The sequence below is a fragment of the Phodopus roborovskii genome, unplaced genomic scaffold (genome assembly GCF_943737965.1).
Source record: "Phodopus roborovskii unplaced genomic scaffold, PHOROB, whole genome shotgun sequence".
Taxonomy (NCBI): Eukaryota; Metazoa; Chordata; class Mammalia; order Rodentia; family Cricetidae; genus Phodopus; species Phodopus roborovskii.
The window spans coordinates 21,989,677-22,061,765 of record NW_026126407.1 but is presented as its reverse complement, the minus strand read 5'-3'; the positions used below and the strand labels follow the sequence as shown (position 1 = coordinate 22,061,765).

At 40.2% G+C, this 72,089-nt stretch overlaps 3 protein-coding genes across 3 annotated transcripts; 1 reads left to right on the top strand and 2 right to left on the bottom strand.

Moving 5' to 3' along the window:
- Positions 1-13,144: 13,144 nt before the first annotated feature.
- Positions 13,145-14,098, bottom strand: LOC127219847 (olfactory receptor 2T27). The gene has a single exon (XM_051181602.1). The coding sequence runs from the start codon at positions 14,096-14,098 to the stop codon at positions 13,145-13,147; it is 954 nt and encodes a 317-aa protein (XP_051037559.1).
- A 15,444-nt stretch (positions 14,099-29,542) lies between these two features.
- Positions 29,543-30,505, bottom strand: LOC127219771 (olfactory receptor 2T29). The gene has a single exon (XM_051181539.1). It carries the CDS (start codon positions 30,503-30,505, stop codon positions 29,543-29,545), a length of 963 nt encoding a protein of 320 aa, XP_051037496.1.
- Positions 30,506-53,002: 22,497 nt separating this feature from the next.
- On the top strand, positions 53,003-53,950 carry LOC127219770 (olfactory receptor 2T29). The gene has a single exon (XM_051181538.1). The coding sequence runs from the start codon at positions 53,003-53,005 to the stop codon at positions 53,948-53,950; it is 948 nt and encodes a 315-aa protein (XP_051037495.1).
- The last annotated feature ends 18,139 nt before the right edge of the window (positions 53,951-72,089 follow it).

The window sequence follows — 72,089 nt, the reverse complement described above, 5'->3', positions numbered from 1 at the left end:
GACAGGTGTAAAATGGTATCTCAGAGTCATTTTGATTTGCATTTCCCTGATGCTAAGGATGTTGTGCAGTTCCTTAAATGAGTTTCAACCATTTGAGATTCTTCTTTTACAATTCTCTGTTCAGATCTGTAACCCATTTTTAAAATTGGATTATTTGGTATTTTAATGTATAGTCTCTTGAGTTCTTTATATATTTTGGAGATCAGTCCTCTGTCAGATGTGTAGTTGGTGAAGATATTTTCCCATTCTGTATGCTGCTGTTTTGTCTTATTTATTGGGCCACTTGCCTTACAGAAGCTTTTCAATTTCAGGAGGTCCCATTTATGTCAATTTTCCCCAGCTAGTCTGTTCTGTGCTTGGGAGGAGGAGTGTGGATTGAGTAGAGAAACAAACTAAAGACAGAGATAGAGTTGTGATGGCACTCAGTGAATACTAGGATCAGCCTCAAGCTTATTACTCAAAGCTCTTCTACTCTCCAATAAAAAAGGGGTGGGGGTGAGGCAAAAAACTTCCTTTCCAAGATATAAAGAACCAAGTGTAATTACCTTCTCAATATCCAAAACATCAAGTAACCACACCCTAAACTAAATGTCCTGTTGTCAAGGTGAGATATCTATTAGATATACTTTAGACCAAATATCCTGTGGATTTTACCTTAAAGGAGCAATAAAAGGCTTGAACTCTCTGACCTTATGTCAAGATGGAATGGAACCATTTTTATGGGCCCTAACAGTTCTCCCTTCTTAATGTAATTATAAATGTCTATGTTTCTGTTACAGGACAGATGACTCTGTCTTAAGTTGTCTTTTTTTACCTTTTAGCCTGACCCATAATTAGTATTTTGCCATTTATATCCTATCTTAGGTTGACTGGAGGCAAAAAGATTTTACCCATCTTTGACTACCAGCCTTTATTTATAAAGGGTTGGGGGAGAGTATGTAGCTCGATGCCATGCACATCTGAGCCAACTTTTCATTCAAGGTTTACAAGCAACTTGAAAATCATAGGCAAGCATAAATGCCAAGCAATGCTCATGTTCTTATGGTTATAATATCTTTTATGAAAGGAATAAAGGATGACCAACATGAAATGGACTTTTCAAATTGGTCTAGGATATCTCTAGTAGTTTTAGCTGCATAAAGATCCAAATCTGCTTTTTTAATGAAATCAAATCTAAAGACTTGTTTGTGTCATGTCAATTTTTCTTAGAATGAGCTCTGACCTTATTTATAATTCATAAACACACTCAATGTGAACAGAAGTGGTTACAAATATGAACAAGTCAATACCATATTCTAGTATGAATATTAATGAACATACAATTGACTAGATTACAATTTTTATAATTTTGATTTAATCAAAGGATAATATAATGTTCTTGGGAAAGGTATGAGTCTTTTTTCTCTCCTAAAGTTCAATTGTATTGTTGTTTCTAACTTTCAAAGATAAGTTTGAGCTATTACAGCCCTTGAGTACTGAATACCAGTAGCAATTTTTTTGTTCCATTCCTCCACATCAGTTTGGGGGAGGGTCCCTTTAGTGCCTTTAATTTGTCTTTTTGACCAGTCTAGTACCTAATTTTGAATTTCAGCGGTATTGTATTGAAGAGAGGCTTTAGCTATTCATCACCTCTATAATAGTGATTGATTATTCCAATGGGTCTCTTTCCCACTGAGGGGAAGTCTCTGAGGCACTTGCTTTTTAGGCTCTCAATTTTAACAGTAGAAATGAGTTTCAACTGGCAAAAATGAGTTCCTTGTCCCAAGATATAGTGGATAAACTGCCAAACATTCAGTCCTTGGTCAGATCCAGACTAGTCAAAACTCACAGAGGTCTGAGAAGTTGGTGTAGTAGGTAATCTTTTTCCCTCCTCAGACTGTAGATGATGACATTAGCAGATAAGTAACACAGGTTTTAGTAAATTTCACTCCAACTCATCTGGGGAGGGGGATCTCATCAGCTACAATGTCATCTGGTGTGGCATTCGTCTTCTCCACACATCTCACCAGACATTTGGGCAGCCATCGAGATTTATTTTTTTTCATGTGAAAAAACACAAACATACCCTCAATCCCATATTAAAACAGGATCTTGTCTTTTCCATAATCCAGTGTAAGATCTTTCCTTCGATTTGACTGGAATGAAGGTCACTCAAGTGTCATCATGCCAAAATCTATCCACAGCTGATTGATTGTTCATGGGCATCCACATTCAAGAAATTCAAAATTTTTACCAAGATACAAAGAACAAGTAAGCACAATCACCCTCTCAATACCCAAAACATTAAGTAACCACAACCTAAACCAAATATCTTGTTGTCAAGGTAAGATAACTATTAGCTACACTTTATGCCAAATATCCTGTGGGTTTAACCTTGAAGGAGCAATAATAGGCTTGAAGTATCTGACCTTATGTTGACATAAAATGGAGTGATGTTTATGGGCCCTAACATCAATAACATTTATTGATCATTGCTTTCAATGTCTGTGCTATTGGTGATATAGTTAAGAGTGGTCTCCTGTACCAGTATGTTCAAGGTTACTTCCCACTTTCTCTTCTATCAGGTTCAGTGTAACTAGATTTATGTTGAGTTCCTTGATCCATTTTGACTTGAGTTTTGTGCATGGAAATAGATATGAATCTATTTGCAATCTACGTGTTCACATCCAGTTATTCTAGCACCATGTTTTTTTTTTTTTTTGCAAGAATTTCAGTTATTCATTCCATGAATCACTGGCTCATAGTTAAAGGCCTGAAAACAATAGGTATTTTTGTTCACACTTTAGAAATAATTCAGATAGAACTTCCAAATATACAAAATATTAAGAGAAAAAACCCCACCAACTTCAAAATGTATAAAATATTAAGACCAATGTTTCTGGATCTACTCTACCTAACTGATGTACATCAATCAATAGCACAGAAATTAGAAACATAAAATAAGGCTTAAATCAAAATATGTGTAATAGTGTATTAATTTAATTGTGCTACTATTTTTTAGCACCATTGGTGAGAGAAATAATTTAGAAGAACAGTAAATGAATTAAGATAATTGAATAATAACCATGCTTGGTACCTGTAGCTAAGTGCTATTGATGTCTCCTATGATGCTTTCCTGGTGTTATAAGAGTCAACAGGACATTCAGAGAGAGAAAAGGAAGAGAGAGAGAGACAGAGACAGAGAGACAGAGAGAGAGAGAATGAACATAAAAGAGGGAGCCATTATTGGTTTGAAGAGAAAACTGAACCTAAAGAAAGGTCTAGAGACCTATAAGACTGCCACCAACTAAACATTTGAGCAGCCGTGGAAAGGCTACCATAAATGCCCTTCCCTGATAGTGAGATCAACAACAAACTTATCCACCATCATGGAGCCCTCATCTACTTACTACCTGTTGGTAACAGAAGCAAACACCCATACCTAAACACTGAGTCTAACTAGAATCCAGATGCAGATAGAGAGGACAAGACCAGGTTGCAGAAACACATAGAGACAGCTGACCTGAATAAGGAGGAGCTAATGCGCCCCCAGACTAATAGCTGGGAATCCAACATGGGACTGACTCAGGCCCCCCTGAATATGGGTCTCAGCTAGAAGAACTGAGCAGTCTAAGGGACCTCAGACAGTGGAATCAGGATGTATTCCTGGTGCACAAAAGGATCTTGCGAACACATCCCCCATGGAGGGATAACTGCCTTAATCTAGAGACAGGAGAGAAGCCCTAGTGCCTACTTCACATGATCTGTCACATCTACATGACCCCAACTGGATGGCATTCCCCTACATATGGAATTGGGGTGGGGGATGGGAGGGGAGGGTGGTTAGGGTGCATGTGGGAGGGTAGATAGGGTAAAAGGGAGGGAGGGAGGGAGAGTAGAAGGGAGGGAGAGGGAACTGAGGTCGACATGGAAAATAATAAATTAAATTAAAAAAAATGCTTTGACTCCAAAATTTAAGTTCAGGGACAAGTTACTGGGGAAAAGGATTTCTAGTTTTGTTTCCACAGAAAATGAAAAGATGTGGATTCCTTCCAGACTAATGTGGTTTGATCAAGCCAGACCACCTGAAACAGAGTACCAGGTGATCCTACATTCAAAACAGCTGGACAAAGCAGCCTTATGGACTACAGCCAGGATTTCTGCATCTTCTTAGAATCCCCCATGACAGCGCCCCTTACCAGCAGGAAGTAGTTTGGAAAGAACAATGCCCAAATTCCCAAATATTGTCTATAAATGTTTGTTTTCATTTAAATGGACTTGGTTATATAAAATACATATATATATATATGTATATATTTTTTAAAAAAGTATGTTTTTTGGACCTTGCAGACACATCTCCCATGAAGGGATACTCCCTTAATCTAGAGACAGGAGAGAAGTGCTAGTCCCTACTCCAAATGACTTGACAGATTTACAAGACCCCACCTGGATGGCATCAACCTACATGTGTAATGGGGTGGGGGTATGGGAGGGGAGGGTGGTTGGGGTGCATGTGAGGGGGGAGAGAGGGTAAGAGGGAGGAAGGGAGGGAGGGAGAGGGAAATGGGATCAACTTGTAAAAAATAATAAAAAAAAAGAAGAAAATCCCTGAAAAAAAATTCTAGTTCTGCTCTACCTATTATCTGTCGGAATCTATGCTTGATCAAGAGCTCACTGGTCCCAATGTGGAGCACATGAAAGCATCTGGAAGTTCTCTGAATGGAGCAACACTGACTTTATGCCATCTTCATTAAAAGCTAGCACCATTTGTTGAAGATGCTTTCTTTTTTCCATTGTACTATTTTGGCTCCTATGTCAAAAATTGGGTGTTCATAGGTGTGTGGATTAATGTCCATTGGTCCATGTGTCTGCTTTTATGACAATACAAAGCTGTTTTTATTACTATAGCTCTATAGTAGAGTTTGAAGTCTGGGCCTCCAGAAGTTCCTTTATTGTACTGGATTCTTTTAGCTATTCTGGGTTTTTGTTGTTGTTACTTTACCACATTAAGTTGAATATTGTTCTTTTGAGGCCTATGAAGAGTTATGTTGGGATTTTGATAGGTGTTATATTGAATCTGTAGATTGCTTTTTTGTAAGATTACTATTTTCATTATGTTGATCCTACTTATCCAAGAGCAGGTGTGATCTTTTCCATTTTCTGATATCCTCTTCAATTTCTTCCTTTAGAGACTTAAAGGTCTTGTCATAGCAGCCTTTTATTTGTTTGGTTAAACTTATCCCAATTTGTGGCTATTGTAAGGGTGATGTTTCTCTGATTTCTTTCTCAGTCATTTTTTATCAGCTGTATATAGGAGGGCTGCTGATTTTTTTTTTATCTTGTATCCTGCCACATTACTGAAGGTGTTTATCAGCTGTAGGAGTTTCCTGGTAGAATTTTTGGGGTAACTTATGTAATCTATCATATTATTTACAAATAGTGATAGTTTGACTTCTTTCTTTCCAATTTGTATCCCCTTGATCTCCTTTTGCTGTCTTATGGCTCTGGCTAAAACTTCAAGTACTGTATTAAAAAGATATGGGGAGAGTGGAGAGCCTTGTCTTGCTCCTGAGTTTAGTGGAATCACTTTCAGTTTCTCTCCATTTAATTTAAATGGCTGTTGACTTCCTGTAAATTGCTTTTTATTATGTTTAAGTATATTCATTGTACCCTTTATTATGAAGGGGTGTTGGATTTTGTCAAAGGCTTTTTCAGCATCTAATGAGATGATCCTGTGTTTTTTTATTTAAGTTTGTTTATATAGTGGATTATATTGACAGATTTCTGTATGTTGAACCAACCTTGCATCTCTGGAATGAAGTCTATTTGGTCATGGTGGATAAACTTTTTGTTTTGTTCTTGGATTCAGTTTGCCAGTATTTTACTTAGTATTTTTACATCAGTGTCCATGAGGGAGATTGGTCTGTAGTTCCTTCTTTGTTGCATCTATGTGTGGTTTTGGTATTAGGATAACTGTAGTCTCATAAAAGGAGTTTGGCAATGTTCCTTTTGTTTTGTGTGAACAATTTGAGGAGTATTAGTATTACCTCTTCTTTGAAATTCTGGTAGAATTCTATGCTGAAGTTATCTGGTCCTGACCTTTTTAGGGGTTATAAGTCTATTTAAATTGTTTATCTGGTCTTGATTTAATTTTGGTATAAGGTACCTATCCAGAAAATTGTCTATTTCTTTTAAATTTTCCAATTATGTGGACTTCAGGCTTTTGAAGTATGACCTATGATTCTCTGGATTTCCTCAGTGTCTGTAGTTATGTCCCACCTTTCATTTCTGATTTTGTTAATTTGGATATTTTCTCTCTGCCTTTTGTTAGTTTGGATAAGGGTTTGTTTATCTTATTGAGTTTATCAAAGAACCAACTCTTTGTTTCATTGATTCTTTGCATTGTGCTCTTTGTTTCCATTTTATTGATTTTAGCCTTCAGTTCGATTATTTCCTGGTGTTTACTCCATCTGGGTGTTTGTGTCTTTTTGTTCTAGAACTTTCAGGTTTGCTGTTAAGTCTCTAGTGTGAGATTCTGCCATATTCTCTGCGTAGGCATTTAGTGCTCTGAACTTTCCTTGGGACTGTTTTCATAGTGTTACATAAGTTTGGGTATGGTGTGCACTCATTTTCATTGAATTCTAGGAAGTTTTTAATTTTTTTTTCTTGACCCAGTGGCAATTCAGTTGAGCATTATTCGGTTTCCATGAATTTGTGGGCTTTTTGTAATTTGTGTTGTTGTCAAATTCTAACTTTAAGCCATGGTGATCTGATAAGATACAGGGGTTTATTCCATTTTTTTTAATCTGTTGAGATTTGTGACTGAATATGTGGCCAATTTTAGAGAAGGTTCCATGAGGTGCTGAGAAGAAGGTATATTCTTTTGTGTTTGGGAGGAATGTTCTATAGATGTCTGTTAAGCCCATTTAAGTCATAACATCTGTTAGTTCCCTTATTTCTCTGTTAATTTTCTGTCTGGCAGACCTATTCACTGGTGAGAGTGGGGTGTTGAAGTCTCCCACTATTAGGGAATGGGGTTTGATGTGTGATTTTTGCTTTAGTAATGCTTGTTTTACAAATGTGTGTGTCGTTGTATTTGGAGCATAATTGTTCAGAATTGAGACTTTATCTTGATGGATTTTTCCTGTGATGAATATGAAATGTCCTTTGTATCTCTTTTGATTAATTTTAGTTTGAAGTCTATTTTGTTAAGTATTAGGATAGCTATACCTGGTTGTCCATTTGATTGGAAAGTCTTTTCCCAACTCTTTACACTGAAGTTATCTCTTGATGGGAGATGTCATTCTGTAAACATGTTTCTCTTATTGGTTAATGAATAAAGCACTGTTAGCAAATAGGAAGGCAAGATAAGCAGGACTATGAGACAAGGAGGATTCTGGGAGAGGTAGGAGAGGAGAGTCAAGATGTAGGGATTTGAGAGAAGAGGTCCGGATTCTCTCTCAAGTAAGATAGGACCATGTGAAAACAGATTAATAGAAATGGGTTAATATTTAAGACAGAATTAGCCAATAAGAAACATTAGTAACAGGCCAACAGATTAATATCTAATACAGCATCTCTGTATGTTATTTGGGGCTGATGCAGCTGTGGGACCAGACTGGAGGAAAACTGCATGTAACAAAATGGTGCCTACAAACGTGGGTACTAAGAACTTTCACTTAAAACTTAATAAAAGCTTAAGAAAGGATTTTAAAAACAAAAGAACAGAGACAAGCAAGGCTTCTTGGTAGCAGCATTTTTCTGGGTTGGGCTCTGTTTTACTAGAGACAAGCAGAGATTTATGCGGCTCCTTTAAGGGAGATTTCCTGACTCGGCATAAGCAGAAAAAACTGCAGGGCTCTTTAAGAAACCCTGCTAACAACTGAATGGTGTGTACCAGAGCTGGCAGTGGCAGTGATGACATCTCCAAGCTGGTAGCATGCTGCCAAGGCGGTGAACACAGCTCTCAGTGCTGGCAGTAAATACACCCCTGCTATCTTGGATAGATGGCGGCTAAAACAGCTATGGTCTTCATTTTAGCAATGTTGTTTAGTAGATAAAAGACTCATGGTCAGAAGGAGATAATGATTTACAGTAAAGACAGATTCAGATAAAGAAAAATCTATAAAGGTTTACAGAGTGTTTTAAAATATATGTAGGCTTGGGAGAGAAAAAGAAACAGGACAAAGTGGTTTTAAAAAAATAGAAAGAGAGTAGGTGAGTGTGGTGGCACACGCCTTTAATTCCAGCACTCTGGAGGCAGAGGCAAGCAAATCTCTGTGATTTCTAAGTTAACCTGGTATACAGAGTTAATTCCAGGGCAGCCAAAGTTACACAGAGAAACCTTGTCTCAATAAATGAAAAAATAGAAGTAATAGAGTAATAAAAAAAGCCACATAAAAAAATGGAAAATACACAGAGTCTGTATACTGTATGCTATTATGTTGTCTTTGAATTGCTCAATTGCTAAGGAAAGAACAACAATTGCTATAATACACTTGGTTATCAATGCTGCTGAAATAATCCAATTTATATATATTTAAAATGCCTTAACTTCAAAATTTAAGTTCAAGGACAGGTTACTGGGGAAAAGAATTTCTATTTTTGTTTCCACAGAAAATGAAAAGCTATGGATTCCTTCCAGACTAACATGGTTTGATCTGGCAAGACCCTCTGAAAAAGCATCCCAGGTGATCCACCATTCAAAACAGCTGGGACAAGACAGCCTTGCAGACCACTATAGCTGGGATTTCTGTGTCTTCTTAGGATCCCCAAGACAGTGCCCCCTACCAGCAGGAAACAGTTTGGAAAGAACGACACCCAAATTCCCAAATATTGTCTATAAATGTTTGTTTTCTTTTAAATGGAGTTGGTTATAAATGGTAATGATCACAGTCAATCTTTTTAAAGGGAAAAAAGGGGAAATGATACAGAAATGAATACTTTGTTTTGGAATGGATTTTCATTTGTTGATACAATTTAAGGTCAATTTTGTGATATGTACATTTCTCCTCTTGTTTAGGTATTGTGTTTATATAGTGCATTTAAATATGTAATATAATTTAGTACAGATTATAGTTACATGTAATGGTCAAACTAATAGTTAAGTTAGTTAGGTTTTCTAGTTATACAGAAATATATTTCAAATGTATAGGCATTCTTCAAACCTTTCAAAGACCTATAGAATTTGGCATTTAAAATGGTTTAGGGTTTTTCTTAACAGTGAGGCACAACTGCTCCTGGCAACACCACCTGAGTCAGAAAGGAAGATGGACATCAAAGAAACTCGTTATGGAGTTTGCTTTCAATCTGGCAAGACTAGCCATTTGGGCAAGATACTGCTCTTGTCTGGAATGTTTGACTTTATGCTGTAAAACTGGACAAGCAGGACCCACAGAAAAGTGACTGCTGAAGCAAGATGGACAGTGATACAGGGTTCTGCTTCATAGAAGAATCCGCCAGACATTCTGCAGAACACAGAGAAAAGTGACTGACAAACTGCCAATACAGGTGGACAGTTTAAAATGTTCTGCTTTGCTGAGGAGTCTGCCAGACACACTATGACCTATAGGCTGAAGTGTGGAACATTACAGAAGGACTTCGGGTGACTGACCAGGTAGCAAGATGTCTCTGTCATTTCCAGAGTTTATATATTATTCTTCTGCGGTCTTTGATAGAGTTGAAGACAGATAGTTATGGCAATAGTTTTCCTTAGTTAGGATTAAAGATAAATTACATATAAATTTTAGACTCATAAAGATAGGATAGATGATGGAATATTTTCTTTAAATCTTGCTAAATGTTAATGGACTAAATATTGTTAATTAGAGTTATTATTTGATAACTGTTTTGTTATATATTTTACTATGTTAAAGTTAAAACCCTTCCTTTTATTTTAGACAGAAAAGAGGAGATGATGGAAGGTGTCATTCTTTAAATATGTTTATCTTATTGGTTAATGAATAAAGCACTGTTGGCAAATAGGAAGGCAAGATAGGCAGGGACTATGAGACAAGGAGGATTCTGGGAGAGGTAGGAGAGGAGAGTCAAGATGTAGGGATTTGAGAGAAGAGGTCCGGACCCTCTCTCAAGTAAGATAAGACCATGTGAAAACAGATTAATAGAAATGGGTTAATATTCAAGGCAGAGCTAGCCAATAAGAAATGCAGGTAACAGGCCAACAGCTTTATATCTAATACAGCATCTCCGTGTATTATTTGGGGCTGATGTGGCTGCAGGACCAGGCTGGAGGAAAACTGCTCATAACAATCTCTGTCTCTGAAGTTGAGGTGTATTTCTTATATGCAGCAGAAGGATGGATTCTGTTTTTGTATCTGTTCTGTTAAACTGTGTCTATTTATAGATGAATGAGTCCATTAAAATTGAGGGATATTAATGATCAGTGATTGTTAATTCCTGTTATTTTTGGTGGTAGTGTATGTGTTTTACCTTCTTTACGATTTGATGGTGTTTTTATGGGTGCAGCTAACTTACTTGGGTTGGAGTGTTCCTTATAGTGCTTTCTGTAGGGCTGGATTTGTGGATATATATTATTTAATTATAGTTTTGTCATGAAATATTTTATGTTGATTGAAAGTTTTTCTAGATATAATACCTGGATTGGCATCTGTTGTCTCTTAGTGTCTGTATAACATCTGACCAGGACCTTTTGGCTATTAGAGTCTCCATTGAGAAGTTTGATGTTATTTTGATGGGTCTGCTTTTATATGTTACTTGACCTTTTTCCTTTTCAGCTCTTAATATTCTTTCTTTATTCAGTGTATTTTGTGTTTTGATGATTATGTGGTGAGGGGACTTTTTTTTTTTGGTCCAGTCTACTTGGTGTAATGTAAGCTTCTTGTACCTTCCTAGGCATTTTGTTCTTTAGGTTGGGAAAGTTTTCTTCTATGATTCTGTTGAATATATTTTCTGTGCCTTTGAGCTGGTATTCTCCTTCTATCTCTATTATTCTTAGGTTTGGCCTTTTCATAGTGTCCCAGATTTCCTGGACATTTTGTTATGACTTTGTTGGCTTTAATGTTTCCTTTGACTGATGAATCTGTTTTCTCTATTGTATATTTAGCACCTGAGATTCTCTCTTCCATCTCTTGTATTCTGTTGGTTATGCTTGCATCTGTTCATTTCTATAATTTTCCATTTCTATAATCCCCCCAGTTTGTATTTTCTTTATTGCCTCTATTTCAACAGGTGTTTTCCTTCACATGTTTTTATTGCTTTATCTTGGTTTTCTTGGCTTTCTTTAAGAGATTTATTGATTTCTTTCAATTTTTTGTTTGTCCTTTCCTCTAATTTTTTAAAGGGAACTTTTCATTTCCTCTTTAAAGGTCTCTATCATCTTCATAAAGGTATTTTTATGGTCATTTTCTTCTGCTTTGGGATGTGTCCGTTCTTGCTGTGGTAGAACTACTAGGTTCTGGTAGTGCCATATTGCTCTTTAGGTTGCTGAATGTATTCTTGCACTGGAATCTACCCATATCTTCCTTCAATCAGTGCAGGCATTGTCTGTGCCTCTTGGTCTGATTGTTGTAGTAGCTGTCTGTGTCTCATTGAGCTGCCGAGGTTGCAGGGGTTTAGGTGGGTTTGAGGGTGGAGTGGAACTTCTAGATTACAGGGTCCAACTGGGAAGTAGAATAGCCTGCCTGCAGGAGCATTGCCTGGTGACAAGCTAGTGTGGCTGAGATGGGTGGGGAAGGGTCCTGGGGTTTTGCCTCAGAGCTTAGTGCCTAGAGACTGGGATGTCCAGCTGGAAGGCCAGTCACTTACCTCTTGGTCTTATTGGTGAAGTTCCTGTCTGCCTATGCTCTTATTATTCTTTTTGAGACAGTGTCTCATGTTTCCTAGGTGTCTTTGAACTTGCTGTGTAGCCAGGAATGACCTGAGATTCCGGTTCTTCCAGCCTCCATGTCCCAAGTTTTGGTATTACAAGTATGTGCCATCCGTGCCACATCGCTTGTCTTTATCCCTTGGAATAGTGACATCTACTGTAATTAGCTGACCACAAATTTCGGTATATGGAATGAATGTGTTTCTGTGTGTGGGAGCGGCCATTTGTTTCTCATCCCACCTCTTTCTTTCCCCTTGTGGTTACGATGCGCAAAGGTTTATCACCGACTGACATTGCAAAGCCTTGCTTTCCTTCCTTTGGATTTCTTGGGTTTTTTTTTTTTATTTTCTCATCTTTAATTCTGCCTTTTTGTGAAGGAGACAAGAGAGTCCAGGTACTGCTTCCTTAGAGCAGTTCTGCAAACTTGCCTTGTTGAGAAAGAAGACAAAACCACTACAAAATATTGAAACCACCATAAGATGTGACTGATATTGAGAAGAGAGAGGGAACACTTAAGGAGGGTCACTGTCACATTTAAATTTTGCTAGCCCAAAAAGTTGTTATTACAATTTCACAAATTGATTTTCTCTATTTTTATGTTTGTGGTTAAATGCCATCTACCTTTTATTTGGCCACATTTGTTTTTAAGGGTATGTATTTGTGTTGTTGACAGTAAGAAGACAGAGGCCTGCAATATGGGACTTTATTTTTTGCTTGTTTCACTTAAAGACAATATGATCACATGAAAATTCCATCTACCATCTTCAGAAAGCACACTGAATATCATCAGCAACTGGAAATGAGCTCACTCACTGTTTTGATAAATATAAATATCGCCATCCCAATGACTCATGAAAAGGGTTAAAATGTGGTTTTAAAAAAAGTGATTCACTCCTATTCCTGCTAAAAGTAGTTACGAATGCATTCAGGTAGAACAAAGAAGAATTTAATTGCATAAATCATTTTAAGGGATTAAGTGAGAGTAAAATAAAACGAAAAGGAAACAAAAACAGGACCATATCTAAATTAGTAAGATAGGGCTGAGAGAATAACAAAGAGGTTCTTGACTTGTAACTCAACAAATTAAAGAACTCTTTATCTTTGCACAGATGTTATTGTCAAAGTCCATGTGATTTTACAAATAAGTAACTCTTACTAAGGTCTTACTCAACTGAAGTCGGCACTATGGAACTAAGAACAACAGCATTCCAACAAATTTCAGTTTCTATGAGTCTTATGCATTCCTTTCTCACAATGTTCTATTTCCAGTTTGGATTTAAGTTGACATACATTTGCCTTTAAGATGAAGGACAGGGCATTTCACGGGAGAAAGCTGGCACTGTCACGGTTGCAGCATCTGCTGGAGCATCTTTGTAGGGCCCCTACCACTTCTTTGTTTCTCAGGCTGTAGATGAGAGGGTTGAGCATAGGGGTCACTATAGTGCCCAGCACAGCTCCTACCTGGTCTTGGTCAGGTGTGTGGGAAGAAGTGGGCGTCATGTAGATGAAGATGGCCTGGCCAAAGTAGAGACTCACGACAGTCAGGTGGGAGGAGCAGGTGGCCAGGGCTTTATTCCTGCCCTTGGGAGAGTTCATCCTGAGGACGGTGAGGAATATGAGGGTATAGGAGGTCAGGATCAGAGTGAATGGGGCCAGGAGAAAGATTATGGTTGACACAAACTTCACCGTCTCATAGACTGATGTGTCCACACAAGACATCCTCAGAATGGCGGGCATCTCACAGAAGTAGTGATTGATCTTCCTGGAGCCGCAGATAGGAAAATTCATGGGGTAGATGGTATGAACGAGGGCTGCCACAACGGCTCCGATCCAGGTGGAGGCGGCCATCTTCAAGCAGACCTTGGGACTCATGAGAATGGTGTACCGCAGAGGGTTACAGACAGCCACATAGCGGTCATAGGCCATTAGTGTCAGTAAGATGCACTCAGCAAGGCCGAGGGTGAGGAAGGAAAACATCTGAGTGGCACAGGCAAAGAAAGAGATGTTCCGCCTCCCAGTGAAGTAGTTGGTGGCTGCCTTGGGCACTGTGCTGGAGATGTAAGCAAGGTCAATGAGAGACAGCTGACTGAGCAGGAAGTACATGGGGGTGTGAAGGCGGGGGTCCAGCCAGATGAGGAGTATCAGGATGGAATTCCCAGCAGAGGCCAGGGCATAGATGAAGAGGATGAGGAAGATGAGGAGGTTGGGGTACCTACAGCTGGGGAAGAGCCCCAACAGGATGAAATCAGCTGTAGTTTTATTCTTTGGGTCCATGTTTTCATTCAGAATTTCTTATATCAGCTGAAAATCTACAATGGTAAAATAAAAGGTATTACAGATAAAATATTTGTCTTGATCAGTGCCTCAGCTCGATCACCCTGGGATTGTGACTCTGAGTGGGCAGGTTTCCACAGGAAAGTGTTGGGGTAAGGCACAGGAACTGGGATCAGGGAATAGGGAAGGAGATGGGCATCAGGAGTGATAATGGAAAATCTCAAGTGGCAGGTCACTACAGCCAGTTAAAAACAAACTGCTAGAAAAATAGTATGTACTTACCCAGAAGTTCAAGATGTATTAACTGCAGCAGCTGTTAGCTGACCTGAAGCTAAATGTCAGGTAATAGATACAGCCAGTTATTTCTATCCCAAACCCACATTCTGAGTTTCAGGCCACACACAACAGCTGTTTACCAACTACAAAGTTAACAACAGTAACAGAAATGTAGCTAAGGACTTCTATGGTCTGAGCAGTGGGAGCATGATGTTGAAATGATGCCTGCTACCCGATGCAGATCAGTCTTCATGTCCAATCCAAGAAAAGCTATATCCACCCCCATGGCACAAGGCCACCAGCTCATTCCTTGCCTGCCTTGTCCCTTTCAGGATGTGCTGTCCTTTCTCTGCCCCCTCCTCAAACATTTGCTTCACTTCTCTTCTGCTCCCAGTCTTGGCTTTGTCTGGGGCTGTATCTCTAAGAGACACTCCAAGGACCAAGATATTTCTCCTTTTGTCCAGTAACAGAGACATACTAAAAATTCACACCATTGAAGTATTTTACCTAGGACTTAGCAAGATCATAACCTACAGATATTCTGACTAGAACAAATTAATAATTAGTCCCCTTGAAGATAACCTCTAATATAATCATTCCTTCCTCCCATCTTTGATGGTTTATTATTATTGTTGATTTCTTTGAGAGAGGGTTTCTCTGTGTAGCCCTGACTGTCCCTCTTTGATGTTTTATATGAACAGCAGTCTCTTGAAATTTTGAGACTTACAAATTTCGTTCTCTTTAAAATTATTTTATTTTATGTATGTGGGTGTTTTGTCTGAACGCAAGTTCATACCCCACGTATGTGCAGTACCAAAGAGGCCAGATGAGGGCATCAGATCCCCTGGAACGGGAGCTACAGATGATTGAGAATGGCCATGTGTGTTTTGGGGATAGAATCCAGTTTTCTGCAAGAGCAGCTAGTGGTCTAAACTTTTGAGTTATCTCTCCACCCCCATATCTCTTTCTTGAGTGTTCTTTTCCACCGACTCACACTCCAGAGCATCTCTTGAGCTTCCCTGAAAGCCCCTTTGCCGCTATACTCAGGAAATTCTAGTCATCTGAACAACCTAAGAGACAGTAGTTAAAGCGATTTGTATGTTTTCCTGATATTGTTTATCATCTGTAGAATATTATAAAACATTCTTATGCTATGTTACAGGTCTGTGACAAACTCATTTAAATTATTTTTAAGGTCAGATATTTGCAGAAGTACTGTGCTGTGAGAAAAAGATAGCACCTGATCTCCCTTCCCAAACAGTAAGACAAATTCTCATCTACCAACAAATATCTCATATCCTGTCCTCCCACCAAGCTTATTTCCTACATCTATCACAAAAATGCTATGCCCATGCTTTTTCTTTTCAAATAACAAGCACAAAAGTTTGGCTTCCATTATCGGTAATACACTTTATCGGTAATATACTTTATCTCTCCCCATTAACCTTTGGTTATTATGCCTTCTTTTATCTGAGGTAAGGAAAATAACACAGTATGTTTTAATGAACCTGTAAGGCTGCTTTAACTTTTTTTAAAAAGCATAATAAACCACTAACTGTTGATGGAAGGGTTATACACTTACTTTAACACACCAAAATGATAATTCAGAAATGAACTATGTAACTAGATAAGGGACTATGACTAAACGATATACAAAGAATGTATTAACAAAACCATCACTAATTCTTTTCCAACAATACTCATGTTTTAGTCTTCAAGACGTTAACACAGATGACCTTGGGTCACCAAGAAATGAAGAAGGAGGAAGTGTGTGTGATTCCTGGGTTCTTCTGGCCACATCCTTTTGTTTCCTTCTTGTACGTTACATTTCCTATCAGCCACACATGTTCAACTTCACAACAGAATTCTGTCTGAGTGATTGGGTAATCAAGAAAACCATGCACAATGCTTTTGTGAAAATGACAAAAGGCAGATCCTGCAGTGTGTGGATAGATTGCACTTAAAAACAAAAACAAAAACAACAAAAACTCTCCCTTCTCCTCACACTGCCCATAAACTCTGCTTTTAGAATATCCAAGTGCTGTCAGGGAATTAGGGAACATTGGGCACCCACCTGGGTTTCCAGGTTCTTGTGTCTTGGAACATGACATTGAACAGGGACACATGAACAGTAATAGCAAAGGAGACATTTAGTTTGTTTAGAAAGAGCACACTTCTAAGGGAGGCAGTGAGCCGGAGCTGAGAGTAAGGTCAGAAGCACAATGGTCCTGTACTCTGGTAGGAAGAGTTGCATCTTTCTCTCTGTAAGCTGTTTTTATATGCTCACTTGAAGTCCTGTGCACTCTGCACTCCATTCCCCTGCCTCACAAGGGGAAAAAGACATTCTCCCAGCCCATCGTGCAGCAATCCCCCAAAGTGGACCACTAGAGGGTGATGTAGTCTTCTTCCATTGATGATATTCACAGTCAACTGTGGTAACAGCAATGAACACTTACAAGCTGGCAGGATCCTTATTGCATCCTATCCTACTAACTATCTCTCAGCCCGTGTGAAATCTGGAATCACCGAACAAAGCAAGGAGACAGAACTACCATTCATTAGCTATTTGCTGATACAACAGGAGCACCCAAGTTCCTCACTGGGTCAGGGCAGGTTTTGACCCCTTTAGTCAATCACTCACTCAGCTATAGCAATGGGGCTTCATTTTTATTTTTTATTTCCTACCTCTTCCACTTGTTGAGGAAGCCCATTTCCTATAACCATGACTTCAATATGAAGAGCATCCTGTCTTTTCTCAGATCCAAACCTAACCCGTTCTTTCTTTGCAAAGTTTCTACCCTGCACAAGTCACCAACCAGAGTCAACTTCTTTCGTGGGGAGCCAAAACTTTGTCAGTAGTTAAGTTTTCTTTCTCCTAGACCTCACTGTTCTGTGCTGCAGAGTGAGCCTTAGGTAGCTCAGTTCATCTTTCTCTCTGTGCCCCACAAGACTTTGTACTCAGTCAGTTCTTGTCTTGAGAAGTCCGACCTCTGGCCTTGTAGCCCATGAAAACAGACTTGCACATTTCTGATCCACAACTGGCTCAGGTCTGAGAGCAGGGCAGGGCTCACTACTGTATTTTGGCCAGCTTAAGAGCTGCCAACTGGGAAATCCTTCAGAGAATCTCATGGGAGTCTGTCCCCAGACTTCAATTAATTGCAGACCTAGAAAACTCTGATGAAAACCTCACTGTCCAGTATTCTGTGCTGTTTGATAACATCACAGCTGTACTTCACCATCTCCATGGAGATGGGAAGGAAGCAGTTTGACAGAAAGAGACTATGAACAATTAAAGATCCTTTCATGGTCTTCTGTGGCAGTGAGTCTGTCTGACCAAGGACTCCTGGAACGAGTGAAGAAAAATAACTAAGTCATAAAGAGAGGAAATAACCCAAAACAGAGTTCTGACAGCCTGAGCTTTTCACAGGGTAGAGTGAACTCTGGAGGGGAAAATGTATACCTGCCTTTTATTCCATCTGAGTTGCAGTGTTTTCAACCTCTACCTGAGGGTCTTCCTCACTCCCTCAGTGCCTCCACTCTACTCCTAAGCCCCCTAACCCTCCTCTTCATGGTGCCCCACCCCAACTTGGGCAGATACCCCCAGCTTGACCAGGGACCACACCAGCCAGAAGACCAGAGAGGAAACAGAAACCAAGAAATAAAACACCCATCCAACAAAGACAAACTCAGAAATCAGTGCCTATATAGATAATTGGCCCAATCCCAGATACCTAGACACCAGTGTAAGAACACAATCAACAATAGCCAAGGAAACATGTCACCACCAGAGCCCAACTATCCTTCTACAGCAAGCCCTGACTATTTCAACACAGCTGACACACACACAAAAAGGACATTAAAACAAACTTTATAAAGGTAAGTCCTTATAAAGGAAGTGAATAACTCTCTTAAAGAAATCAAGAAGGCAAACAAAAAATTGGAGGAAATTAATAACTCCCTGAAGAAAGCCAAGAAAACCAAGGGGGGGGGGGAAACAAACAGTTGATTGAAATGAATAAAATTGTTCAAGATCTGAAAATGGAAATATGATAAAGAAAACACAAATGGAGGGAATTCTGGAAATGAAAAATCTAGGTACATGAACAGGAACTACAGATACAAGCATCGCCAACAGAATGCAAGAGATGGAAGAGAGAATCTTGAGCATTGAAGATATGGTAGAAGAAATAAATACATCGGTCAAAGAAAATGTTTTTTAAAAACTAAATTCCTGACACAAAACATTCAGGGAATGAAATGGTCAAACCTAAGAGTACTAGTCATAAAAGAAGGAGGAGAATCCTAGCTCAAAGACCCATAAAACATTCTCAACAAAATCATAGAAGAAAAATTTTCTAACCCAAAGGAGGCGATTTCCATAAAGGTACAAGAAACTTACCAAACATCTAATAGATTGGATAAGAAAAGAATATCCCCTTGCCACATAATGATCAAAACAAAGAAAGAATATTAGAATCTTGAAGGGGAAAAGACAAAGTAACACATAAAAGCAGACCTATTAGAATTACACCTAACTTCTCAATAGAGAGTCTAAAAGTCAGAAGAGCCTGGGAAGATGTCCTGAAAAAACCCTTATCTAAACTAAAAGGTGGTGAGAGAATACCCAAATCAATGAAATCAGAAATGAAAGGGGGGATATAACAACAGTTATTGAGGAAATCCAGAGAATCTTTAGGTCATGCTTTAAAAACCTGTACTCCACAATATTGGAAAAGCTAATAAATGGATAATTTTCTCAGTAGATACCACCTACCGAAGTGAAATCAAGATCAGATAAACAATATAAATATACCTATAACCCATAAAGAAATAGGATCAGTCATAAAAAAAAACAGGCACAGATGTTTTTAGTGTAGAGTTCTAGAAGACTTTCAAAGAATAGGCTAATGCCAAACTCTTCAAATTAGTTTACAAAATAGAAATAGAAGGAACAATGCCAAATTGATTTTATGATGCCACAGTCACCCAGATACCCAAAACACACAAAGATGCAACAAAGAAAGAGAATTACAGACCAATTTTCCTTATGAGCATATATGCAGAAGTACTCAATAAAATACCCAAAAATGGAATTAAAGAGCACATCAAAAAAAAAATTATCTTCTATGACAAAGTGGGCTTCACCCCAGAGATACAAAGATGGTTCAACATATAAAAATCAATGTCATTCACCATAAACACACACACACACACACACACACACACACACACACACACACACACACCATACCACACACCCCTTACTGATAAAAATCTTGCAGCAAGTAGGGATGCAAGGACATAGCTCAATATGATAAAGTCAATTTACAACAAGCCTATAGCCAACTTTGCACAGCCATATCTGATGGGAACGGCAAAACTCATAAGGTCAGCACAGCTTTTTGACAGAATTCAGCAAAGCTGAGCCCCATGATAGCTTCCTTGACACCTTTGGTTTTCATCTCCACCTGTTGCTTCCTTGGAAGACTTTTAATATTTGTACAGTTTAAGGATATTTGGTTTGATGGAAAATTTCTTATGGATCATTTATGTCTTCTCCCAGGAGTATTGCTTCTAAGTCTCCCCAGTAAAGTCCTGAACACCCCCCCCACACACACACATACACTTGTGTGGAGATATCCTTATCTACTTGAAGGTCTTTCTTGTGTCTCAGAGTTGTGACACACATAAAGAAGCCAGAGGTCTCTTTATGAGGCTATGAGACACTCTTGAAACATCTGCCCAAGTACTTACACAGGAACAAGGTATTCAAAACAAAGAAAACTCAAAAAGGTCAACAAGATTCAGTGGGCTAGGGGAGTCAGCCACAGTTCAGATTGCAAGCCTCTTCCCATTGTACACTCAGGCCATTATGTAGCATATACAGCAACAAAGTTAGATTAGCTGAAGTTACATCTGTCCTATATAGAGATTTATACTGATGAGCAAAGAATGATGTAGAAAGATGAAAAAAGTATTCTATAAAGATATAAAATGTAAACATTGTATTATGCTAGAATTTGAATAATAGCTACAGCAGCTTTGGTGTGAGGATATTTCTTGGGCACTCTGACCATTAAGAGTTAATAATATACTACTTGGGACATGGCAATGGCTTGAAGATTGTTTTGCCTTAGTGTCCTTATGCCCACAAAAGCTACTGGTTTGAAAACCAGGCTGTCATATGCCTTTAGATTCTTAAAAATCAGGTTATGGGGTTGATGAGTAAAAATGATTATGAAAAATCATATCAATTATGTTATTGATAAGCTTGAGGGAAAATAATTGGAAAGGAAAACTCTGTTCTGTCAGAGTTTATTAATGATGGCTAAAAGATGAACAAGAGAAAATGTTAAACATGTGTCCAAAGCCAAAAATGATATGATCTATGTTTTTGAACAACATGAATGTATCCACACTTACTAAATTTTGTATAAATAAAGAATCACCCTGGCTGCTGTCAGTCAGGCGGCAAAATTCTTTAGGACCACCATGGCCTGGCTCATTTCCTTCCCTGACCTACTCTTTACATCCCCTCCTGGGACCTGTATCTCTACAGAGGATGTTCTTCTTCTCTGTCCTTCTCTCCTAAAATGAAACTAAGAAGTGTTCTGTGTCTGATTCCTCCTGTAGCTACTTTTGCATCCACCCTGACCTCATCTGGAGCTGGACTCCAGCACATCAAATTAAATGGAGAGAAACACTGTCAATTCTTCATATTTATTCAATATAGTACTTGAAGTTTTAGCTAGAGTAATAAGACAACTGAAGGAGATTGAAATTGAAATTGAAAAAGAAGTCGAAGTATCACTATTTGCATGTGACATGATTGCTGTAATTTAAGAAAAGCGGCACTTAAGAGAAAGATGCTATGAGACAGGGTTCAAGCAGAGGCTTTCTTTAGTTTTTAATTAGGGAAAGGGATTATAAAAGGGAGGAAAGGGGAATGGGGAGACTGGCCTCTGGGGACAGGAGCAGCAGGAGAGAGCAAAAGGAGGGGGAGGGGGGAGAGAGAGGTAGAGAAAGAAAGAGAAGTGGATGGGAGGTGTGCAGGGCCCTTTTAAAAGGGAACATAGTGAATGTGCACCTGTGGTGCTCTCAGTGGCTGCAGCTGAGGGCATATCCTGTCAGAACCCCAAGGACAGGCCAGTGCAGATGCCTGAACACTAACAATGACAGTATATATAAGAGACCCCAAACTCTATCAGGGAACTCCTACAGCTGATAAACACCTTCAGTGAAGTAGCTGGATACAAGATTAATTTGAAAGTGTCAGTAGCCCTATCTGTAGCCTGAGAGTCCAGCTCTCCAAGGCCATCCCCAGGGTTCGAGGAAAAAGTCCGCAGCAAAGTGAAACTTAGCTTAAAAGTTTTCTATCTGAGGGATTACAGAATAAATTTACACTGGTGCTGTTCAAGTCATGTTCTTTATTCTTCTGCCGCCAGTTTCTAATGCCTACGGATTATATACACATACAACAGCAATTCTTTGGCAGTAGAAAGGCTACAAGACTATTTCTCAGTGTCACAAACATGCTTTTGTAGATACGATAAGAGACACAATGACTGGCTGCAGCCGTGGCTGTGAAAAATTCTGGCTTAAAAGGAAAGAGTCACAAGCAGGCAAGACTAAATCAAGGAGAAATATAGGGAGGGAGCAAAGAAATTGTGCACTAATCTATATATTTTTAAGTGTAACGAAAATTTATAAGCTAAAATTTTGTGATCAGGCAACATGTCATTATCTCCCAGCTCAGGAAGTGCAGCCTTGAAAAGGTGTCTGTGAGTAACCATGGCAACCCGTGTAAAGCAAGGGATGGGGGAACGTGCAGCTTTGATTCACATCCGCATATTCGCCAAATGTTAGCTGGCATTTAAAAACAACAACAAAAAACATCTTTCAGATCTAAAAATACATCTTCTACCCTACGTGGTTAGAACAGTGAGGGCACCTGTAACTATTTTATTCAAGGTTGAGGCCCAGCACCTCCCCGCTGCTCTGGCCATCTGCAGTGTTTATTTACTTCCCAGGGTAACAGAGAAAGCTGTCTCTCTGGAGGTGGTTAAATCTGTTAACAACCTTTTCCTCCTAATCTGAATTTAAATTCTTGCTTCAATAAACTGAGGTGAAAGTGTATACAAAGTGTTAATAGCCTTTGGGGTCAAAGCACTGTTGTTTCCGTACCTGGGCTGGTGGGGTGAACTCAGGGCAATTTTGAATCTCTGAAGGGCTTTGATACAACAAACCCAGACATGCTGTAAGTCTGTCCTTGAGTATATCTGCGAAAGTCCCGCTTGATCTATCTGCAGACACTCCTCATCTGGCCAAACTGTCCTGTTAGTAAGATGATTATAGGGAAAAGTTTTCTAAGGTTTTGTTTTGTTTTGTTTTTCTTATTTTCCCTGTAATGTGAAACAAAGACTTGACTATGAGATTTATTTTATTCACCAGAATTACACAGAGTAGGAAAAAGTCATCCTTCTATCAATGTACAGGAATAATTGTGCCTGACAAATGAGGAATACACTGCTAAGTTTGTGGGACTTAACTAGGTCCCTACGCTGTATGAGAAGGGATCATGGCACCACACAAGATGCAGTTAGAAGCAATTAGCTATTCAAAAGGCAGTATTTCTCACAGAAAATTGGGACTCAATTTACCTCAAGATCCAGCTATACCACCCTTGGGCATATACCTAAAGGATGCTCCATCCCACCACAAAGACACTTGCTTGACTATATTCATAACAGCTTTTTCATAACAGCCAGAAACTGAAAACAACCTAGATGTTTCTCAACTGAAGAATGAAAAATGACATTTATAAAATGGAGTATTACTCAGATGAAAAACAAAACAAAGCAATGACATCATGAAATTTGCAGAAAATGGGTGGAACTAGAAAAGATTATCCTGCGTAAGGTAACCCAGACCCAAGAAGACAAACATGACATGTACTCATTTATAAGTGGATATTAGCTGTTAAATAAATGATAATCACTCTAAAATCCTCAGGCCCAGAAATGCTAAGTAACAAGGTTGGCTCAAAGAAGGATGCATGGATTCCCTGGGAAGGGGAAATAAAATAGATTTTCTGGTGAAGTCAGGGTGGAGAGAGGAGCGATCAGGTATGTATGGTGTGTGTGTGTGGGGGGGTGGGGGGTGGGGGGTGGGGAGTACTTGGAGAGATGACTGGAATTGGAGAGCATGGGATATGGGGTGGCAAGTGGAAACAGTGAGGTAGAAAGTCCCTAGATTCTATGAGGGTGACCCTAGGAAAGACTCTTAGTAATGGGGGATACTGAGCCTGAACCAGTCATCTGTAACCAGGCAACTTCCAAAGATGGGATTAGGACACCAACTCAACCACAAAACCTTTGACCTACAATCTGTCCTGCCTGCATGATGAGCTCGGGCAATGGAGGCATAGAGATGCTGGAAGCAGCTGACAAGTGACTGGTCTAATGTGAAGCTCACACCACGAAAGGGGGCCCCTGCTGGACATTGCCAGGATGACCAGGAATCGGAGGCTGGATAACCCAGATAACTAGGATAAAAAAAAAATCAATTAAAGGATTCCTAAAGATATTCAGCTATACTCATAGACTGGTGCCTAGCCTAACTGTCATCAGAGATGATGACAGCAGCTGATGGGAGCAGATGCAAAGACCTGACAACCAAACAACAGGCAGACAGAGCCCAAATTGGAGATCTAAATCAGGTCCTCCACTTGGAGCTCAGCGAGAAAAGGGGGGTGAATAATTGTAGGAGCCTGACCCACAGAATCAACTAAGCGGGGCTCATTGTGGCTCACAGAGACTGAATTAGCAATCAGGGAGCCTGCGTGGACCCTCTGCATGTAATGTTATGGTTGTTAGCTTCATGTTTTGTGGAACTCGTAACAGTGAGAGTGAGGGTGTCTCTGATTCATTTCCAAGCTCTTAGGACCCCTTTCCTCTTGTGTTGCTTTGCCAGCACAAACATAAGGGTTTGTGCTTAGTCTTATTGTTACTTGCTATGCCGTGTTTGATTGATATCCCTGGGAGCCTGCTCTTTTCTGAAGGGAAACAGGAGGAGTGGATCTGGGGTGAAAAGGAGGTGGGGCAGGGAACTGGGGAGGGGTGACAACTGTGATTGTGATGTATTGTATAAGAGAATAATAAAAATAAGCATGGAATGTGAATGATAAAATGAATTATCCAACAACAAAGGTTAATATTAAGGAGGATAAAAGCTTTTATATTTTATTGCCTTCTCATGTTTATGTAGTTTTATTTATACATTACTTTCCATGCTGAACAATCTTCTCTCATCTGGTTTTGCTCTCATTTCTCCTTAGAAGAACACAGTAACACAAGAAAGTAACAAGGGAAATTGAGATTTTTTTTAACACACAAACAAAAAACTCATTAACAGAATATTCAAAATGAAACAAACAAAAACAAAAACCTCTTTTAACAAAATAGTGGAAATCAATAGTCAACTAGACAAAGCAGAAGAAAGACTATCAGCGATGGAGGACAAGGTTGAAGAAATACTTTAAGAACAAAGGACTAAAATAATGATTTCCCTGTATCAATGCCATTCCTCACAGAAATAGAACAAAACAAAAATACAAAAATTAACAGTGAAGCACAAAGGACCCCAGATAGACACAAGAGGCCTGAGCAAAAGAACAATGTCAAAGGTGTCAAGATTCCTGACTTCAAATTAGAACCAGAGAACAAAATGGCCACAGTGCAGGTACAAGCACACACACACACACACACACACACACACACACACACACACACACACACACACAGAGAGAGAGAGAGAGAGAGAGAGAGAGAGAGAGAGAGAGAGTGAGAGAGAGAGAGAGGTTGGCAAGGAATTGGAGGCCCAAATGTAAACCCATACTGCTGTGGCCACTTGATTTATGAAAGATGCAAAACACACCATGGAGAAAAGATGGCCTTATCCATGGCTGGTGCTGAGAACACTGGAGAGCCACATGTAGAGGAATGAAATTGGATTTATCTTTTGCTCTACACAAAAACCTACTTCCAATGGATCCAAAGTCTGAATGGGACCTGAGATTCTAGAACAGTTAGAGAAGGAAGCAGAGAAAACACTCCTAAACAGGCAAAGGCTAATGCCTGTGACTAGGATTCCTGTTGGCCAGGAAATGATGCCTACAGCCATCAGGTGAAATCCTGACAGACTGCAGGAGGTTCTTCATGGCAAACGAAATGATGGACTAAAGAGACAGCAGGATGGGGGAAGTCTTTGGTATGTGTTCATCTGCCTGGAGATTAATATGTAGACCACACCAAGAATTTAAAAAGCTAAAACTGGAAATCAAACAACCCAATTAATAAATGGCCTAATTAAATGAACACAGAGTTCTCAAAAGATAAAATCAAATGTCCAATGAATGTAAAAAATATTGTACCTCACTAACTACCAGAAAGTATGCAAATTAACACAACAATGAGATTCCATTGTTGTGGAGTGACATTCATCAGAAAAAGATTGCTAGGACATAGGTTTAAGCCAATAGAAAGTCTTTGGAACCTAGTGTAGCACTAAAGCTTTTTCAGGGTGAGCTTTTAAGTATAAAAACCGTGTTCTGGGTTGACATAACTTCAGTTAATAACAGTTAGTTAGAAAAAAAGAACATTCCGACTGTTTTAGGTATTTACTCCTGACTTTTGATCTGTCTGTAATGATTATCCTCTTTAAGTTCTTTTCTGTGTCTTAATAATTTTTTATTTCTTATATTTAGTTATAAATAGTTATAAAACTATTTCACATACACACATATTAACTTCAGTTATTACATTTATGGTAATATATATTTTTTCATATTTCCTATTGTTCTTTTGGAATTAAAAAATGACATAAGTGTTTGGTATTTTTATTTTGTAATGACAAATCTAGATTTACTTTAATTTCTTTTGCTTTGGTCTTCTAAAGAAAATTTGAGTTTAGAGGTATATACCCCACTTCAATTTTGGAATTTAACTTGCATTTGAGAAGACACTTCCTGAACCTGGCTAAAGTTTGGGGACTTGTCTTTGGCCTGTAACCTCCATGTGAGAGTGTCTCAGCAAGGCCTGATGTAAGACTACCCCTGCCTAGCTAACCACTAGCTTGGAATATTATTGGCCCTTTCTCTTCATATCACCTTACCTCATCATAAGATTCCCACCCCTACCCCACCCTACATAAGTCCATGCTTGATACAATAAAATGAGATCCCATTGAAATTCTAGTTAGCATAGCTCAAACCCTATAAAGCATAGATACACATATAGGATGAAAAGAAGCATATTCATAAAGAGCATGTACTTCTTTATTTCAAAGGTACAGCAATTTAGATGGCATGGTATCCATGCAATATTTTCAAACAGCTCATAACTTTGTTCTTATTATGGCTCAAAAAAATCTCATCATGTATGTAGACCCCATTTTCTGTATTATTCATTGCTCTGTTCCTGGACATGTAGGTTGGTCCCATAATATAGTCATTGGGAGAAGCACTGTGGTAAACACCGACGTACACATATCTCTGTGGTATGCTGACTTAGAGGCTTGCAAGTAACTAGTGAGAAGTGGTCACTTGGAAGCTCTATTTTAATTCTGTTCTTGTTTGTGTGTGTGCAATATGTGTGATTGCATATGTATGGGTAACCAGATATATGTGGCTACAGGTGTGCATGTGGCTGCCAGAAGTTAACAGCAGCTATCTTTCTTAGTTAGCTTTTGGCAAAGTCCCCTGCTGAGATGAAATTGGAACAATGACTGATCTGGCTTCTTTGCTGAGTGGAGGCTCTGGTCTATCTTAAACAGCTCAAAAGTGCAGGGCAAGCTCTATCAGCATAGCAAGACCTAGGCAGGGAACCCGGAGAAGCCAAAACAGTTGTTGTCTTTTAGATATCCAAATTAAAATCCATTAGAATTTCTTGATGGTTTCACACTAGCCTCCATCTACTGGACTCTTTTGCCCTCCATAGCTAAACAGGAGAGTGATAAACTCAGGATGGATTGGCTGTAGAAATTGATGGTATTTTTTAGGAGAAATGTTAGAAATAATATAAGAAAGGAACAGCTGTGGCTGATTCAGGGCAGAAGCTGAGATGGACTTACTCTGCAAAAATGAGGTTTACTATGAGAAAAAGCCTTGAGACAATGACTGATTCTGGAGGTGGAGAGTGGTACAAAGGCATAGTACATCTTTTAAAAACAGCATTTCCCTATTTGATTGTGATATAAATGATTTAGCTATGTACACAATAATCTATGGAATTTCAGATGCTCATGAATTTGGCTGCTCCTTTCCATTTTTGACGCCAATAGCATTTGATACATAGGGATAGGACTGTTCTGTTAGGAAATAGGTAAAAATCATACCATGATATTGTCTGATTTCTTCTACAGTGTGGATTTACATTTATTTCCCCAAACTGCAGTGTGGAGTAATGCCAACACAAGAAAACAAATCAAAATAAAACCCACAAAAGTTTAGAAATGGAAGAACAATCTTTCTTAAAATTAGAAGTAGCCACTCTGTATGAAATTACAGCTATGAGACCCGACAGCCAAAAGAAAGCAGAGTTATGAGAAATTAAATTATTTCAAATATTCTAAACATCAAATAAAATAATTCCTAGAGCACAAATAACTAAAGGGCAGAGAGGAAATACACAGGTAGCCTGGTTGAAACGTGGTCCTAGTTCTCCTTTATTAAGAAACCCATTTCCCCCATTTGCTAATTTTACTTTCTTTGCTTTATTCTTGATACTTTAACTCCAGGTATAACATTCCTGTAATGTATCACATGTAAATGCTGTGACAGATATAGAGAGTGGAACAAATCAGTCTCAGATCAGAATGGCTGCACCAGCCACCTCTCTCCTAAAGACTGGTTGTCTAGATCCTAGGAATGAGCTTCCTTATCATAGGTCATAAAATAGCACTTGGCCTCTTCATGCACTGAATGTGACACTTGGTCAACAGGGACACCACACTGAAGTTCCCAGAGAACAATGCCATATATAAGTTAAAGATTAACAAAAGACAAACAAACAAAAAACCCAGAAAAAAAACTCTAGACAACAAACAACAAACACATTCCGCAAGACTGGCCAACTGATTAGAACTCTTTAGAGGTCTTATGGAGCATTAGAACTTTAAGATACAAAGTCAAATGACACCCAACTATCTATAGTGCCCTTAGGGGTCATTTATTGCTAGCTTTGGTTCCTGAGCCAGCATCCCTATCCCTGGCAGGCAAAACCTTTTGGAATATATTGGCTTATCACAATGCTAACTTTTCCCAAGCTAAAAGTTTTCCAGGTCACCAGACAGCATCTGAGAACCAAGGCAAGGATTTTCCCACTTTGCTACAACCTGAACCCCTGATGTCTCCACAGTGTAGATGAAAAAAAAAATGCCTGGAGTTATGACTTATGACTTGTTTGTGTTTTTTAATTTCCTTGAAACTTTGGAAATGTTGTTCAGGGGAACCTGAACAACACTCACAATAAGCTCAAGAATAAGCTATGTCTCATTCCTTTGAAGTAAGAGCTGTGTTTTATTTCGAGGGATATATGAGTACATTTACACACAAATATAGCTACACTGATCATTTGAAACCCCTGTGGCAGAGTTATGAGAAAGTTATGAGAAAAAATATGATCCATATTTTTAACCATTGTTTTTACTATATCATAATACAGGAGCTGAAGGGCTAAAACTGTATCTTGCTCTTTTATCCAATTTCTAATATATGTAAATTATCAAAAAACACAAAGAATTAATCCAATATGTCATTTATCTTGAGTCACCTCTACTTAATGTTGCTAAGCACTTCTCTTCCAACTCACTCTTTTATCAGTTGAACATCTCATGAGCATTCATTTCTCAATATGACATACTATTTGAATGATAAGACTATAGTTGCACAAAATTAAACAGTCACTATTGACTTCATAAAATGCACCATTGACAGGATACAAATAAAGATTTTGAATGTACAAGAAGTTTGTCAATGAAATTTTTAGCATAGAGAACTAATTCTTCAAAAGGGATAACCACCCAGTGAAACCTGATGTCTGAGGAATGATAGAAGCACAACAGCTGGAAGGACAGGTGTGCAGGCAAAGAAAACTTATTCGTCCCAATTTCTTACTTTTTTGTTTCTTGAAAGAGGGATTTCGCACCCAACAATTTCTTCAGGGCCTCTGTGACATTCTTATTCCTGAGACTGTAGATTAGTGGGTTCAACAGAGGAGTGAGTATCGTGTAAAACACAGACACCACCATGTCCTTCTCAGGGGTGTGGAAGGAGGTAGGGAGCATGTAGGTGTAGATAGCAGCACCATAGAAGAGGGTGACCACGGTCATGTGGGAGGAGCAGGTGGCAAGGGCCTTCTTCCTGCCCTCTGCAGAGTTCATCCTGTGAACTGTGAGGAGGATGGATGAATAGGAGCTTGAGATGATTGTCACAGGGATGAGAAGCATGAGCACACAGCACAGGTACATGAGGGTCTCATAGAGCCAGGTGTCTGAGCAGGAGAGCTTTGTCACAGCAGGGACTTCACAGAAGAAGTGGTGGATCTCCCTGGATCCACAGAATGGAAAGGTCATGGTGACAGGAGTGAGCATGAAGCCATCCAAGGATCCCAGGAACCAACAGACAGACATCAGGAGGAGACACACCCTATGGTTCATGAGGACAGGATACCGGAGTGGATGGCAGATGGCCACATAGCGGTCATAAGACATGGCAGCCAAAAGGAAAAATTCTGAACCTACTAGTGTCAGGTATAGGAAATTCTGCATCTCACAGGCAGCAGCTGAGATCTTGTGGCTCCCCAGGACCTGGTCCATGAGCATCCTAGGCACAGTGACAGAAATGTGTATCATGTCCACGAGGGACAGCTGGCTGATGAAGAAGTACATGGGTGTGTGGAGGTGGCTGTCAGAGTGTATCAGAAGGATCAGGAGGGCATTGCCAGACAAGGCCATCAGGAAAACCACAAATATGACCACAGCAAGCAGATCAGGGTGTTTGGACTGACTGAAGAATCCCACCAGAGTGAAATCTGACTGTCTAGTGTAGTTGTTCATCCTGGTCATGATGTACATAGGTGTCTCTTAGGCAATCTGGAATGGTTTGTGGTTAATGACTGCATAATGATATGTGCACAAACCTAGTGTGCTGAGAAAATTTCCTGGACCTGTAGAATGATAATCTATATTAGTCAGTTAAAAAAAATCAAGAAGCCACATCTGTGGTTAAAGTCGTCACAACTCTGAGTAGAGCTCCCATAGTTCATGGTCATGATCTTTTATGATGACTAGCAGTGACCCCCACTAATAAGTTCTGGAAATCTTCATGATTATCGACCAAAATAAACAAGAAACAACAAAAGACAAATGTACATAGGCAAAAGATAGACACATTTTTAAGAATGTTAATGAGCAAAGTTATTCATAAGAACCATTGTATAGTTGCTTGTAATATTAATACATTATGAGATCCACTTTCCTTTCATATTCATTGGAGAATGTGGCTTCTAAAAAAACAATATGGAAGGAGATCCTAACTGAATAATGCATGCAGGCCATTTAAAGTTGAATTTAAAGTTTCTTACATAATTTTGTTTTGATAGATAATGCTCTTTAAATATACATTCATATAAGCATAGTTATATGAAAATATAGATACAACAATACAGAGGACTTGCTTGCTCATCTAATGCTAGTTAGACTGAAATGATGGGAAGACTCACCCTTCTCTGGTCTCTACTTCTATAAGTTCATCTCTTTACAGGGTCCACCATCCAATCTAAGCCTTAGCTTAGAAATCCTTGAAGGACCATGTTCTGCTAAGCTATGATGAAGCAGAGAACATGGCCAGGTCCATGATGCTGTCATATGAATATCAGACAAATCTGAGACCTATGGGAGGAGGACAGAGATACAGACAAATAGACTGAGAGGTAGGAAGACCTATTTCCATTTTAAAGGGCTTATTTGTGAAAAGAAATCTATCTGTTCTAAACTTAAGCTCTCGAGAAGTCACCTTAAGGTACCTGCTGACCCAGGGTATAATTGTGGACACAGTGAACAAGGACTAGGGAGGCAACCACAGTCTATGAGAATCCCTGCACGGAGCTGGCTAGGTGAGTGCTGGTCAAGAGGCAGATGAGGAATGGGAGGTGTGCTGGGAAGGCAGTGCACTCTGTTTAGTGCACCCAGAGAGCAGCGAGATAAGGAAAGTGGTGTCTACACAAGGCACAGGACCAGCAGCTAGCCACTCTTACCCATGCTGTACTGTTAGTTTCATGTGAACAGCTTGGTGCATTGTTAAAGCTGAGTGTTTCTAACAGTGAAGGCAGAGAAATGACAAAGCATCGTCCTAGCCAGGAGCATCCCTGAACCACCCTGTGCTTCTGTAGGAGACACCACCTTTCTTTCCTGTACAGTGGAGAAGCTCAGGGTCTCAGGGCATCTGACTAACACCACACAATAATGCACAGCATGAGTGCTTAGCCTATGAGTAGGTACTGAGTCAGTACCTGTCTGGATTCTATGGGAAACACCATTTCCCATTGTTTGTGTTTAGATCACCCACAGTCTCCTTCATATGATGAGATATGAGTAAGATTAGGAAAATTATTCTGGAATTATTGTAACACTCAAATATTGTTCACAATGGAAGGTAAATAAACCACAAAAGAGACAATTTTGGAAAACCAATGGATTGTAATATGAACACTAATAATACATAAGGAAGGGTCGGTGTGTTGGCAGATGCCTACTACAATCCTAGTACTTTTGAGACTGGGGCAGGGGGATCAGCAATGAAATCAAGGCAAGTATAGTGTGTGTGTGTGTGTGTGTGTGTGTGTGTGTGTGTGTGTGTGTGTGTTTGTGTGTGTGTGTATAAAACACATTGCTTCATCCATAACTTAGATAAAAATCTCAGTAAGGAAATACTAAAAGGAAGCTTTAGGAGATGCTGGGTGTGGTAGTGCACACCTTTTATTCCAGCATTGGGGAGGCAGGGGCAATTAGATTCTCAGTTTAATGCCTGCCTGATCTACAGGGCAAGTACAGAAGTACAGGACAGCCAGGGTTGCACAGAGGAACCCTGTCCCAAAACACCAAAAAAGAGAGAGGATTTGGCAATTTTTTTTCTTCCACATAAAAATAGGCAATAAATGATGGCACACTCTCTGAAGAATGAACGGACTGTCTCGTGTCCACCCTGTGCTGTGCCTGGTCTCCTGTCAGATCACTTACCGTCAGATGCAGCTGCAGCCTGGGTCATATGGGACAAGGGACAGCAACTCTTTAAGTGCACAAGGAACAGAAGGAAAGTGGCGTCATCTCTGGCTGGACCCTGCTCATTCCTGGATAAAGATTTTATTAATAACTCCCCTGTGGGACTTTGAAGAAGAATGTAGCTAAGTGGGCCTGGGATGGTTATGGAAACCTCTGACACAGCCTCATTTACCTTCAGTTTTGCTAAAGTGGAAAGTCACAGCCAGTATAAACAATGGACTGGAATATCACCATCATATGTTGTGGATTATGTGTTTAACTAGACAAAGAAGCGTTGCATTTGCTTATACTGCATTTGTTTAACTGTGTAAAGATGTGTTGCATTTGCGTTAATTAAATAAAATTAATCTGGTCACAGACAGGCAGTGTTAGAAACTAGTTGACAGGAAGTAGCAGTGAGGAGCTTAACCTGGGTTTTTCAGTTGGGGTGGTGTGGAAGGAGAGAGGTTCCAGGGGCACCAACTGAAAGATAAAGTTAGCCAATTTGCTACTCTAACTCTCTGAGCTCACAACCCTGTTCACCCTAGCCTTTGAATCTCAAGATTATTAGAACGATAGAGATTTAGTTAAGGCTGTTTTTAGCAGTAGCAACAGAGCCATTGTCTGGGGGAACAGAATTCCACCCCCATCCCTGCCAGGCTACAGCCTTAATAGCCCAGGTGCTGGTGGTTTAAAGCACGGCCTCATAAATAATAATCAGGTCTAACATGAGTCAGTTATTGTATTTCCAGACTCTTGCACACTATACAGAATTCTATTCCTGCCTCACTCCCCCACCCCGTGTGTGTGTGTGTGTGTGTGTGTGTGTGTGTGTGTGTGTGTGTATGCGTGTTCATATAAACTTTCAGTAGTTTTGTTACACTTTATCTTTCACAGGCATGGGTTCCAAACCTTGGGTTTAAAGTCACCTTACAAGCATGTTGCAGACTGATCCTGAGGCCCCATCCTTAATGTGTCATCTTGCCTCTCACCGTCACTTCATCCCTGCGTTCTGCTATCAGTCAGAAGCCAACTCATTAGAAGCGCATTCAGTTAAAATTTTTACTTCGTTTTAAATAATGACCGGAAGATTATAGAATGACCTACAAGTACAAATGGCTTAGATGAGCTTAGATGAAAATGTGAATATTTATATTGCCACCAGCCAGACAAAAGTCCCACTTTAGAAAGTCACACCTCCACTGAAACTGCAGACCTCTGTGAAGTGTACACTGTGTGGATGATGATGGTGTAAAACAGGGGACAAGATAGACCCAACTCCACACTCTTGATCCTGCAGACAAATTGCTCTGAACTTTTTCTGAATGCTAAAGGTTTCTGATTGTGTTCACCTGTCGTGGCAGTGTTCCCAGTCCATCCTCTGCCCACTAAGTGTCTCCTGCTCATTAGACCACCCTCCTGAGCTCAGCCCTCTCAGGCTCCCAGGGATCTAGGTTGTATATGGGGCAGTGTCTTTGATTCCTTCACACTTGGCTTGAGTACAGGCCCAGCGTGGACTTTGGCAGGGAGGGAAAGAAATGGTTCTGTTCCTGTTGCTGCTGGTCTGGAGCATTTGCACCAACTGCAGGTGACAGAGGCTCTGTGGGACTCCAGGCTGTGTCCAGCACCTAAGACAGCTGACTTGGCACTGTTATGACATTGGATATCTTGGGTGCTGCATGGTGTCAAGGCAGGGCCACCAGCAGATACAGAGAATCAAGCATCTAATGCACAGCAAGGGGCACATGCAACTGCCACAATGACAGCATTCCACCCCAATGTCTCCTGCCTGTCTTACAGATTGTCACTCCTGTGTGATGGAGATGTCATTCTGTACATATGCTTCTCTTATTGGTCAATGAATAAAGTCCTGTTGTCAGTTAGGAAAGCAAGATAGGAGGGACTAGGAGACTAGAAGGAGAGAAGAAGGAGGGAGGAGATTCAACATGGAGGACAGAGAGAGCAGAACTCTGGACCCTCTCTCCAGTAAGATAAGACCGTGTGGAAATACTTAGATTAATAGAAATGGGTTAATATTTAAGACAGAGCTAGCCAATAAGAAACACTAGTAACAGGCCAACAGCTTTGTATCTAATACTCTGTGTGTTATTTGGGGCTAATGTGGCTGTGGGAAAACCTGCTCATAAGAAAATGGTGCTACTAAGAACTTCCACTTAAAATTTAACAAAAGCTTAAAAAGGGGTTTTAGAAACAAAAGAACAAAAACGAACAAGGCTTGTTAATAACAATTTTTTCTCGGTTGGGCTCTGTTTTGCTAGAAACAAGCAGAGACTTGCACGGTTCCTTTAAGGGAGATTTCCTGACTCAACATAGCAGCAAAAACCCACAAGGCTTTTTAAAGAGCTCTGCTAACAATTTAATGGTGTGTACGAGAGCTGGCCATGACACTGACCACATCTCCAAGCCGGCAGCATGCTCCTAGATGGAAGCATAAACCAAGACAGAGAGCACAGCTCTCAAGTTCTGGTGGTAAGCATCCCCCGCCATCTTTGATAGACTGTGGCAAACACAGCTATGGCTTTCATTCAACAAACATTGTTTAACAGATAAAAGACTCATGGCCAGAAAAAGATAAAGATTTACAGTGAAGAAAGATTCAGATTAAGAAAAACCTCTAAAGGTTTACAGTGTGTTTTTAAAATATACATAGGCTTGGGAGAGAAAAAGAAACAGGATAAAATGGCTGAGAGAGAGAGAGAGAGAGAGAGAAAGAGAGAAAGAGAGAGAGAGAGAGAGAGAGAGAGAGAGAGAGAGAGAGAGAGAGAAAATAGCTGTGGCATTGATGGCACATGCCTTTAATTCCAACACTACGGAGGCAGAGGCAAGTGGATCTCTGTGATTTCAAAGTAAACCTGGTGTACGGAGTGAATTTCAGGGCAGCCGAAGTTATACAGAGAAACCCTGTCTCAATAAATAAATAAAAAAAGTAAAAGAAATAGAGTAATAAAAAAAGCCATGTAAAAATAAAAAAATACACAGAGTCTGGATACTGTATGCTATTGTGTTGTCTTTGAATTGCTCATTTGCTAAGGAAGGAACAACAACTAAAATACAGCTATAAATGCTGCTGAATTAATTCAATTTATATATTTTAAAATTGCTTTGACTTCAAAATTTAAGTTCAAGGACAGGTTACTGGGGAAAAGGATTTCTATTTTTGTTTCCACAGAAAAGGAAAAAACTATGGATTCCTTCCAGACTAACATGGTTTGATCAAGCAAGACCCCCTGAAGCCAGGATTTCTGCATCTTCTTAGGATCCCTATGACAGCGCCCCCTACCAGCAGAGAGCAGTTTGGAAAGAAAGACACCCAAATTCCCAATTATTGTTTATAGATGTTTGTTTTCATTTAAATGGGGTTGGTTATAAATAGCTAATGATCACAACCAATCTCTTTTTAAAAGTAAAAAAGTGATTATGGTATGGAAGTGAACACTTTGTTTTGGAATAGATTTTCATTTGTTGATACAATTTAAGGTCAATTTTGTGATAAGTATATTTCTCCTCTTGTTTAGGAATTGTGTTTATATAGCTCATTTAGAAATGTAATGTATAATTTAGTACAGATTATAGATAGTTACCCGTGATGGTCAAAACATAGAGTTACGTTAGTTAGGTTTTCTAGATATATAGAGGCATATTTGAGATGGATAAATATTCTTCAAACCTTTCAAAGACCTACAGAATATGACATTTAAAATGGTTTAGGGTTTTTCTTGATAGTGAGACATAACTGCTCCTGGCAACACCACCTGCGTCAGAAAGGAAGATGGACATTGAAGAAGCTCATTAAAGAGTTCGATTTCAATATGGCAAGACTAACCAATTGGGCAACATACTGCTTTTGTCTGGAATGTTCGACTTCATGCTGTATAAAGTAGATATGCAGGACCCACAGAAAGGTTACTGCTGAAACAAGATGGGCAGTGCTACAGGTTCTTCATGGAAGAGTCTGCCAGACATTCTGCCGAACACAGAGAAAAGTGACTGACAAACTGCCAATACAGGTGGACAGTTTAAAGTTTCCTGCTTTGCTGAGGAGTCTGCCAGACACACTATGGCCTATATGCTGAAGATGGAACATTACAGAAGAACTTCGGGTGACTGACCAGGTAGTGAGTTGTCTCTGTCATTTCTAGAGTTTATATATTATCCTTCTGTAGTCTTTGATAGAGCTGAAGACAGATAGTTGTGGTTATAGTTTTCCTTAGTTAGGGTTAAAGATAAGTTACATATAGGACTTTAGACTCACAAAGATAGGATAGATGATGGAATATTTTCTTTAAATCTTGCTAAATGTTAATGGACTAAATATTGGTAACTGTGGTTCTTTTTGTTGTTGTTGTTGTTTTTTAATTTATTATTTTGCATGTCGATCCCAGTTCCCTCTTCCTCCCTCCCTCTCTTCATCTCTCCCTCCCTCCCTACCTCCTTACCTCCCTTTTACCCTCTCTGCCCTCTCACATGCACCCTAACCACCCTCCCCTCCCATCCCCCACCCCAATTCCATATGTAGGGGAATGCCATCCAGTTGGGGTCATGTAGATCTGACAGGTCATGTGAAGTAGGGACTAGGGCTTCTCTCCTGTCTCTAGATTAAGGCAGTTATCCCTCCATGAGGGAAATGTTCGCAAGGACCTTTGGTGCACCAGGGATACATCCTGGCTCCACTGTCTGAGGTCCCTTAGAGTGCTCAGTCCTTCTGGCTGAGACCCATATTCAGGGGGTCCTGAGTCAGTCCCATGCTGGCTGTGGTTCTTGTATGATAACTATTTTGTTATATATTTTGCTATGTTAAGGTTAAAACCCTTCTTTTTATTTTAGACAGAAAAGAGGAGATGATGGGAGATGTCATTCTGTAAATATGTTTCTTACATTGGTTAATGAATAAAGCACTGTTGGCCAATAGGAAAGCAAGATAGGCAGGACTAGGAGACAAAGAGGAGAGAGGAAAAAATAGGGAGGAGTTTCAAGATGTAGGACCAACAGGGTAGTATGCTGGGCTCTCTCTCGGGTAAGATAACACCATGTGGAAATACTTAGATTAATAGAAATGGGTTAATATTTCAGACAGAGCTAGCCAATAAGAAATACTAGTAACTGGCCAACAGCTTATATCTAATACAGCGTCTCTATTTGTTATTTGGGGCTGGTGCAGCACTGGGACCAGTCTGGCAGAAAACTGCTTGTAACACCTGTGTGACCAATGTCCTTCATGAACTTCTCCAGCTATAAATGTAAGGGCTTTGTAGAGTCCTGGAAACTGCTTCATGAGGATCTTTGTTGGGTAAGCGGAATAAAAATAAAAACAATCAAAGCCTATGTAATTAACAAGTCATGAATCCATGACACAAAGTGATGTGTCATAGAAATGCAATAAAATAGTTGATGGAAATGAGGGAAGCTGATGTACAGTAAGGTATGGTCTGCCCACAGACAAACAGAACTGACTGTTGCTCTTTGTCAAGTAGTGGGAAACGTGGTGTTACTTTCTGCACATCCCATCCGTTCCTTTTGCAGAGAATTTGCTAGGAGTCTTTCTTCCTTCACATTCAGTGTTGTAAGGATTTTCAGGGGTTCAGTGAGGCTCACAAGTCTCTCATAGCAGTTTATAGTTTTAGCAGCAGTTAGTGAGGACAAAGAATGGCAGCCTCCACTTCTGATTCCTTCAAGTGTTCCTCCCCATCACTACTGACTCCAGTCACTGGCTCTCACCAAATAAGAAATCAGCTTTATTTGTGTATTTTTTTCAGAGAAACAAATATTACAAGGAAGTAGTTATGAAGACATTTTTAGTAAAAAGAGGCTTTCCATATGATAGGACAATCTAAATTAAGATGGCTAAATGTTCCCAGAGTCAAACATTAAAGAGAAGGTTGAAAATCCTCAGTAGGTCACAGAAGGTCTGAGTACCTTATGTAAAGAATGCAAAGATGAGAGGAAAGATCATTAAGTGGATCAACAACTAACTTCTCCATGGAGTCCTCAACTAATGCCTGTTGAAAACAGGAGCAAACACCCATACATAAACACTGAGTCGAACTAGAACCCAGAAGCAGATGGAGAGGACAAGACCATGCAGTAGCAGTACATAGAGACAGCTTACCTGAACAAGGAGGAGCTAAGGGCCACTAGACTGATAGCTGGGAAGCCAACAGGGGACTGACTCGGACCCCCCTGAATATGGGTCTCAGCCAGAAGGTCTGAGCAGTCTAAGAGACCTCAGACAGTGGAGCCAGGATGTATCCCTGGTGCACAAAAGGACTTTGCAAACATATCCCCCATGGAGGGATAACTGCCTTATTCTAGAGATAGGAGAGAAGCCCTAGTCCCTACTTCACAGGACCTGTCAGATCTACATGACCCCAACTGGATGGCATTCCCCTACATATGGTATTGTGGTGGGGGGTTGGGAGGGGAGGGTGTTTAGAGTGCATGGGAGAGGGTAGAGAGGGCAAAAAGGAGGGAAGGAGGGAGGGAGGGCTGGAGGGGAGGGAGGGAGGGAGAGGGAACTGGGATCGACATGTAAAATAATAAATTAAAAAAAAAAAAAAAAACGCTTTGACTCCAAAATTTAAGTTGAAGAACAAGTTACTGGGGAAAAGTATTTCTATTTTTGTTTCCACAGAAAATGAAAAGATGTGGATTCCTTCCAGACTAATGTGGTTTGATCACACCAGACCGCCTGAAACAGAGTACAAGCTGATCCTACATTCCAAACAGCTGGACAAAACAGCCCTACAGACTACAGCTAGGATATCTGAATCTTCTTTGAATCCCCCAAGACAGTGCCCCTTACCAGCAGGAAGTAGTTTGGAAAGAACGACGCCCAAATTCCCAAATATTGTGTATAAATGTTTGTTTTCATTTAATTGGACTTTGTTATATAAAATTAAATAAAAAAATAAAAAAAAAATAACTGGAAAAAAAAGATCATTAAGTGGTGTTATTCAAAATTTTAAAGTCAAATTCAATAAAACATTTATTTAAATCATTAGAACCCTCAAAAGTTATTGATCTGCTCTTGAAAACATCTACAAGAGCTGACTTAGTGCACTAAAAGATGTTCCCCTTCCCAAAATATTATACAAAATTCTAAAATACCAGACCAGACTGGAACAACTGATTTCTGGGTGTTGATGAACCCACTTGGAGCCAACTCCTATGTGGACAGAGGGATTAAACGGGCAGTACTTTTTATACTGGTCTGTCAAGGTCGCTAGGTCCCATGTGCCTGTAGCACCTCTATCAAAAGGTCTCACAGTTCTAGTGAGTCACCTGTCCTCTTGATCAAGAGGCCATGGAGGCTACACAGAGTGAATGCTAATCAGTGTACATTCTACAATGAAGAGAGTCAATACCAAGAGACAAGCTCCCAATGCTTCCAAAGGAGGTTGTGGTCAGAAAGGCACTCACCCATCACCCAAATCTTCACACAATTGGTAAAAGAGGGTAAAGGACTCAGGGGCTCCTTCCTAGTCTAAATGATCTTGGAGGAACAGACTCTTAAGCCTTGACAGAAAATAGGTTTGTTTTGTCTATAAGTATGCTTTTAAAATACTTAACAGGTATTGTAACCTTGCATTGGGAATAAGACAGGGCAGAGAGAAAGTTTTGAACTGCTAGTGTCGCATGGAGGGACAAATGGCTGATGAAAAAGTACATGGGTGTGCGTTGGCAGGTGTCAGAGTGTACAGAAGGATCAGGGGGCATTCCCAGACAAGCCCATCAGAAAAACCACAAACTAGGCCACAGGAAGCAGGGCAAGGTGTTTGGACTGACTGAGGAATCCCACCAGGGTGAAATCTGACTGTCCAGTGTAGTTGTTCATCCAGATGATGATGTCCATGTGTGCCTCTTGGGCAAACAAGAATGCTTTGGGGTTAGAGTCATGTGTCCCTAGGAATGAATACTCAGTGATGTGTGCATCAACCTGACTATGCTAACAGAGGAAGGTCCCTGGGGTTGGAGATCTGAGGTTTATAATTTCCCTGCATTTAAGAATATTTCAAAACAGAATTCATTTTAGCACTTTGAACCATCATAACTCCTAGTGAAACTGACACATTTCAGAGTCCTGAGGTATCCAGATAACTTACAGTGCCCTTTATCCAGAAGGACCACAGTCTGTAGGATCACTAGAAAATCCTACATTATCAAAAACCAGCCCTCCTAAAGGGAAGTCAACATAATTTTGAGATTTATTTCAACCTGAGCTGTGAACCAAGTCTGAATCTCTATGGGCTAAAGATACAACTTTGACTTTTAAAATCTCAGCAATTTTGATAATATATGAAGATAGCCTAGAAAGAGAATTGAATATAATGTGACAAAACTAATCTGAGACAAGTGCAATCCCTGCGTCCAAAGGATTACAAGTGGCCTCATCTCACAAGTGAGTCCCAGTGACCAGGAAGACCATGGAAGAGGACCCCACTTACTGGCCAGACCCAGCCATGGGGCCAGCTATCCCTCAGGCATCCACTCCTCTGTGCATTCTACTAAAAGGAGGAGAAGAATCTCACTTTGTATTTGGCCAAAATTTAGTGAAATAATGGATAGTTTTAGAAAACTGACAGGTTCAAACAGACCACTGCACACACATTAGAGCACTCATGAGCATGAACTTTTTTCAAGAATTGCAAATATTGTCACTGGTTTGTGAAATGTGTAACTGGTTCTCAGTTTAGGAATCTGTTTACACATTCATGAGTTTTGTTTTGTTTTTATTTTGGTTTTTTTTTTTTTTTGTTTTACTTGACATGCCGATCCCAGTTCCCTCTCCCTCCCTCCCTCTTACACTCTCTCCCCCCTCACATGCACACTGACCACCCTCCCTTCCCATCCCCCCACCCCAATTCCACATGTATGGCAATGCCATCCAGGTGGGGTCATGTAGATCTGTCAAGTCATTTGAAGTAGGGACTAGGACTTCTCTCCTGTCTCTAGGTTAAGGCAGTATCCCTCCATGGGGTATGTATTCTCAAGGAGTTTTGTGCACCAGGGATACATCCTGGTTCCACTGTCTGAGGTCCCTTATACTGCTCAGTCCTTCTGGCTAAGACCCGTATTCAGGGGGTCTGAGTCAGTCCCATGCTGAATTCCCAGCTATCATTCTGGGGGCCCGTTAGCTCCTCCTTGTTCAGGTCAGCTGTCTCTGTGTGTTTCTGCAACCTGGTCTTGTCCTCTCCCTCTGCATCTGGATTCTAGTTAGACTCAGTTTTTAGTTATGGGTGTTTGCTTCTGTTTCCAACAGGTACTAGATGAGGGCTCCATGATGGTAGATAAGTTTGTTGTTGATCTCAATATCCGGGAAGGGCATTTATGGTAGCCTTTCCACAGTTGCTCAAATTGTTAGTTGGCGGCAGGCAGTCTTGTAGGCCTGTAAACCTTTCTTTAGGTTCAGTTTTCTCTTCAAACCAATAATGGCTTCCTCTTTTATGTTTGTTCTCTCTCTTTCTCTCTGTCTCTCTCTCTGTCTCTCTCTCTCCTGCCTTCTATTCCTACCCTGACAAAATCTTCCTAATCGCACATGCTTTCTTCTCCTTCCCTTCTCTTTCTCCTATTTCTTTTTCCATTCACTGCCCCCACCACCACTTCCCATGTGCTCTGGGGGACTTGTCCCTTCCCCTTTCTGTGAGGGACTTTATATGAATCTCTTAGAATACACCTTGTATCCTAGTTCCTCTGGTGGTATGAATTATAGGCTGGTGATCCTTTGCTCTAGGTCTAAATATCAATATATGAGCAAGTACATACCATATTCCACTTTTTGTGACTGGGTTGCCACATTCAGGATGGTTTCAAGTGCTATCTACTTGCCTGCGAATTTCAAAATTCCATTATTTTTTTCTGCAGAGCAGTATTCCATTGTGTAGATGTACCTCATAATCTTTATCCATTCTTCAGTGGAGGGACATCTAGGTTGCTTCCAGGTTCTTGATATTATGAATAATGCTGCTATGAACATAGTTGAGCAGATGTCTTTGTTGCATGGATGTGGATCATTTGGGTATATGCCTAAGAGGGGGATTGCTGGGTCCTGTGGTAAACTAATTCCCATTTTCCTGAGGAACCACCATACTGATCTCCAAAATGGCTGTACGAATTTGCACTTCCACCAGCAGTGGAGGAGTGTTCCCCTTTCTCCACATCCTCTACAGCATGAGTTGTCATTGGTGTTTCTAAATCTAGCCATTCTGGCAGGAGTAAGTAAGATGATATCTCAAAGTTGTTTTGATTTGCATTTCCCTGATAGCTAAGGATGTGGAGCACTTTCTTAAGTGTCTTTCAGCCTTTTTGATTTCCTCCATTGAGAATTCTTTCTTCAGTTCTGTACCCCATTTTTTTAATAGGGTTATTTGGTGTTTTGTTGACTAGTTTCTTGAGCTCTTTGTATATTTTGGTAACCAGCCCTTTGTCAGATGTAGCACTGGTGAAATCTTTTCCGAGTCTGTGGGCTGCCGTTTGGTCTTGTCCACTGTGTCCTTTGTCTTACAGAAGCTTCTAAGTTTGAAGAGGTCCCATTTATTAATTGTTGCTCTCACTGTCTGTGTTCCTGGAGTTATGTTCAGGAAGCAGTCTCCTATCCCAATTTGTTCAAGGGTACCTCCTACTTTCTTTTCTAAGAGGTTCAGTGTGACTGGATTTATATTGAAGTCTTTGATCCATTTGGACTTGAGTTTTATGCATGGCATAGACATGGATCTATATGCAGTCTTCTACACACCATCATCCAATTGTGCCAGCACCATTTGTTAAAGATGATTTCCTCCCCCCATTGTATTCTTTTAGCTGTTTTGTTGAAAATCAGATGTTCATAGGTATGTGGGTCAATATCAGGATTTTCGATTTGAATCCATTGGTCTACCTGTCTAATTTTGTGTCAATACCAGGCTATTTTCAGAACTATAGCTCTGTAGTAGAGCTTAATGTCAGGAATGGTGATGCCTCCTCATGTTCTTTTATTGTATAGGGCTGTTTTGGCTATCCTGGGTCTTTTGTTTTTCCGTATAAAGTTGATTATTATCCTTTCAAGGTCGGTGAAGAATTGTGGTGGGATTTTAATGGGGATTGCATTGAATCTGTAGATTGCTTTTGGCAAGATTGCCATTTTTACTATATTTATCCTACCTATCCAAGAGCATGGGGGATCTTTCCATTTTCTGGTGTCTTCTTTAATTTCTTTCTTTAAAGCCACAAAGTTCTTATTATATAGGTCTTTTACTTGTTTGTTAAGCATTACCCCAAGATACTTTATGTTGCTTGTGGCTATTGTAAAGGGTGATGTTTCTCTGATTTCTTTCTCTGCCTCTTTGTTGTCTGAATAAAGTAGGGCTACTGATTTTTTTGGGTTTATCTTGTATCCTGTTAGTTTGCTGAAGGTGTTTATCAGCTGTAGGAGTTCCCTGGTAGAGTTTATTGGGTCACTATTGTAAACTATCATATCATCTGCAAATAGAGACAGTTTGACTTCTTCCTTTCCAATTTGGATGCCCTTGATCTCCTTTTGTTGTCTTATAGCATTACCTAGAACTTCCAGTACAATATTGAAGAGATATGGAGAGAGAGGGCAGCCTTGTCTTGTTCCTGATTTTAGAGTAATTGGCTTAAGTTTCTCTCCATTCAGTTTGATGTTGGCAGTTGGTTTGCTGTATATTGCTCTTATTGTGTTCAGGTATGTTCCTGTTATTCCTTATCTCTCCAAGACCTTTATCATGAAAGGGTGTTGAATTTTGTTGAAGGCTTTTTCCTCATCTAGGGAGATGATCATATGGTTTTTCTTTTTCTGTTTGTTTATATGGTGGATCACGTTGACAGATTATTGTATGTTAAACCATCCCTACATTCCAGGGTTGAAGCCTACTTGGTCATGGTAGATGATTTCTCTGATGTATTCTTGAATTCGGTTTGCCGGTATTTTATTGAGTATCTTTGCATCGATGTTCATCAGGGATTTTGGTCTGTAGTTTTCTTTCTTAGTTGTGTCTTTGTGAGGTTTGGTTACCAAGGTTATTGTGGCCTCATAAAAAGAGTTTGGCAATGAACCTTCTGTTTTTATCTTGTGGAACCCTTTGAGGAGTAGTGGTATTAGTTCTTCCTTGAATGTCTGGTAGAATTCTGCATTGAATCCATCTGGCCCTGGACTTATTTTGGTTGGGAGGCTTTTGATGACTGCTTCTATTTCATTGTGGGTTATAGATCTATTTAAGTTGTTTGTCTGTTCTTGATTTAATTTTGCTAAGTGATAGTTATCCAGAAACTTGTCCATTTCCTTTGGAGTTTCAATTTTTGTGGAATACAAGATTTTCAAAGTATTACCTGAAAATTGTCTGGATTTCCACTGTGTCTGTTGTGTTCTCTTTTTCGTTTCTGATTTTGTTAATTTGCATGTTCTCTCTGTGCTTTTTTGTTAATTTGTATAAAGGTTTGTCTATCTTGTTGACTTTGTCAAAAAACCAACTCTTCGTTGCATTGATTTTTTTGTATTGTTTTCCTGGTTTCTATTTTGTTGATTTCAGCCCTCAAGCTGATTATTTCCTGACGTCTACTCCTACAGGGTGAATTTGCTTCTCTCTGTTCTAAGGCATTCAGTTGTGCTGTTATTTCTCTTATGTGACTATCCTCTATTTTCTTCCTATTGGCACTTAGTGCAATGAACTTCCCTCGTAGTACTGCTTTCAAGGTGTCCCATAAGTTCAGGTATGTTGTATCCTCATTCTCGTTGAATATTAGAAAGTCCTTAATTTCTTTCTTTATTTCTTCTTTGACCCAGGTGTGGTGCAATTGTACATTGTTCAGTTTCCATGAGTTTGCAGGTTTTCTGCTATTTGTGTTGTTGTTGAATTCCAATTTTAAAGCATGGTAGTCTGATAAGATACAGGGGACTATTTCAATTCTCCTGTATCTGTTGAGGTTTGTTATGCCACCTAGCATGTGGTCAATTTTAGAGAAGGTTCCATGTGGAGCAGAGAAGAAGGTATATTCTTTTGTGTTTGTATGGAATGTTCTATAGATGTCTGTTAAACCCAGTTGAGACATAACTTCTGTTAGTTCTTGTGCTTCTTTGTTGAGTTTCTGATTGGTGGTCCTGTCTAGTGGTGAGAGTGGTGTGTTGAAGTCTCCCACTATAAGTGTGTGAGGTTTTATGTGAGGTTTGAGTTTTAGTAGCGTTTCTTTTACAAATGTGGGTGCCTTTGTATTTGGGGCATAGATGTTCAGAACTGAGGTTTTGTGTTGATGGATTTCTCTTGCGATGAATATGAAATGACTGTCTTCCTCTCTTTTGATTAATTTCAGTTTGAAGTCTAACTTGTTAGATATTAGGATAGTCACACCTGCTTGCTTCTTGGGTCCATTTGATTGGAAGATCTTTCCCAACCCTTTACCCTGAGGTAATGTCTATCTTTGTAGCTTAGATGTGTTTCTTATATGGAGCAGAAGGATGGATTCTGTCTTCGTATACATTCTGTTAGCTTGTATCTTTTTATAGGTGAGTTAAGACCATTAATGTTGAGGGTGAGTATGGACCATTGATTGTTGATGCTTGTTTGTTTTAGATTTGTTGTTGGCAGTGGTATTGTGAATATATTTGTCCTGCTTTACCCTTGGGTTGTGGTGTAGTTAGATTATCTGTTGCCTACAACTTTGTGGGCATAGTTAACTTCCTGGGGTTGGAGTTTTCCTTCCAATACTTTCTGTAGGGCTGGATTTGTAGATACGTATTGTGAAAATCTGGCTTTGTCATTAAATATCTTGTTTTCTCCATCTATAGTGATTGAGAGTTTTGCTGGATATAGTAGCCTGGGCTGGCATCCATGTTCTCTTAATACTTGTAGAACATCTGTCCAGGGCCTTCTGGCCTTGAGGGTTTCCATGGAGAAGTCAGGTGTAATTTTGATAGGTCTGCCTTTATATGTTACCTGTCCTTTTTCCTTTGCTGGTCTTAATATTCTTTCTTTATTCTGTATGCTAGGTGTTTTGATTATTGTATGTCAAGGGGTCTTTTTTCTTTGGTTGAGCCTATTTTGTGTTCGGTATGCTTCTTGTACCTTCATGGGCATGTCCTTCTTCAGATTGGGAAAGTTTTCCTCATGATTTTGTTGAATATGTTTTCGGCATCTTTGAGCTGGGCTTCCTCACCTTCCTCTATGCCTATTATTCTTAGGTTTGGCCTTTTCATGGTGTCCCACATTTCCTGGATGTTTTGTATTAAGGATTTGTTGGATTTATGATTTTCTTTGGCTGATGAATCTATTTCCTTTAGTTTATCTTCTGCTCCTGAGATTCTCTCTTCCATCTCTTGAATTCTGTTGGTTATACTTGTATCTGTAGTTCCCGATCTTTTGCCCAATTTTTCTATTTCCAGCATTCCTTCAGTTTGTGTTGCCTTTATTTTCTCTATTTCAGTTTTTAAGTCTTGAACCATTTCCTTCACTTGCTTAATTGTCTTTTCTTGGCTTTCTTTACTTTCTTTAAGAAATTTGTTCATTTCTTCCAATTTTTTATTTGTTTTTTCTTTGATTACTTTAAGGGATTTTCTCACATCTTCTTTGAGGGCCTGTATCATCTTTATGATGATAATTTTTAAGTCGTTCTCTTCTGCTTCATCTGCTTTGTCGTGTTCTGGTCTAGTTGGTGTAGATTCCCTAGATTCTGGTGGTGTCATGCTTGTCTTTCTGTTGTTAGCTGTTTTCTTGTATTGCCGTCTTCCCATAGCTTCTTCCAGTAGGTGTTGGCGGAGTCTCTCCCTCCCTCTATGGTACTTCCCTGTGGGCTTAGGTGGGTCAGAGGTTTGATGTCTGTAGCTCTGGGTGGTCCAAGCTCTCTAGGAGGTCTCTCCACAGGCAGGGGCCCAGAGATGGGGGTCAGCGATCAGGCTCCAGCAGTAGACTGGCAATGGAGTTCAAAGATCCCAAAGGCTGGGACTCAGGATGTTCCTCATGCCTATAGGAAGATGTAGCCTGGGCCTGGCACTCTCCAGCTGAGGCTTCTTTGGTAGAAACCCTGAGATGGGGTTCAAGGATCCTACAGGCAGGAACTCAGAGTAGTCCCCCAGAGATAGGCGGATATCTGGGAGGGGCGCAGAACTCCAGTAGAGGTGGAGGTCGGCGAACAGGCAGGTGGAAATTACCTGTGGTCCCGAGGGAATAGACAGGTGTAGCGTGCTCAGAGCTGCTCTGGGAAGTTCCCAGAAGGTATCTGGATTGTTGGCTCCACCCTCTGTCCCAGTGCTCAACCAGAATAGTGGGAGAGAGGGCAACATAGGGCACAGGGTAGGGGGAGGGCAGGCTCTCAGTGGAGGTGGGTGGGGGAATATCAGAGCTCCAACAGTGCTCTCAATGGAGACAGGACACAGGGGCAGGGAGATCCAGGGCCAACTCTGGGAGTTCCTGGGGAAGGGTATAGGAGAGAGTCCACCCAAATTGGTCCCAGACTCAGCTCTAGCCAAGGCCTGGCGATGGGGCATGAGTTTTGTTTACAACAAATGTGTCCTGGTCTGCTCCTTTGTGGATCATAGTGTTAAATCTTTCTATTTTAATATTTAATATGGAAATCCACAGAATACAGGAAAGTGGGAAGTCCTGATTGGTGCACAGGGAAAGATTACAAAAAGATGAAAGTAGAATATACTGGCACTAAGGACAGAAGAATGATGGGGAAGGAATTTGGAGTAGGGAAAGGGATGAAAGTGAGGACAGAAAAGGGATCATCTAACTCTAAGGATGTTTGAAAAAGCCATGTGAAAAGGCTTGCTATTCTTCTTTATATATTCATATGGATTCACATTCTCTACATAAGAGATATGGCTCCAAGAAACCATAGACTGTCCAACAGCCCAGTGCCAGGAATGGGCTATCTGTTATTGACTTCTTTCTCACATGTGTCCTGGAGACCCTCAAAACTACACAGGCTGTTGCCATTGCACTTGATCACCTCCTAAAATTTGATGGTAAGACCACATACAATGTTCACAAGATATGAAGAAAACAGTTAGTGATGACCAGGAAGTCTTCTCCCTGTTGGCTAGCTTTCACAGTACCAGGAGCTGCTTTGTAGACAAGTGATGACTTATCTGCCCTCAAAACCTACATGGCAGTTAGCACAATTAACTTTGTATCTCATATCCTATGACTAGAGCATGCAGATTCAAAAGACTGTGGATTTTGTCCAGAGGACTATACTATAAATATTTACATTTTCACTGAAGTCATTTGTACTTGTAGATTGTTCTGTGATTTGCATGCCACTATTTACAATGAAACAAGCATTTAAGTTTCATGTAGCTCTGAAGAACACGGATTGTGACTAACCCCATAGCACAAGGACGCTGTGATAGGTAGAGGACAAGATGGCAGATGAAGAATGGGACCTCTGGTCAGTGTGTTGGGCACCAGTAAGGGGCAGAGTCTGTGCCTAAGTAACTGAATTCCAAATTGAGAATCTACACCTGTGAAAACTACTGGAAGTTTATATGAACACACACACACACACACACACACACACACACACACACACACACACGAGGGGGGAGGAGAAGGAGGGAAACAGCTAGATGATAGATAGATAGATAGATAGATAGATAGATAGATAGATAAATAGGTAGACAAAAAACCAACTCTGACAAGTACCCAAGAGGATGGCCATGCAATATGCAATACCTGATTTATCTATCTCATGCTTGATATTTATCTACAGTGATCAAATTTCAGATCGTTGATAATTCTGGTTACAATTACACTTTTACTGACCAAAAAAAAAAAAAAAAAAGAAAAGAAAAGAAAGGAAAAAAAAAAAAGCACAAAGTCAAAACCATAGCCGTGTAATGGAGATGACTCTCTGTTTTATTTTAAGCTCCATTAATTACATCTTCTAAGTCTCCAAGGAACATTACTGACAAAAAACCTGCCACACCAGCCCTTAATGAGAAGAATCCAGCCAGGGATGATGTCACTTCCCTCCCTTCTTATGCTCTTAACCAGCCACTGCCCCATGTCCCATGTGTCCAAGGCTGCCAGCAGCATCAGGGGTAAGTTATACCTGAAGGGAGACTGCACAGCATTCACTGTAACTGACTTAACATCTGGTTTTTAATCTTCCAGTAGTTCTTGACAACATTCCTTTGATTTTCCACTATCTTTTTTATTTTCTGCAGAAAAGAACATGTATGCTTTTTCAAAAACCTCAAATTCTATTCATTTAATGCAGCAGACTTAGCATGTTTTATTCCCAGCTACTTAGAAGAACATGTATGCTGCCTTCTCAACTAATCTTATGGTGTTTGCTACCAGACATGGAAATGCAAACTTACAGAGTGTCACGATGACACCAAGAATTACATGCTTGCCCCATGTTTGCAGTGATGAAATGGACAGGGCATTGTCTACACTGAACTGCAGACTACAGAGGGAAATGGGGTTTCCAAGAGAACTGAGGAAGGGGCATGCTCTCTGTCCCCCAAATAGTGAAATGTACATCTTTTGTCAGTTGGTTGTTTCATATTAGGTACACACTCTGAAATCTGAGTTTACCTCTGAAAATGAAGGAAATAAGGTAAGTAACTCAGTCTACTGGGAAGATAGATGTGCCGTAGATGCTGATGCTGCTGGCTCCAGTATCTTGGGGTCACTACACAGGTGCTCTTAGTGACCCCAGTGTGAAGCTGCATCTGGCTGTCCACATGGGATGCAAACTGGAAAGTTGGAACAGGACTGACCAGGATGCAAATCCCCCTGAGCACTTCAGACACTGTGATCCTAGACCTCTGGTTGTCTTGGGTGTCTTGATGTCAGAAACTCCCACTTGATAGAATGCACTGCTTATTTGACCAGTTTCCATATGTGGAGTACATTACCCTTACCTTAAATCTACCTTGTCCACATATAAACCAAACACTGTGGTGTCTCTGCACTGTTTTGGAATATTTAAGTTAGTCTCCATCTGTCAAACTTTGGTAGAAAGGAAATTTGTCTGTCTTTTCTATTTATCATCTACCTGTGCGTCCTTCCATCCACCTTCTGCGAAGTGTTTCCAATTTGTGAAACATTTTTAAAAAAGGCATTGGGACCCTGCAACTGTCTCTGCTTCCAGCCTTCACTGACAGCACAGGGTTTTACCAGTCCAGCAGCAGGAGCACCTTAGGGAACTCTCACAAAGGTGTAAACACCTGTGGACCTTGCAGCTCCTTCTGAATTCTGCCTGCCCTGTAACCACAGCTAAACTCTTCTCAAGAAGAGATATTTGCATCGTGTTGGTGAGAGCTATCATGGCTCAACATTTACTGATCCAGGAGTCAGAAGGTTCAAAAGGGTCTCCAGGGAAGGCAGGAAGGCTCCTCTGTCAGAACACTGTTGCTCTTGCAGAAAACCAGGTTCAGCTCCCAACACCTGCATGGCAGCTCACAACTATCTGTAGCCAGTTCCTGGGAATCAGACATCCTCTTCTGACCTACTTGTGGCATAGGGACACATGTGGTATGCTTGCCCAAATGCTCGTGCACACACACACACACACACACACACACACACACACACACAATCACACAGACAACATACACACACACACACACACTCACACACACATTCACAGATTCAGAAAAACACACATATACAGTAAAGTAATTATAAATATTTTAGGTTGAAAATTGAATCTTTTTAAGTAGAAAACATGGCTTAAGCTTTAGCTGGCTTCAGAAATCCTAGGTATATTTTGTGCCTGTTGCTTTTACTCATTTTGCAGCCATTTAAGCATTTCTCTTTATCATATTTACATCTTGTCCTGCACAGACTGGCAGGAGCCTATGTAAGCAGCATCAAGTTCAAAGTCTCCTTGACTTGTGTTCAGAGTCCAGTGTAGTCGGACTGTGAGCATGGAGCACAGGGAGCAGGGAGCCCGGGTCAGAGGCACCTCAGTGCTGCTCAGAAACTCACTGCTTCCTGGACCCCATGAGACGGGGACTGTGACAGCCACAAAGCAGAAGGTGCTGCAGCACAGCCTGGCCTGGCCTGTGAGCACAGTCACCTCTGAGTCCTATAGAGTTAGAGCGAGTGGTGGGACCTGTGAGGAGGTGAACGTGGGGACGCTGACCTCTTACACAGGTGAGTTTTTCTGCTAACTGCTCATCAGGGCTAAATGTGCAAATATATTTATTTGCAAATTCCTAAGTTCATATGAACTTTTATCTAAATACACATGTAAAGTTTTTTTAAGTCTATACAAAAAAGCAAATTTAAAACATATATTAAATTTCAAATATAAAGTCTTTTTTTGCTAAGCACTAAACGTTATTTATTTGAACTCTTCTTCCTTATTATTTTGAAATACAAATTCTTAAATATGTACACAATATTCAAACTGTAGAACAAAATAATGTGGCACATATTACATTAATATTAGCCATCTCTAAGATGGCTTTCCATAATAATGAGATCTTAGCAGTATAGTAGTGTGTGTGTGCTCAGCTGTTTTTATTTTGTGATATTGAAAGAACTTTCATTGTTTTTCATTATTTAATGTTGGCAAAATCAGAAATCAAAGTTGTCAACATCATGCCATCATCATCATCATCATCACTACTCCCATAAATAATCATCACCATCAGCAGAAGAAAAACCATCACCACCACCACCATCACCATTGTTTTAGGTAGCAGATGGAAGACTAGTGGCACTGGGCTGATGGCAGTATTCGGCCACCGAGTGGGCTCCTTGCCCCAAGCCTCTTAGGGTTCTGAGCATTGGTCCTGCTTGTGTGAGGGTGAAGCTTCAAGAAATTCCCAGATAGTCCTATCTGGGGGATTCAGGAGGTTGACTTGCTTTATATTTCCCTTTTTTAATTATAATTTTTAAAAGAGTTTTAAGTATGAAATTTACCTCACAGGTTTAAAGATTCCAAATATTTCCTTAATTCATGGAGGTCAGAGTGTATTTCAAAACCAAAACTTTCAAAATAATTTTGATTTTAAGGTTTACTTTTTTGTCACTGAGTTACTATTTGTGTTAGCACAGGGTAGCACTCCTCAAGTTTGTAGTACTTGACAGAAGACACAGTCTATATGTAGGAAAGTTCATGACCTTGAACTATGGAAAATTTGTCCTGAATCACCAGTACTTCTGACCAAGATGTGGATTCTCCACTTTCAAAAGTTGATTGAACTATGTGTAGTATACAATGCTCATATCTCTGCACCTAGGGAACTTAACCTAGTTAGGTTAGGGAACCATCACTGAGCATTCATTCCTAGGGGCACATGACACTAACCCCAGAGCATTCTTGGTTGCCTAGGAGACACCTATGGACATTCCCACCTGGATGAGAAACTACACTGGACCATCAGATTTCATCCTGGTTGGATTCTTCAGTCAGTCCAAACACCCTGCTCTGCTTGCTGTGGTCATATTTGTGGTTTTCCTGATGGCCTTGTCTGGCAATGTCCTCCTGATCCTTCTGATTCTCTCTGACACCCGCCTCCACACACCCATGTACTTTTTCATCAGCCAGCTGTCCCTCATGGACATGATGTACATTTCTGTCACTGTGCCCAAGATGCTCATGGACCAGGTCCTGGGGAGCCACAAGATCTCAGCTGTTGCCTGCGGGATGCAGATGTTCCTCTATGTGACAATAGGAGGTTCAGAAGTTTTCCTTTTGGCTGCCATGTCTTATGATCGCTATGTGGCCATCTGCTATCCACTCCGGTATCCTGTCCTCATGAACCATAGGGTGTGTCTCCTCCTGATGTCTGTCTGTTGGTTCCTGGGATCCTTGGATGGCTACATACTCACTTCTGTCACCATGACCTTTCCATTCTGTGAATCCCGGGAGATCTATCACTTCTTCTGTGAAGTCCCTGCTGTGACAAAGCTCTCCTGCTCAGACACCTGGTTCTATGAGACTCTCATGTACCTGTGCTGTGTGCTCATGCTTCTCATCCCTGTGACTGTCATCTCAAGCTCCTATTCTTCCATCCTCCTCACAGTTCACAGGATGAACTCTGCAGAGGGCAGGAAGAAGGCCCTTGCCACCTGCTCCTCCCACATGACTGTGGTAATCCTCTTCTATGGTGCTGCTATCTACACCTACATGCTCCCTGCCTCCTTCCACACCCCTGAGAAGGACATGGTGGTGTCTGTGTTTTACACGATACTCACTCCTCTGTTGAACCCACTAATCTACAGTCTCAGGAATAAGAATGTCACAGAGGCTCTGAAAAAATTATTGGGTGTGAGACCCCTCTTTTGAGAAACAATAAAATAAGTTATTTGGAATGAATAGTTTCCTTTCTTTTCCTCTACACATCTTTTATCCCAGATTCATGATTATGTCATTTGAATGATGCTCACAAGCCTGAGAGTATGATTCATTCTCTCATCATGGACTTCTATTGCACAAGAATATGGATTGGTGCATCTGATTTGCTGAGATATTTTATCAGGATTTGTTGCTGACTCAATGAAATGGGTTTGCTATGTATATTCTCATAATGGCTTGGGTTTCATTCCTTTCTTTTGATTGTACATTGAACGAACTGGCTTTCCTGGGATGTGTCCCATTTGGTCATAGTTGTCAATGTTTTAATGGGATTATAAATATAATTTGCCAGTATTCTGTTAGAAATTGTCATAAATGTTTATCTCAGATATAGTTCCATGTTTTTTTTCTATGTGCTTCTTTAGTGTGTATATCAGAACGGTATCAGCCTCTTGTGAGGGCTTGGGAAGTATTCCCCTTCCTTAACATTTTCAACAGTTGGAGAATTGTTACTACTCTTGTAACACTTGCTTATCCAGTGCTTTAAAACAAAGATTTTTATTTTTAAGTGTGTGTGTGTGTGTGTGTGTGCATTTGTTTGTGTGTATATGTATGTGTGTGTTTTTTCCTGTGTGTATCTGCATTTATATATATATGCATGTATATACATATATTTATTTATATATAACCTTTGTATCTTTGTGTTTGTGCATGTGAGTATGTCTCTCTCTGTGTGTATGTATTTGTGTGTGTGGTGTGTGTTTTTGCTTGAGTGTGTGTGTGCATGCTTGTGTCTCTGTTTCTGTGTGTGTCTGAGTGTGTGCTGTGTGTGTATGTAAGTGTGTGTGAGAGTGTGTGTGTGAATGTGCATGTGAGTGCAGTGTCAACACCATTTAGATGACATCATCAGAGCTTCTGGAGCTTGATTTACAGGTGGTTGTGAGCCGCCCAAAAGGAGTACTGGGATATGAACTTTGGTGAGGTGGGTTTAATCCAGGCATCATATTGGGCTTTATCTTTCACCCTTTCACTGGCTCTATGTGTTCCAGCTGGATAATGCATCCACTGCCTCCCATGCAAACATCCTGATCAAGAGCACGTGTTTGCACCAGCTCCTGCTTGCTAATTGTCTTGTACATTCCTCAGGTTTTCTTTTCTTACTCTGTACTTTTGTGGTCAAATTACTTTTCTCTAGTAATATTAATTATATCCTTTCTTTTGGTTTTCAGTTTGTGTACAAGTTTTTACTTTTGGTTGTCATGATGCTAAGAAACAACCTTATAGCAAAAAAGACATATTATTTTGGTCTCAAAAACATTTTGAATTTTGATATCACAATTCCCATCCTTTTAACCTTTATTATGTCTTGATAATTTTTGTAATTGTGACCTTTAAAAATCATTTATTAGAGAGGAACAGTGAATTATGTCCCCAGCCCTTCTTTTTTCATTGGCTGCTATCAGAGTGAGAAATGAGACTTCAACCTTTTAGTGACATGTAGTGGGAATTAGTACATTCCTGGATGTATATAATGACTGAGATGGAGTCCAGAAGAAATAGGAAGCTGACCTTAACATAAAAAAAAAATAATGAGGCTGAATGTGTTATCAACACCCTCCTGTCAAAGGGGGAAAGGAGCAAGCAACTTCACTACATGAATAGGTATTTAGTAAGTAGATATATTTTAAAGTGTGAACCACCAACCATGAAACTGTGCCATTGCTACTTCATAACAGTAGTTTTGCTGTTGTTACAAATTGTAATGTAAATATCTGTGTTTTTTGATGGTTTTAGTGCTTGAGTCTCCAAAGGGGTCATGACCCACAGGTTGAGAAACACTGGTCTATAGCTCCTATAAGAATGTTTTCAATTTGCAGTCCAGAGCTGGAACCAAATGTGGGAAACTAGTATCACCTTGAGTTGTTGTCACAGCAAACCTATGATAGACACCTGGCCCCAGTATGGTGGGCTCACAGAAATGAAGCTCAAGTGCAGACACAGGGGGTCAGCAAGCTTTTTCAGGGAGAGACACAGTTCTCAGAGTGTGGAAGAAAGGCCATGGGAGCTTGGAAGGGAAGATGCAAATGCAGGGTGCGATGATCTCGAGGCCCACTAAGGGAGGGTCAATGTGTCTGCTCTTGAGTCATGGTTGAGAATCATAATGATTTTGAGCTGGGCCTGTGGAAGCAGTGATGAACTCTGAATCATGGATTCTCTTCCCATGAAGGAGCTGTAGGGCAAGAGAGCTGAAGCAGGGTGGGCAGGACCCAGCTTGGCAGGACCTATCACAAGGCAGTGGACTGTGACTGGGAGGAAGAGGCTTCTTTCATGCTTCTAATTTCCTCTAATCATCCACCCTTGTGCTCTCTGTTGGCCACTTCTCTTGTCAATCATCCCTACATTTATACCTTTACAGCTGCACATGAAGTTCATCACTGGTCACCATGCTTCACCACAGCTTGCTCTTTCTTCCTTCAGATGCAGACTATCTGTATGGTGCAATATTAGTTGAAGGTGTGTTACATTCTGTTATGCTGTGGAATATTTGTTTAACGATGCAAAGGTGTTTTGCATTTGGTTAACTCTGTGAAGCTGTGTTACTGTGTCTGTCTAAAACACCTAATTCGACTAATAAAGAGCTGAGTGGCCAAAAACTAGGCATGAGAGAGATAGCTGGGACAGCCAGACAGAATAAATAGAAAGAGATAAACAAGGAGAGCAAGGAGGGAGAAAAGGAGAAGGAGAGGAAGATTCCAGGGTCTAGACGCCCATCTACACAGCCAACACAGAATAAGAAGACAAGAACGGTATATAGAAAGAGAGAGGTATTGGATCATTTGGTGTTTTAGTGTCTAGTTTATTGAGTTCTTTATATATTTTGGAGACCAGTCATCTGTCCTATATGGGATTGGTGAAAATCTTTTCCTGTTCTGTAGGCTGCCATTTTGTCTTGTTGACCATGTCCTTTGCCTTACAGAAGCTTCTTAGTTTCAGGAGGTCCCATTTATTAATTGTTTCTTTCAGTGTCTATGCTACTGGTGTTGTATTTAGGAAGTGGTCTCCTGTACCCATACTGTCTAGGCTACTTCCCACTTTATCTTTTATGAGGTTCATTGTGATTGGATTTATGTTGAGATCTTTGATCCATTTGGACTTGAGTTTTGTGCATGAGGATAGATATGGATCTATTTGCATTCTTCTACATGTCAACACCCAGGTATGCTGACACCATTTATTGTTTTCCATTGTACAATTTTGGCTTCTTTCTCAAAAATTAGGTGTTCATAGGTTTGTGGATTAATATCAGGATCTTGAATTCAATTCCACTGATCCACATGTCTGTTTTATGCCAATACCAAGTTGTTTTGGTTACTATAGCTCTATAGTAGAGCTTGAAGTTAGGGTTTTTCATGCCTTCAGAAGTTCCTTTAATGTACAGGGTTGTTTTTGGCTATCCTGGATTTTTGCTTTTCCATATGAAGTTGAGTATTGTTTTTTTCAAGATCTGTGAAGAATTGTGTTGCAATTTTTTGATGGGTTTTGCACTGAATTTGTAGATTGCTTTTGGTAAGATTGCCATGTTTACTATGTTGATCCTACAGAGAATTCTCAATAGAGTAATCTCAAATGACTGAAAGGCACTTAAGAAATTTCTCAACATCCTTAGCCATCAGGGAAATACAAATTAAAACAACTCTGAGATACCATTTTACAACTTCAGAATGGCCAAGATAAAAAACACTGAGGGCAGCTTATACTGGAAAGGCTTCAGAGTAAAGGAAACACACCTCCATTGCAGTGGGAGTGCAAACTTGTATAGTCACTTTGGAAGTCAGTGTAACATTTCCTCAGAATACTGGGAATCAACCTACCACAAGACCCAGCAATACCACTCTTGGGCATATACCCAAAGGAAGCACATTCCTATCACAGGGGTATTTGCTAAACTATGTTCATAGTGTCATTATTTGTAATAGTCAAAACCTGGAAACAACCTAGACGTTCCTCAACTGAAGAATGGATAAAGAAAAACATAGTACATTTACACCATGGAGTACTACTCAGTGGTAAAAAAGCAATGACATTGTGAAATTTGCAGGCAAATGGATGGAGATAGAAAGAAAACCCATCTTGAGTGAGGTAACTCAGTCCCAGAAAGACAAACAGCGCATGTACTCACTCATAAGTGGATATTAGATGTAAAGTAAGTAATAATCAAGCTAGAATCCACAACACCAGAGAAGCTAGGTAAAAAAGGGGACCCTAAGAGGGACACACATGGAGGATTCCTAGAAGCAGAAATAGTTAAGATCTCCTGGGTAAACTGGGAGGTGGGGTAGAAGGGAGAGGATGGGGGATGGGAACATGAGGTATCAAAAACCCCTATCGCCTTTTGAGAAAGGGTTTGCAACAGCAGGGGCTGAAAACTGGTCCTCGAACAGGAATAGCAGAGCAGCTGGTGATGTGGCCTGGATTTCTCATTCTATGTTGTAATCATTGTGCAGGGATTTTGGTATTAATAAAAGGAGACACAATCCTCAGACTTCCCTCTTTATAAACCTATGTCCCAAAGTGATGTGTCATACAAATGCAATCAAACAGTTAATGGAAATAAGGGAAGCTGATGCACAGCACAGTAGGGTCTGCCCACAAATACACAGAACTGACTGTTGTTCCTAGCCATGTGCTGGCCATGGGAAGCATGCTGTCACTGTATGCACATCTCACCTGTCTCCTTCTGTGGAGAATTTTTAGGATGTCTTTCTTCCTTCATATTCAGTGTTGTAAGGACCTCAAGAGTTCAGTGAGGCTCACAAGTGTCTCAGCTGTTTATAGTTTTAGTGGCAGTTAGTGAAGACAAAGAATGGCAGCTTCCAATTTTGATTCCTTCAAGTATTCCTCCACCCTATCACTACTGTCCCCAGTCAATAGCTCCCTCCAAATAAGAATTCAGTTTTATTTGTTCATTTTTATCCAGAGTAGGAAATGCTTAATGGAAGTAGCAAAGACATATTTTTAGCATTTTTGTCAAAAATCAGATGTTCGTAGGTGTGTGGGTTAATGTCAGGGTCTTCAATTCGATTTCATTGGTCTACCTGTCTATTTTTGTGCCAATACCAGGCTGTTTTCAAGACTATAGCTCTAAAATAGAGCTTAAAGTCAGGGATAGTGATGCCTCCAGAAGTTCCTTTATTTTACAGGGTTGTTTTGGCTATCCTGGGTCTTTTGTTTTTCCATATGAAGTTGAGTATTGTCCTTTCAAGGTCTGTGAAGAATTATGCTGGAGATTGATGGAGATTGCATTGAATCTGTAGATTGCTTTTGGTAAGATTGCCATAAGATGGGAGATCTTTCCATTTTCTGATATCTTCTTTAATTTCTTTCTTTAATGATTCAATGCTCTTCTCATACAAGTTTTTCACCTGTTTGATTAGAGTTACGCCAAGATATTTTATGTTGTTTGTGGCTATTGTAAAGAGTGATGTTTCTCTGATTTCTTTCTCAGCCCCTTAATTGTTCATATATAATAGGGCTACTGATTTTTTTTTGTGTTTTTGAGTTAATCTTATATCCTGCCACTTTGCTGAAGGTGTTTATCATCTGGTACATCTGGTACAGAGAAGGAGTTCTCTGGTACAATTCTTTGGGTCGCTTATGTAAACTGTCATATCATCTGCAAATAGAGAAAGTTTGACTTCTTCCTTTCCAAATTGGATCCATTTGATCTCCTTTTGTTGTCTCATTACTCTAGCAAGAACCTGAAGTGCAATATTGAAGAGATATGGAGAGAGTGGACAACCTTGTCTTGTTCCTGATTTTAGAGGAATCACATTGAGTTTTTTTCCATTTAGTTTGATGTTGGTTGTTGGTTTGCTGTATATTGCCTTTATTATGTTTAGGTATGTTCGTGTTGTCCATTATTTGTCCAAGACCTTTATCATGAAGAAGTGTTGAATTTTGTCGAACTATACAATGGAAAAAAGAAAGCATCTTCAACAAATGGTGCTGGCAATACTGGATGCAGACATGTAGAAGATTACAGATAGATCCATATCTATTGCCACGCATAAAACTCAAGTCCAAATGGATCAAAGGCCTCAACATAAATCCAGACACATTGAAGAGAAAGTGGGAGGTACCCTTGAATGAATTGGCACAGGATACCACTACCTGAACATAAGACCAGTAGCAGACGCTGAGATCAACAGTTAATAAATGGGACCTCCTGAAACTGAGAAGCTTCTGTAAGGCAAAAGAAACCGTCTAAAGACAAAATGGCAGCCCACAGAATGGGAAAATATCTTCATCAACCCCACATCTGACAGAGGGCTGATTTCCAAAATATACAAAGAACTCAAGCTAGTCACCAAAACACTAAACAATTCAATTGAAAATTGAAGTACAGAACTAAACAGAAAATTCTCAATGGAGAAATCTACAATGACTGAAAGACACTTAAGAAAGTGCTCAATATCCTTAGCCATCAGGGAAATGCAAATCAAGGCAACTCTGAGATACCATCGTATACTCATCAGAATGGCTAAAATAAAAACATCAATGACAGTTTATGCTGGAGAGGATGTGGAAAAGGGGGAATGCTTCTCCATTGCTGGTAGGAGTGCAAACTTGTACAGTCACTTTGTAAATCAGTATTGCAGTTCCTCTGGAAAATAGGAACCAGTGTACCTCAAGATCCAGTAATCTCACTTTTAGGCATATACTCAAAGGATACACATTTACACAACAAAGACATCTGTTCAACTATGTTCATAGCAGCATTATTTGTAATAGCCAGATCCTGGAAGAACCTAGATACCCCTCAACTGAAGAATGGATACATAAAATGTGTACATTTGCATAATGGAGTACTACTCAGCAGGAAAAAACAATGGACTCTTGAAATTTGCAGGCAAATGGATGGAACTAGAAGAAACCATACTAGGTGAGGTAATCCAGTCACAGAAAGACAAACATGGTATGTGCTCACTCATACATGGATATTAGACATAGAGCAAAGGTTTACCAGACTATAATTCGCACCTCCAGAGAAGCTAGGAAACAAGGAGGACTGTAAGATTTTATATATATATATATATGTATGTATGTATGTATGTATGTCCATGGTGAAGGGGAAAGGGACAAGAGCCCCTAAACAAAATGGAAGCATGGGGGATAGCAGAGGGAGGGAGGAAAAAGAGGAGGGAAGAAGAGGAGGGGGAGGAGAGCATAAGGGATCAGAAATATTGAATGGGGAGATGCGTAGGGAAGAACAAGAAACGAGACACATCAATATAGGGAGCCATTATAGGTTTAAATAGAAATCTGGCACTAGGGAATTGTACCGAGATCCACAAGGATGACCCTAACTAAGCAATAGTGGAGAGGCTACCTTAAATGCTCTTCCCTTATAATGAGAATGATGACTATCTTGAATGCCATCCTAGAGCTTTCATCCAGTAGCTGATGGTAGGATAAGCAGAGATCCGCAACTGAACACTGAGCCAAACTCCTGGAATCCAGTTTCAGAGAGGGAGGAGTGATGAACAAAGGGGTCAAGACCACGCTAGGAAAACCCACAGAAAGAGCTGACTTGAGCAAGTAGGAACTCATGAACCCCAATGTGACAGCTGGGGAAACAAATAGGATGAAAACAGGCCCTCTGAATGTGGGTGTCAGCTAGAAGACTGGGAAGTCTATGGGAGCTTTGGCAGTGGAACCAGGATGTATCCTTAGTGTACAAACAGACTTTGGGAACCCATTTTCCATGGAGTGATACTCCCTTAGCCCATAGACCCGGGGTGGGGGGTCCTAGGCCTTACCACAAATGATAGATTTTGATGATCCTTCATAGAAGGCATTACCCTACCTGGGGAGTGGATGGGGGATGAGATGGTGTGGGGCATGGAAAAATGGGAGAGAGAGGGAACAGGAATTGATATGTAAAATAATATTGTTTCTAATTTAAGTAAAATTTATTAATAAAAAAAGATACTTTTAGTAAAAAGAGAATTTCTAAATGGTAAGACTATTCTCTAAATTAAGATGACGAACTATTTCCGGAATCATGATAAATACAAAGCTGAAAATCCTCAAAAGGTCACAGAAGGACCAAATACCTTATTAAAGTGTGTAAAGATGAGCCTTAAGATAACTAAGTGATATTAATCAACATTTCTTTTTTTTTTATATATAATTTTATATAACAAAGTCCAATTAAATGAAAACAAACATTTATACACAATATTTGGGAATTTGGGCGTTGTTCTTTCCAAACTACTTCCTGCTGGTAAGGGGCGCTGTCTTGGGGGATTCGAAGAAGATTCAGATATCCTAGCTGTAGTCTGTAGGGCTGTTTTGTCCAGCTGTTTGGAATGTAGGATCAGCTTGTACTCTGTTTCAGGCGGTCTGGTGTGATCAAACCACATTAGTCTGGAAGGAATCCACATCTTTTCATTTTCTGTGGAAACAAAAATAGAAATACTTTTCCCCAGTAACTTGTTCTTCAACTTAAATTTTGGAGTCAAAGCGTTTTTTTTTTTTATTATTATTATTATTTTACATGTCGATCCCAGTTCCCTCTCCCTCCCTCCCTCCCCTCCCCCCAAGCCCTCCCTCCCTCCTTCCCTCCCTTTTGCCCTCTCTACCCTCTCCCATGCACTCTAAACACCCTCCCCTCCCAACCCCCCACCACAATACAATATGTAGGGGAATGCCATCCAGTTGGGGTCATGTAGATCTGACAGGTCCTGTGAAGTAGGGACTAGGGCTTCTCTCCTATCTCTAGAATAAGGCAGTTATCCCTCCATGGGGGATATGTTTGCAAAGTCCTTTTGTGCACCAGGGATACATCCTGGCTCCACTGTCTGAGGTCTCTTAGACTGCTCAGACCTTCTGGCTGAGACCCATATTCAGGGGGGTCCGAGTCAGACCCCTGTTGGCTTCCCAGCTATCAGTCTAGTGGCCCTTAGCTCCTCCTTGTTCAGGTAAGCTGTCTCTATGTACTTCTACCGCATGGTCTTGTCCTCTCCATCTGCTTCTGGGTTCTAGTTTGACTCAGTGTTTATGTATGGGTGTTTGCTCCTGTTTTCAACAGGCATTAGTTGAGGACCCCATGGAGAAGTTAGTTGTTGATCTCACTCTCCGGGAAGGGCATTTATGATAGCCTTTCCACGGAAGCTGAGATTGTTAGTTGGGAGCAGTCTTGTAGTTCCCTCGACCTTTCTTTGTGTTCAACTTTATCTTCAAACCAATATTGGCTCCCTCTTTTATGTTCTCTCTCTCTGTGTCTCTCTCTCTCTTTCCTATTTTCCATTCCTAACCAGGCTCAATCCTCCTGGTCGCACATGCCTTCCTCTCCTCCCTCTCATTTTCTCCTACTTCTCTCTCCATTAGCTGTCCTCCCCCACTATACCTGAGGTCTGGGGGACTTGTCCCTTCCCAGTTCTGTGAGGGACTTTATATGAATCTCTTAGAATACAACTTGTATCCTAGTTCCTCTGGTGATGTGAATTATAGGCTGGTGATCATTTGATCTAGGTCTAAAATCCATATATGAGTGAGTACATACTGTGTTCCTCTTTTTGTGACTGGGTTACCTCATTCAGGATGGTTTCTTCAAGTGCCATCCACTTGCCTGCGAATTTCAAGATACCATTATTTTTTTCTGCAGAGTAGTATTCCATTGTGTAGATGTGCCACATCTTCATTAACCATTCTTCAATTGAAGGGCATCTAGGTTGCTTCCAGGTTCTTGCTATTACAAATAGTGCTGCTATGAACATAGTTGAACAGATGTCTTTGTTGCATTGATGTGAATCCTTTGGGTATATGCCTAAGAGGGGGATTGCCGGGTCCTGTGGTAAACTAATTCCCATTTTCCTGAGGAACCGCCATACTGATCTCCAAAGTGGCTGTATGAGTTTGCACTCCCACCAGCAGTGGAGGAGTGTTCCACTTTCACCACATCCTCTCCAACATAAGTCATCACTGGTGTTTCTAATTTTAGCCATTCTGGCAGGGGTAAGATGGTATCTCAAAGTTGTTTTGATTTGCATTTCCCTGATAGCTAAGGATGTGGAGCATTTTCTTAAGTGTCTTTCAGCCTTTTTGATTTCCTCCATTGAGAATTCTTTCTTCAGTTCTGTACCCCATTTTTTAATAGGGTTATTTGGTGTTTTGTTGACTAGTTTCTTGAGTTCTTTGTATATTTTGGAGATCAGCCCTTTGTCAGATATAGGATTAGTGAAAATCTTTTCCCAGTCAGTGGGCTGCCGTTTGGTCTTGTCAACTGTGTCCTTTGCCTTACAGAAGCTTCTAAGTTTGAAGAGGTCCCATTTATTAATTGTTTCTTTCAGTGTCTGTGCCCCTGGAGTTATGTTCAAGAAGCGGTCTCCTATACCAATTTGTTCAAGGGTACCTCCTACTTTCTCTTCTAAGAGGTTCAATGTGGCTGGATTGATGTTGAGGTCTTTGATCCATTTGGACTTGAGTTTTGTGCATGGCGACAGACATGGGTCTATCTGCAGTCTTCTACACACCCTCATCCAATTGTGCCAGCACCATTTGTTGAAGATGCCGTCTTTGCCCCATTGTATAATTTTAGCTGTTTTGTCGAAAATCAGGTGTTCATAGGTGCGTGGATTAATATCAGGATTTTCAATTCGATTCCATTGGTCTACCTGTCTATTTTTATGCCAATACCAGGCTGTTTTCAGAACTATAGCTCTGTAGTAGAGCTTAAAGTCAGGAATGGTGATGCCTCCTGATGTTCTTTTATTGTATAGGGTTGTTTTGGCTATCCTGGGTCTTTTGTTTTTCCATATAAAGTTGATTATTATCCTTTCAAGGTCGGTGAAGAATTGTGGTGGGATTTTAATGAGGATTGCATTGAATCTGTAGATTGCTTTTGGTAAGATTGCCATTTTTACTATGTTTATCCTACCTATCCAAGAGCATGGGAGGTCTTTCCATTTTCTGGTATCTTCTTTAATTTCTTTCTTTAGAGTCACAAAGTTCTTATTATATAGATCTTTTACTTGTTTGGTAAGCGTTACACCAAGATACTTTATGTTGCTTGTGGCTATTGTAAAGGGTGATGTTTCTCTGATTTCTTTCTCTGCCTCTTTGTCGTCTGAAAAAAATAGGGCTACTGATTTTTTTGAGTTTATCTTGTATCCTGCTAGTTTGCTGAAGGTGTTTATCAGCTGTAGGAGTTCCCTGGTAGAGTTTATTGGGTCGCTTATGTAAACTATCATATCATCTGCAAATAGAGACAGTTTGACTTCTTCCTTTCCAATTTGGATGCCCTTGATCTCCTTTTGTTGTCTTATAGCATTAGCTAGAACTTCTAGTACGATATTGAAGAGATATGGAGAGAGAGGACAGCCTTGTCTTGTTCCTGATTTTAGAGGAATTGGCTTAAGTTTCTCTCCATTCAGTTTGATGTTGGCAGTTGGTTTGCTGTATATTGCTCTTATTATGTTTAGGTATGTTCCTGTTATCCCTGACCTCTCTAATACCTTTATCATGAAAGGGTGTTGAATTTTATCGAAGGCTTTTTCTGCATCTAGGGAGATAATCATATGGTTTTTCTTTTTCAGTTTGTTTATATGGTGGATCACGTTGATAGATTTTCGTATGTTAAACCATCCCTGCAATCCAGGTATGAAGCCTACTTGATCATGGTGGATGATTTCTCTGATGTATTTTTGAATTCGGTTTGCCATTATTTTATTGAGTATTTTTGCATCGATGTTCATCAGGGATATTGGTCTGTAGTTCTCTTTCTTAGTTGTGTCTTTGTGAGGTTTGGGTACCAAAGTTATTGTGGCCTCATAAAAAGAGATTGGCAATAAACCTTCTGTTTCTATCTTGTGGAACAGTTTGAGGAGTAGTGGTATTAGTTCTTCCTTGAATGTCTGGTAGAATTCTGCACTGAATCCATCTGGCCCTGGACTTTTTTTCGTTGGAAGGCTTTCAATGACTGCTTCTATTTCATTTCGGGTTATAGGTCTATTTAAGTTGTTTGTCTGTTCTTGATTTAATTTTGGTAAGTGATAGTTATCCAGAAACTTGTCCATTTCCTTTGAATTTTCAATTTTTGTGGAATACAGATTTTCGAAGTATGACCTGAAAATTGTCTGGATTTCCTCTGTGTCTGTTGTTATGTTCCCCATTTCGTTTCTGATTTTGTTAATTTGCATGTTCTGTCTCTGCTTTTTCGTTAATTTGGATAAAGGTTTATCAATCTTGTTGATTTTCTCAAAAAACCAACTCTTTGTTGCATTGATTTTTTGTATTGTTTTCCTGGTTTCTATTTTGTTGATTTCAGCCCTCAAGTTGATTATTTCCTGGCGTCTGCTCCTGCGGGGTGAATTCGCTTCTCTCTGTTCTAAGGTTTGCAGTTGCGCTGTTAATTCATTTATGTGACTATCCTCTGTTTTCTTCATATGGGCACTTAGTGCAATGAACTTCCCTCGTAGCACTGCTTTCAAGGTGTCCCATAAGTTCGGGTATGTTGTATCCTCATTCTCGTTGAATATTAGAAAGTCTTTAATTTCTTTCTTTATTTCTTCTTTGACCCAGGAGTGGTGCAATTGCACATTGTTAAGTTTCCATGAGTTTGCAGGTTTTCTGCTATTTGTATTGTTGTTGAATTCCAATTTTAAAGCATGGTGGTCCGATAAGATACAGGGGACTATTTCTATTCTCTTGTATCTGTTGAGGTTTGTTATGTCTCCTAGTATGTGGTCGATTTTAGAGAAGGTTCCATGTGGAGCAGAGAAGAAGGTATATTCTTTTGTCTTTGGATGGAATGTTCTATAGATGTCTGTTAGCCCCAGTTGAGACATAACTTCTGTTAATTCTTTTGTTTCTTTGTTGAGTTTCTGATTTGTGGTCCTGTCTAGTGTTGAGAGTGGTGTATTGAAGTCTCCCACTATAAGTGTGTGAGGTTTTATATGAGCTTTGAGTTTTAGTAGTGTTTCTTTTACGAATGTGGGTGGCTTTGTATTAGGGGCATAGATGTTCAGAATTGAGACTTTGTGTTGATGGATTTCTCCTGATATGAATATGAAATGACCGTCTTCATCTCTTTTGACTAGTTTTGGTTTGAAGTCTAGCTTGTTAGATATTAGGATAGCTACGCCTGCTTGCTTCTTATTTCCGTTTGATTGGAAAATCTTTTCCCAACCCTTTACCCTGAGGTAATGTCTATCTTTGGAGCTAAGATGTGTTTCTTGTATGCAGCAGAAGGATGGATTCTGTCTTCGTATCCATTCTGTTAATCTGTGTCTTTTTATAGGTGAGTTAAGACCATTAATGTTGAGGGTGAGTAAGGACCATTGATTGTTGATGGTTGTTTGATTTAGGTTTGTTGTTGGCAGTGGTATTGTGAATATATTTGTTCTGTTTCACCCTAGGTTTCTGGTGTAGTTGGATTATCTGTTGCCTACATTTTTGTGGGCGTAGTTACCTTCCTTGGGTTGGAATTTTCCTTCCAATACTTTCTGTAGGGCTGGATTTGTAGATACATATTGGGAAAATCTGGTTTTGTCATTGAATATCTTATTCTCTCCATCTATATTGACTGAGAGTTTTGCTGGATATAGTAGCCTAGGCTGGCATCCGTGTTCTCTTAATACTTTTAGAACATCTATCCAGGACCTTCTGGCCTTGAGGGTTTCCATGGAGAAGTCAGGTGTAATTTTGATAGGTCTGCCTTTATATATTACCTGTCCTTTTTCCTTCGCTGCTCTTAATATTTTTTCTTTATTCTGTATGCTAGGTGTTTTGATTATTATATGTCGAGGGGTCTTTTTTCTTTGGTCCAGCCTATTTGGGGTTCGGTATGCTTCTTGTACTTTCATGGGCATGTCCTTCTTCAGATTTGGAAAGTTTTCCTCGATGATTTTGTTGAATATGTTTTCAGCACCTTTGAGCTGGGCTTCCTCACCTTCCTCTATGCCTATTATTCTTAGGTTTGGCCTTTTCATGGTGTCCCACATTTCCTGGATATTGTGTGTTAAGGATTTGTTGGATTTATGGTTTTCTTTGGTCGATGAATCTATTTCTTCTAGTTTATCTTCTGCGCCTGAGATTCTCTCTTCCATCTCTTGAATTCTATTGGTTATGCTTGTGTCCGTGGTTTCCGATTTTTTGCCCAGCTTTTCAATTTCCAGCTTTCCTTCCATTTGTGTTGCCTTTATTTTCTCAATTTCGGTTTTCAAATCTTGAACCGTTTCCTTCACCTGGTTAATTGTTTTTTCTTGGCTTTCTGTACTTTCCTTAAGGAATTTGTTCATTTCTTCCACTTTTTTGTTTGTTTTTTCCTCTATTTCTTTAAGGGATTTTCTCATATCTTCTTTGAGGGCCTCTATCATTTTTATGATGGTGATTTTTAAGTCGTACCCTTCTGCTTCCTCTGATTTGTTGTTGTGTTCCATTCTAGTTGGTGTAGATTCCCTAGATTCTGGTGGTGTCATGTTTGTCTTTCTGTTGTTAGGTGTTCTCTTGTATTGCCTTCTTCCCATAGGTGTTCCTGTAGGTGTTGGTGGTGTCTCTTCCCTCTCTCTATGGTCCTTCCCAGATGGGCTTATGTGGATCAAAGATTCAATGTCTGTATCTCTGTGTGGTCCAAGCTCTCTAGGAGGCTTCTCTCTGGCCAATAGCCGGCAGAAGAGGACGAGGGCTGGACTGGAACTTGAGAAGGTTTTGCAGGGTAGTGGGATCTCACTGGAAACTGGCGCTCTCCAGCTGAGACCTTGTTCTTTGGCAGGGGCCCGGATTTGTGGGTCAAGGATCTTGCCTGCAGGAACTCCAAGTGGACCCGCAGAGATAGGCGGATCTCTGGGAGGGGCCTGGGACTCCAGCAGAGGACTGGAGGCGGGGTCAGGGACCAAGCCGGTGGAAATTACAGGTGGTCCCACGTGGATAGTCAGGTCTCCTTTGTTCGGAGTTGCTCCGAGAGGTCTCCGAGTAGGGTGGACTGTTGGCTCCACCCTCTGTCCCAGTGCTCAACCAGAGCGGCAGGACCGTGGGTGGGGTAGGGCACAGGGTAGGGGGGGGTAGTTTGGAGGTTGGGATGGGTGGGGGTGTATCAGAGCTCCAAGGGTGCTCTCAAAGGAGACCGGAGACAGGAGCAGCCTTAATCAACATTTCAAGGTCAAAGTGCGATCAAACATTTATTTAAATCATTAGAATCCTCAAAGTTATTGGTCTGCTCTTGGAAACATCTACAAGGGCTGACTTAGTGGACAAAAACAGTGTTCCCTCTCCCTAAATATCATACAAAATTTTAAAATACCAGACCAGACTGGAGCAACTGATTTCTGGGTGTTGATGAACCTACTTGGAGCCTACTCCTATGTGGACAGAGGGATCAAAAGCACAGTACTTTTTACACTGGTCTGTCAAGGTCACTAGGTCCTATGTGGCTGTAGCACATCTATCAAAGGGTCTCAAAGTTCTAGTGAGTCACCTGTCCTCTTGATCAAGAGGCCATGGAAGCTCCACTAAGTGAATACTAATCAGTGTACATTCTACAATGAAGAGAGTCAAGACCGAGGGACAAGCTCCCAATGCTTCTGAAGGAGGCCATGGTCAGAAAGGCACTCACCCATCCTCAAATCTTCACACAATTGGTTAAAAAGAGGGTAAAGGACACAGGGGCTCCTTCCTAGACTAAATGATCTAGGAAAAACAGATCCTGAAGCCCTGACAGAAAAAGGTTTGTATTGTCTATCAGTATGCTCTTAAAACACTTAACAGGAAGTGTAACCATGCATTGGTCATAAGACAGGGCAGCCAGAAGGGAAAGTTCTGAACTGCTAGTGTCACATAAAAGGACAAACAGCTGGTGAAAATGTACCTGGTGTGTGGAGGTGGGTGTTAGAGTGTAAAGAAGGATCAGAAGAACATTACCAGAAAATGCCATCAGGAAAACTACAAACTTTACCATAGGAATCAGAGCAGGGTGTTTGGATTGACTGAAGAATCACAATCCCACCAGGGTGAAATATGACTGTCCAGTGTAGTTGTTCATCCTGGTGGTGATGTCCATGGGTGTCTCCGAGGCAGTCAACAACTTTGGGGTTAGTGTCATTTGACCCTGTCCTTTATCCTGAAGGACCACAGTTGGTAAGATCACTGTCTTAGACTATCTCAAACCAATGCTCCCAAAGGGAAATCAAACTCATTTTGAGGACTTATTCCAACCTGAGCTATAAACCAAGTCTGAACCTCTAGAGGCTAAAGATACAACTTGGACTTTTAAAATCTCAGCAATTTTGATGAAGATAGCCTAGAATGAGAATTGAATATAATGTGACAAAACTAATCTGAGATACATGAAGACCCTTTGTCCTGAGGATTATGTGACACTGACAGGTTCTGTATTTGTGGAGCAGCGTCATCTCACAAGTCAGTCCCAGTGACCAGGAAGACCATGAAAGAGGACCCCACTCACTGGCCAGATCCAGCCATGGGTCCAGCTGGCCCTCAGGCATCCACTCCTCTGTGCATTCTACTGACAGGAGAAGAATCTCAGTTTGTATTTGGCCAAAATTTAGTGAAATAATGGGTAGTTTTAGAATACTGACAGATTTAAACAGACCACTGCACACAAATTAGAGAGTTCATGAACAAGAGATTTTCTCAAGAACTGTCATATGGGATGAACATTTTTGCCCCTGGATTATGAAATGTGTAACTGGTTCTTAGTGTAATCATTTGTTCACACATTCAAGAATTTTGTTTTCAACAAATGTCACATGGTCTCTCTCATCTGTGGATCATAGTGTTAAATCTTTTGATTTGTGTGTTTAATTTGCAAATCTGCAGAATACAGGAAACTGGGAAGTGCTGATTGGTGGGAAGAGAAATATCTTAGGGGATAGAGAAGAGTAGAATACAGTGGCACAAAGGACAGAAGAATGATGGGGAAGGAATTTGAAGTAGGGAAAGGGATGAAAGTGAGGACAGAAAAGGGATCATCTAACTCTAAGGATGTTTGAAAAAGCAATGTGAAAAGGCTTGCTATTCTTCTTTATGTTTTTATATGGATGTACATTCTCTATACAAGAGATATTGCCCCCAGTAGCCATGGACTGTCAAACAGCCCAGTGCCAACAGTGAGATATATGTTATTGACTTCTTTCTCACATGTGTCCTGGAGACCCTCAAAATTAAACAGGCTGTTGCCATTGCTCTGGATCACCTCCTAGAACTTAATGGTAAGACCTTACTGAAGAAGACACCACATACAGTGTTCACAAGTATGGAAAAATCCAGTTAGTGATGACCAGGAAGAATTTTCCCTGTTGGTTAGCTTTCACAGGACCAGGAGGTGTCTTGTAGACAACTGCTTACTTATCTGCCCCCAAAGCCTACATGGCAGTTAGCAGAATTAAGGTGAATACGGCTTTGTATCTCATACCCTATTACCAGAACATGCAGACTGTGGATTTTGTCCAGAGAACTGTAATATAAATATTTACATTTTCACTGAAGTCATTTGTACTTGTAGATTGTTGGGTAATTTGCATGCCACTTTTTACAATGAAACAAACATTTAAGTTTCATGCAGCTCTGAAGAACATGGATTGTGACTGACCCCACAGCACATGGACCCTGTGATAGGGGGAGGACAAGATGGCAGATGAAGAATGGGACCTCTGGGTCAGTGTGTTGGGAACCAGTAAGCAGCAGAACCTGTGCCTAAGTAACTGAACTCCAAATTGAGAATCGACAACTGTGAAAACTAGGAAGTTCGTATGAACACACACACACACACACACACACACACACACACACCAGATGGGGAAGGAGAAGATAGATGGATGGATGGATGGATGGATGGATGGATGGATAGATAGATAGATAGACAGACAGACAACAAACCAACTCTGACAAGTACCCAAGACTATGGCCAAGCATTAGTTGACTTATCTATCTCATGCTTGATACTTATCTACAGTGTTCAAATTTCAGATTATTGTTAATTCTGGTTACAATTACACTTTTGATGATATGGGAGATTTAAAAAAGCACAAAGAGAAAACCACAACTGTGTTTGTTTTTTTGTTGTTGTTGTTTTATTTGTTTGGTTTTATTTTTTTTTTAGCTCCATTAA

Coding starts and splice junctions, on each gene's coding strand:
- LOC127219770 (XM_051181538.1), top strand. CDS start 53,003: ATGGACATTCCCACCTGGATGAGAAACTACACTGGACCATCAGATTTC.
- LOC127219771 (XM_051181539.1), bottom strand. CDS start 30,505: ATGTACATCATGACCAGGATGAACAACTACACTAGACAGTCAGATTTC.
- LOC127219847 (XM_051181602.1), bottom strand. CDS start 14,098: ATGGACCCAAAGAATAAAACTACAGCTGATTTCATCCTGTTGGGGCTC.